Source organism: Erigeron canadensis, chromosome 5 (assembly GCF_010389155.1).
Source record: "Erigeron canadensis isolate Cc75 chromosome 5, C_canadensis_v1, whole genome shotgun sequence".
NCBI classification, from domain to species: domain Eukaryota; kingdom Viridiplantae; phylum Streptophyta; class Magnoliopsida; order Asterales; family Asteraceae; genus Erigeron; species Erigeron canadensis.
In genome coordinates, this window is record NC_057765.1 from 39953837 (window position 1) to 40025925 (window position 72089).

General features: G+C 33.0%; 3 protein-coding genes, 1 long non-coding RNA gene and 2 pseudogenes across 7 annotated transcripts; 1 reads left to right on the forward strand and 5 right to left on the reverse strand.

Annotated features, from left to right (window-relative positions):
• Nucleotides 1-3054: 3054 nt before the first annotated feature.
• Nucleotides 3055-7685, reverse strand: LOC122601794 (annotated as a pseudogene).
• Nucleotides 7686-11959: 4274 nt separating this feature from the next.
• On the reverse strand, nucleotides 11960-21315 carry LOC122600711. 4 transcript variants are annotated; one of them, XR_006324085.1, is made up of 6 exons: nucleotides 21199-21315; nucleotides 20916-21005; nucleotides 15065-15269; nucleotides 13982-14082; nucleotides 13640-13754; nucleotides 11960-12400 (listed from the first exon to the last, which is right to left on the reverse strand). It is a non-coding gene; the product is annotated as an uncharacterized LOC122600711 (long non-coding RNA). The 4 variants fall into 4 exon arrangements; XR_006324084.1 differs by having other exon boundaries at nucleotides 13982-14092; XR_006324086.1 differs by having other exon boundaries at nucleotides 13640-13780; nucleotides 13982-14092.
• Nucleotides 21316-31884: 10569 nt separating this feature from the next.
• Nucleotides 31885-34309, reverse strand: LOC122601795 (annotated as a pseudogene).
• Nucleotides 34310-35029: 720 nt separating this feature from the next.
• On the reverse strand, nucleotides 35030-37532 carry LOC122601796 (LIM domain-containing protein WLIM2a-like). The gene is made up of 5 exons (XM_043774531.1): nucleotides 37326-37532; nucleotides 35791-35884; nucleotides 35648-35667; nucleotides 35461-35550; nucleotides 35030-35329 (listed from the first exon to the last, which is right to left on the reverse strand). Exons 1-5 carry the CDS (start codon nucleotides 37458-37460, stop codon nucleotides 35030-35032), a joined length of 639 nt encoding a protein of 212 aa, XP_043630466.1. The 5' UTR covers nucleotides 37461-37532.
• A 3309-nt stretch (nucleotides 37533-40841) lies between these two features.
• LOC122601797 (nuclear transcription factor Y subunit C-3-like) lies at nucleotides 40842-41210 on the reverse strand. The gene has a single exon (XM_043774532.1). It carries the CDS (start codon nucleotides 41208-41210, stop codon nucleotides 40842-40844), a length of 369 nt encoding a protein of 122 aa, XP_043630467.1.
• Nucleotides 41211-55205: 13995 nt separating this feature from the next.
• On the forward strand, nucleotides 55206-59835 carry LOC122600337 (probable DNA double-strand break repair Rad50 ATPase). Its single transcript, XM_043773045.1, has 6 exons — nucleotides 55206-55541; nucleotides 56675-56875; nucleotides 56962-57084; nucleotides 57168-57205; nucleotides 57291-57393; nucleotides 57838-59835. The coding sequence occupies exons 1-6, from the start codon at nucleotides 55464-55466 to the stop codon at nucleotides 59491-59493; spliced, it is 2199 nt and encodes a 732-aa protein (XP_043628980.1). The 5' UTR covers nucleotides 55206-55463; the 3' UTR covers nucleotides 59494-59835.
• The last annotated feature ends 12254 nt before the right edge of the window (nucleotides 59836-72089 follow it).

The window sequence follows — 72089 nt, forward strand, 5'->3', positions numbered from 1 at the left end:
TGTGCATGGATAAATTAATACATCATCAGTTTTGGACTCAATCCTAACATTTACGTTAGGAAAAACTCAAAAATAATTTTAACTAGTTGTTGACCCCACGCGTTGCCGCGGGGTATATTTTTGGCGAGCGTCCAAGTGAGTTGAGTGAAAAATTGAAGGCCCTGAGCAAACGGAGAGTATACAATAAAGTTTTGGCAAATTTTTGTTAAATATTCAAACCCAAACTTTAAAAATTACAAATAATAACTATATTAATGTTTTAAATGTTTCATGAATATATACGCATGATGAAAATTTATATATATTAAAAACGTTATATATATGTATAAATACGGAAGAAAATAATCAATCACTGTTTAAACTCAATCCTAGTAACATGCCATATATAATGTTAAGTTTAACAGAATACGAATTTGAGTAAAAATTATTTTGAGAAAGTTGACATCTAATTAAAAAAAAAAAACAAAAAACAAAAAAAAAGAAGAAAAATTCGAAAGAGATTCAAAAAAAAAAAAAAAAAAACCTTAGATCTTGCACATAATAGTATAATGTGTTATCAAACTCAATATATCTCCATCCGACTAACTAATGCATGCATATATGTATGGGCGATATATAACATATTGATATTGATATAGAAGATAATAACTTATACGTACCTTCAGTCGATCGTCGACGTGTAATGACAACTCTTAATTTCTTGCTTGCTGCTGACTCTTTGTAACTTTGTAATTAGGGCCTTTTATTTTAAATTGATTTAATTTTGATCAAATAGTAGTGTATCGATGTGGATTTATACAAAGATGATATGAGAATCTCTATTATATAGATAAAAATCCAATGGCAGCTACGATTATTAATCCTAACCCACTTCGAACAAGGATACTAACTTTTTTAATATTTCGTTAACCACGACCTTTAAATTTAAAACTTTGCTAATAATAACCCCTAAGATTTTCAATAATATGCATTAAAAGATAATAAAATTACAAATTCATGGGAGAAGGTCCGAAGGTGTTGGATTTTTACTTGCTTTTTATCTTTATTAAATTTGTCGGTTTTAGAAAGGCATAAAATATTTTTTTAATTATTAGGTGACCGAATTGATCTGATGACTGAAGGGATAAATAATGTCTATATGGGTTAAATTAATACAGTTATTTTATATATTCATTAAGTCAAACTAACAAACATTTTTAATAACTTAATAAATCGAGTATAAGTCACAACTCTCTTTTATTATTAAAACATTAAACAAACACTACTTAGGTAGTTAGGTATCATATATGCATACCTCCCGCAAATTAGTTATACTGGTCCTTCTTATATTTTTGTCTAGTTTTTTTTAAAAGGTTAAAATCACCAAAATATAGTTGTTTCTTTTAGTATTTGCTTTTAAGCATATATGGAACATCTTTTTGTTCATTTAGATCGTCGTACCATTAACTTGTTTCAAAACTGTAACTATACTTTATATATATATATATATATAGGGTAACACTCTGATAAGAACAGTTTTAAAATAAGAACGGTGAGAACACTTAAAAACATCATTTTGATGCATTAAAAGTTCATAAAACTAACATAGTGTATAACTAATTATTATTATTTAAGTGTTTAAGAACACATTGATCCGTCAAAATCGGCAAAATCATGTTTTTTGTTGGATGCATAATTTTGATGAATGTGCATCCAAGATAGATGCACAAAACAAAAAACATGATTTTCTCGATTTTGACATACCAATATGTTGTTAAACACTTAAATAATGATAATTAGCTATACACTATGTTAGTTTTATGGACTTTTAATGCATCAAAATGTAGTTTTTAAGTGTTCTCACCGGTTCTTATTTTACAAACTGTTCTTATTTGATTGTCCCCCTATATATATATATATATATATATACAATCAAATAAGAACAGATTTAAAATAAGAACGGTGAGAACACCTTAAAATCATCATTTTGATGCATTAAAAGTCCATAAAATTGACATAGTTCATAACTAATTATCATTATTTAAGTGTTTAACAACACATTGATTCATCAAAACCGAAAAAATCACGTTTTTTGTTGGATGCATCATTTTGATGAATATGCATCCAAGATGGATGCACAAAACAAAAAACATGATTATTTCGATTTTGACGGATGAATGTGCTGTTAAACACTTAAATAATGATAATTAGTTATGCACTATGTTAGTTTTATGGACTTTTAATGCATCAAAATGATGTTTTTAAGGTGTTCTCGCCGGAGTGTTACCCTATATATATATATATACATATACTATAAAGTGGTTAGGTGAAACAAGGGTAAGAACTGTGAGAACTAATAGAAAACCATTTGTAAGGATGGAACCTGTAAGGCTAAGGACTACACTACACTTGTATGGTATCCGACCACCATTGAATTGTACATTTTGGCCAAAGCCAAAACCATAACCAAAGCATTGAGTGTGACGTACAGATGGAGGAGCAAAGAAGATTCCAAAGACTCAAAGAGGTGGGAACCGTAAACCAAGCCCATGAACATGGTAGATCATCAGGTCAGAATGTTTAGAGCCCAAACAGAAAGTTGGGCTGGGCCTATCTTTCTGCTCCTCTTTTATCAAGGATGGAGGTCCTTTTCTACCTATGGTAGAACCTGGAAGCAGTCTCTCTACCTTTGGTAAGGGTAAGGCTGTCTACATATCAACCTCCCCCATACACCGTCGAAGATGGTATTGGGACCCAAAACCCGTGGAAGACGGCATTGGGAGTTACTTACTTACTAATTCAAGACACAAACATCAGGAAAATGCAGAACAAATTAAAGGAAAGGAAATAAAAAAAGAAGATTTGTTTGCATCAAAAGTTCAAACCTAACCAAGTAACCAATGCCATTACAAGAGAAAGCCAGGGCCAAGAAATAAATCATCATTTCCGAAGCTCTAGAATTCTTTGCATTACTGTAAGTTACAGCTTAAGACTAAACTAAAGAATCAATACCAAAATGGAAAAGAATTTGAGGACATGACTCAAGATTCAATAGAGGGACAAAGCAAGAACCTTTCAAATTTTCAACCGACTACTTGCAGCATTTCGTCTCGCACAGCATCCCACGAAATAGATCATTGACTGACAAATATAAGACAATATCACATGTAAGTTTATGCAAAACCCATTTTCATATAATCTCTTTGCGGCTTTGGCTATTTGTTAGTCTTTAATATGCCAAAGTTTGAAGAATGAAGAATTTGACAGTTTGGGCTTGTTTTCAAATTTTGCTATAAGATTAATTATTTATATCTTACCAAGACAACAAACAAAACAACGTTAAAGATAGCAACCACGCGCCATTCAATTTTCATGTACTCTGCTACTCCAGCCCTGAAAATTCGTTACAAGATGAAAAAAAATGCCAAACTACTAGCAAATAATCATGAAACGGAATGCAAAAATGGGAAAAGGAAGCTTACTTGCAGGAATCACAGTTGTAGCATCTGATTGTTTTCGAATTCTTGTAAAGTTTGTAGTCCTTGATCTAACTAACTGGATGGAAGCTCAGGTCATAGTAAGACGCATTCATAGCAGGATAACCACACCTAAAGAATGTTGAATTTGAAAGTTTAAACATCGGGTTATGCAAAGGAAAGCATAGTGAAGGACCGAAAGTGTGTGGGTGATTGGAAAACACTAATAACATCAATGAACTCTGCCATTAGCAGAAACAAGAGATTCAATAAACCTACTGAGATGGTGGTCTGCAACAACCAGCTTCAATGGGAGTTAACTTTGCCAATTTGTATTGTTTGAGAGTCTGCAGAAAACACACAACTGTCACTTTCTTGAAACTCATTCACCATGTAGAGGGAACAATATGGGGGGTTGGTTATGAGGTCAGTTAAGGTTTGGATTGAAATTGGTCATTTTGTATTACATGCCGAAAAGGGTCGGGTCAGACCCACCGCATTTCCTTTATCCCTTTTAAGCCCTTGATATAAATAGTGTTCCACAATAATGATCTCAAAAATCAATAAGAATATTAATCTTTAAAGAAAAAATTTAGGTGTTTGTTTGTGTTGAAATTAGACTTGGTGTGCCTTTTAAGCTGTTTGGCCACTTTCCCTTATGGTTACACTTAGTTCATTTGACCCATTTGAGCGCTTGAGATGAAACACAACCCAAATAGTCTCATTCATAAGTATATGGATCAAAATTGCCACTTTTATCGCCAAGTAGAACCACAGTCCACATAGGGAACACAGGGAACTAGGGAAGGAGTCAAATGAACAGACCTTGTATTTTCTCGATAGATTGCTACAATCATCAGCTTTAACAAGACAACTTTGAAGGTGCTTCCAATTATGGGTGTTATTTAACTGACTCCCAAATCAAGAAACAACTTATTTAGCAGGAAAATTTTCAAGATTTCAAGCTAGGATATAGACTTTAGCAGATACTTACTTCTTTTAAAAACCATGTATTATAATCTTGAAGTTGATATTCCTTGAATCTGACCAAACAAATAAGATAGTGGACTGGAAATCTTCTTTGTTCTATTGAATTCAGGAGCAAATACAAGAGTAGAAGAGATTTCATTTTAGGACTTACCTCAAACCCCGAACAATATGACCCGCGCCATTGTTAGTTATAATAAACCTATAACAGAAGTCGGAAAAAAATAAACATAAGTTGGTGTATACAATGGAGACAGATTAGGTTATTTTCGAAGTTCATCCTTGAAGGAATTGATTATGATGCGGTCCCATCGATAAAAATAGGAAGAAAAAAAAACATGATGGTAACCACAGACATGTACAAATGTACTTACGCTAATACGGCAAAAACAAGGATTCCTAACAATATCAAGCAAAGCATTATCAAATACTGCAATATACATAAACCTTTTAGTAACTGTTGCTAACAAAGACTGCAAAAAAAAAAGTAGATCTTAAAAAACAGAACATGCATATACCATCCACAATAATATAGAGTTGTTCTTTACAGCCCCCAGAAACCCAATTATTGATCTAAATACAGACAAAACAAAACCTATTAACTTTAGTGGGTATCGATTTAGTTAAAAACTTAAAACATCTAAATATGTATTCAATTTGATTAAAAGAGATGGTATTAGTCTGAATATTGGAAAGTAGTATAGAAACCTCAAAGTCAATCTGATGACTCTATAGGAAGTAAGATCAATATGATGAAATGAAGAAAAGTTGGCTTGTTTGAAACTTTTTGTTAAAATTAACATAAAAAATTTTAGGCTTTCAACTTTTTTAAAAGACTAAACTTAAATAATTCAAAAATGAGAAATAGGAAAACTATAGGATGCGTAAATGAGTTTTTCGATCGGGGGAACCTCTATGTGAGACTAGCATGATAACCGACTACACCACCTAGACATGATTGTTTGAATTGCTAATGCAATTTTCCTTTCTTTCTTTTTTTTTTTCCCCATTTTATTTACTAACTACGAGTAACTTATACATGTTGCAAAACATGTCATGAAGTTTCCTTTTACATATCTAATGGATACTAATCATGTACACTTTTAAAAGCTCTGTTATTGGACATTCACGTCATGTGTATAATTACACGAGATTGTAAACCAACTTGCAACTGTAATGTTTTAAATATCACACGTCGCTACATAATATGGTCAATTGGTCATTATATCTAACATACTTTGAATAAAATCACGATTTTCATATATCACTTCATAGCTTACATACCGAACTACCAACTATTGGTTAATGTGTAATTGAAAGCATAATCACAAAAAACAAACAAAATCGATCGTATCATTTTGTTTACTTTAACAAGCAACAAATCACATCAAAACTTTTTGTGTTCAAATTAACTATTTTGTCGGTATATGGTCAATATATGGTATATATAAAAAGTGTTGAACATGTCGATTTTCGTATACTAACATTATATATCATGAGAAATATAAAAGAAATAGAAAGAAAGTAAAATTTTGATATAATAAAATAAATAAAAAGAAAGTAAAATATCTACTTATTTTACTATGATTATAGAAATGTATAAACATAAGTATTGTGTTGACTACATTTCAACGTGTCACTACTTAATGGTTTAAGAATGATTAAATATATTAATTTTCTATCAGAGTAGGCATATTTTGTTACTAGCGTTGTACCCGCGCGATGCAGCGGGGAATAAGAAAAAAACGCCAGTGGTTTGATGGTGGTTTGTGGGGCGGCGGCGATGAAAAAGAAAAAAAAAAATAAGCCAGCGGCGGTGGATGATGGTTTGATGGTGGTTTTTGGGGCGGTGGTAGATTGTGTTTATGGGGGAATAGCGTACATAGAAGGTGGCTTGCGACGGTGGATGGTGGTATTTGGGGCGGTGGTGGATGGTGTTTATGGGGGGAGAAAATCAGAGAAGGGGGGAGAGTGAAAATCGAAAATCGGATAAACGTATGTGTGTGTAATGAGCGTGATGGAGAAAAAATAGGGTAGTGTAAATTAGGAGGGCATAAAAGACATTTTAAAGGTAGAGGTGTTAAAAGAGAGGTGGGGTAGTTTGCTTATTAAGGGAGTATAGATAGTTTATGTGCATTTTAGGTTTGAGCTAAAATGGATAAATTATGGCCTAAATTGGTGTTCGAGTGAAGTTACATCATTTGAGTATGGTTCGGGTTATAAAGCAAAGGATCATACGGAAGGAAGAAAAAGAAATATACTCCGTATTAGTTTTGTTGTTGAATTTGATCATTCCAAAAGAAAGATGCTTTTTTGAGTTTTGTGATGTTTTTTTCTAGTTTGGGCCGTAAATTACTACCCCAGCCCACCACTCTCAGTTCATTTATTTTGGGAAAGACATCACGAAAAGGAAGGCCCATGGTATTATTTTAACTTGCTCATAATTCTTCTTGGTTTCGTTATTGCAAGTTGATGTCCATTTGCTTTCTATTTCCATGTAAATTGTTATTAATGTGGTGTAAATGAATGAGTTATCATAAAGTATGAACATATTGACTTGAAAGTCACAAAATGTCCCAATGCTTATTATAAGGTTCAATAATGTGAATGATCTAATTCTCAATATCGTATATTTTCAAATTGGTGTTTGTTTTCCATTATAATTTCGATAGTATTGATTTAAAAAGCATCTCAATTTGGTGTTTGGGTCTTATATCGACATTGGGTTGGGATCCTTCTTTAATTACCAGTTATACATTTTCTTATCAACATATTGTTGTTGGTTTTCCATTATAATTACCAGTCCATTTTTTAGGGAAGACATCACGAAAAGGCTGCGTATTTGACAAAGGGGCGGACAGAAGATGCAACCGATGGGACGAGTTTTCCCATCGAATGTTATGTTCGGCTAAAGCTTTTGTTATTTCTCCCGATGAATAATTGCTAATTTAGTTTATTTGATGAATTTATCTCCATCCGTGAAGTAGGATGTAGATTCTCTCAAGTTGTAATTACTGGTCAAGAAAGATTTTTATTAAGAATATTTAATGACTTCACTCTCTTTTGACACGCTTTCCCATATAGAGACAACCATGAACAAACCCACTAGAACTAAAAAGTTTTTTACAAAACCCATATAAGATCGATCATGTATAAAACCCAATGTTTAACTTTTCTTGCTTCGGTTATAAAGATAAGCTCGTATCTTGCCTTTGTTACATACTTGGCTTTTTGCAATGTCATTTTGGTAATGATGGATTGTATATATTGGTGAAATATGTATCTCTGATAGGATGTAAACTTTTATATGCAATTTACGTATGATTTTTCTTATGATTTTTACTTGCTCATGATTGGTCTTGGTTTCGTTATTGCAAGTTGATGCCCATTTGCTTTCTATTTCCATGTAAATTGTTCTTAATGTAGTGTAAATGAATGAATTATCATAAAATCTGAACATGCATATTGACTTGAAAGTGACCAAATGTCCCAATGCTTATTATAAGGTTCAATAATAATGTGAATGATCTAATTGAGACGTATATTTTCAAATTGGTGTTTTTTTTTTCCATTATAAGTTTGATAGTACTTGTATTGATTCAAAAAGCATCTCAATTTGGTGTTTGGGTCTATATTGACATTGGGTTGGGATCCTTCTTTAATTACCAGTTATACATTTTCTTATCAACATATTGTTGTTGGTTTTCCATTATAATTATTTTGGGATACCAAATCAAGTTGTTCAAGGATATGCACATGATGATGATTTAGCTAGGTACAAGTATGATGAATGGAGGAGGGACAAGATACAACGCAGGATTATCGGGTCACACAATGCCTAATTATCATCATCTGGGTTCAAGTGGCTTACGAAGCATTTATCCTAACTAGCAAAGCAAATAATGATATAAAACGGATTCTTGATAGCGAAATCATGAAGTTTTTAGATTGACATTTCTTTAACACCATTGTGCATTGAAAACTTGCATTGATACCAAGCTTAACCCTAAACTCATTAAGCTAGTTTTTAGACTTTGTTTTGTTAAATAAGTTCGATCCATTAAAATGTTCAACCCGTGAAAGACGTTATTCACATTACTTTATGAAAAATTCCAAATTTCAGCCAAACCTACAGAATGAACTTTTATTTTGAACTTTGTAAATTAAAGACTCGATAAAAATTAAACAAAGCCTAAACAAACTTTTTAATAACACTCAATCTAATTGGAATTGTTGACAGGAGATTTGGGCATATTGACTGCCTTTTTGCTTCAGTTTCAATATCAAAGTTATGAATAAAACAAAGTTTATGCACAATGTTCCAACTTTATCCTCTTATTTTAAAGATGGTTTAGTTAGCTAATAACAATTTATTCACTTACTATGTATACATGAATTTTTATTTTTATTTTTTTATATATCTTAACTAGTAGTTAGCCAAGGTATTAGACATTTTTTATTTATTTGAGAAATATAAGGTTTTTGTATATCATACACAACACCACAAATAATAATGCAGAAAAAGAATCCTTATAATTACTAATGCTTTCGAGTCATTTAAAATATAACACTTATAAAATAGTAAATTAATCTTGTTATTATCCTTTTCATCATATCACTTGTTATATGTATGAATTTTTATTGACTTCGTATCCATAATCCATTTCTTAGATTATTTAACAAAATTCCCCAAGAAGTCAAAGGTATTGCAAAAGACAAATAATAAATGTAACTCAAATTTACTTTCCCCCTTTGTAACAGAAAATTGGCCAATGCCCATTAGTCAAGGGGGTTTTATAGAAATATATAACTCAAAATTAGTTTCCCCCTTTGTAACAGAAAATTCACTTATCAGTTAGCTGCGGAATGTATTTATAGATACAGCGATTGTATGTATAGATTGAGGTGGTGTATATAATGTAGCGTATCACACATTTTTACTCAGATTTCACAATTCAAAGAAAATCATTTCCCCAAATAATCCTCTCAAAATGGCATTTAATATTCACAGTAACCGCTACAACTGAATCCAGAAAGTTCATCTTCAAGTTCCACCTTACAAAAGATACAGAGGTTGACGATCATTGTTTATACGCAGTTCCACTTTTACATATAATATCTACAAATCGAATATACATTGATTAGCCATGAGCAGCCGCGGCACGAATTCGGAGGTATGCACTCTTCATCGTCTTTGCCGTTTAAGTTTTATATAATTATCCAATTAGTTAACCAATTATCTTGAAAGTAATTTGGGGGTTTCATACATTTGAATCTTTCTTTGTTATTAATTAGTATTACAGGATTATACATATATATATATATATATATATGTATCGTATATGTTGAAAATGTGGATTGCCATATGAGAATCGTTTGGGTTTTTTTTTTTGGAATTGTGTAGTTGTGACTTGTGTTAATTGATTAATTACAATGAATGGGATTTACAAGAATCATCTACGGTGAGGTGTGATCTAGTAAGACTAATACTTGACTTTAAGGAGTGGGAATCACATTAAATAATTTACATTTATAGAATCTTGAATTTGTGATTGTTAATTGCTAGTTTATCTTCCCTGAGCATTTTACCATAATCGTCGGTAAAGTGAACTCCTAAAGAGTCTCGTAGCTTTTTTTGATTGTTGCTTGATGTAGGAGTAACTGGACCAAAAGGCTCAAAATCTTGTTAGTTTAGGCGAGTTTAATTAGGTTCTATCTGGTATAGTTTTTACAACTTCTTGGTTCTGGCTGATACATGTTATGATTTACTGATCAAACTAAATTAATATATTACTCAACCTTATGAAACCCACTTGACTGGTCAATATGCCCCCCTGCAAGTCATCACTATTACATGATCTCATAACACAAATCGTGCTTTGAGTTATAATAAAGGAAGAATATTAGGGAGTTATGGTGTGTACAGCAATGAAACTTTTAGTATGACTCTCAAGTGTCAATTTTTTGTAGACTCAACCTAACAAATTATATACAGGTAATCTGCCTTAGCAGCCTAAATAGGGAGCTTGGTTAAAGCTTTAGTATCTTAGCTTTGGAAGTGTTAATTAGAGTGGCCAATTCCATCAGATAGTTACGGTTGGCTTCATTGTTCTTTCCTTTAATTTGCAGTCACCAGCTGATATGTTGAACAAAGCTGAAAAAGAACTGGACACCTACCTGGAAAAAATTGGTGATTTTGGAAATTTAAGCATGACCGTTGGCGGGGCAGCCGTCATCGGAATTGGACAGAGTGATGCGTTTCTAGACCACCCAGCAATCCATCAACTTTTAGTCTTTTACACAGCCGTGGGCCTGATTGCTTACGAATTAGCTAAGGGGAGGCAGTATAAGGGATTTATGAGTCCGCTACTCATAATAATGGGAAACGTTGCCAGAATGGCCACTTTGATCACATCTATCTCAGCTTTCTTGTTTCCTGGAAGATCTGTCTTGATAATAGTGGCCTTCCAGCTTTCGTCTATGATAGTGGCTTATAGTACAGTTCTTCCTATACATAAATATCGTGCAACTATACGTTCTCGTAAAAATTCATTGCTGAAGTCTACTGAGCTGCTTCAGAATGACAACAGGTTGGACTCTCGAAATGAGTTGAATCAAAAGGGACATGAATCTGAAACGGCCTTCACGGATTGGTTGGAGAAGACATGCGACACTGGTTATGGGTATATCATAGCCAAGGGGGTGGCAGTTTTAGCAAGCGGGTCTAGTGGTACCTTTAAGGATCATCCAGCTACAGCATATTACTTGTTTTTTTATACGGCAATTGGACTGATATGTTACGAGGTCGCAAAGGGAAACGAATATAAAGGGTTTAGCCAATGGCTTGTTCTTTTGGCAACCGTGATGCGAGTGGCTGTCGTCATCACGGGAACTCTTCATTTTGTAGTTCCCCAACACGAGTGGGTAGCCCTCTCGCTGTCATTTGCAGTGGTGGCCGTTAGCACCTTCATTACCTTTATCAAGTACAAAAAGAAGATATCCGTACATCATTTCCAAAGAACTGCTCACACTTCAAGGGTGTAGCAGAGTTGAAGTCCAGTTCCATTGACAATTATGACAGGTATGGCTACCATAAAAGAGGCAGGGATGTTCAGACTCTGTCTGCTTAGTAATAGACTTTCTTAGATTGCATGTATATATGTTGTTTGAGTACTTCATAATGTCGAGCTATCTGTATTTTTGTATGCATAAGATGTAAGAGACCTTACTCAAATGGCAAGCTTGTTTTTTGTATGCAAAAGATGTATGATACCTTAATCAAATATTGTTTTTGTATGTTGTATGACTGTGTATTTGTTTTTGTATGGTACCTTTCTGGAATTAAAACATAAAATCATAAATATAATTGACAATTTTGATTTGGACTTCTTTAATAGTCCAACCAGATCTATTTCTATGGTGTCACTATATATGATGCAAACCTTATACAACAACTGATAGTCTGATACATGCATCACCTGGGATTCTGGGATTTCAATAGTAAAACAACAGAAATATTCAATAAGTGATCGAGGTTGGTGATTCTGTAACTTCAAAAAACAAAGTATAAAGCTATCAAACTACAGGGTTACAGTAAAAATAAATTAATAAATATTCAGATTTCTAGAGTTAAAATGTGAATCGTATAAGCTTCATTGACCATAATGAACTTTCAGAACATTGACTTTCTATGGTTTTGCAACCCCTACCATCGACCAAAAGCTTTAATAGTGTTGTTCATTTTTGAGTTGATGTCAAGGTTCTGAATGAAATCAACAAACTGATCAGCAGAAGTTGTTCTCATTAATAGCCCACCAGATCGCATACATGTGTTTAATTGGGCAGTCCTTTCTGAAAAAGAAAAGCATGGCTCACAGTCCTTTCTTCTTCTTGGCCATCTCCATCATCCTTTCTTCATTTGTAACATACCTTTTGATATCATATCTTCAACTTAATGTCTGCAAAACGAAAATCAAAAAAAGAAATAAATAAATAGCATGATGATTGGATAAATCGTTAACATGTATATGTCAAAAAAAAGGTAGCTCGGTTTAAGATGATGTAAATAAATCGTTAACTGACGAGATTTAGCTTGTTCCATAAGGGCTGCGTCAACCATACCAACCCCTGTATGCAATTGATCAAACTTATCAATCCCTTGATTATCGGCCCAATCATTACTAAGTTCTCATGAAACTGCAGTCATCAATCCCGAACCATCGCCCGACTCATTATCTGCCCGACAGTCCCACACCAAACCCTGTTTTCCATACAACCAAGAGCTGGTCATCAACTATTTGATGAGAACCCTTGTTCTCCAAATTAGCTATAAACCCAACTCCACATTCCTCTTTTTCTGTTAACATGTCATCTAAATTTGCAACCTAAAATGCAATATTTGACACATTGTAGCGCAATTTAATTATAGAAACACCATCACACACTAATGTCTCTAATGAGATACGGACCAAAAAACCAAGGACCAATATGATAAAACCACTTGATCATAAGCATTTCTAAGTTAGTTCTTACTTTTTGGAGCTTATGATGAAACATATCTTTCTACAGTGCACATTATCCAACTAAAACTCCAAAATAACTCATGTCTAATGCTTTGGCATGCAAGAATAAAGATGACTTCAATCCAAAAGTGAGTTTAAACAATTTAACATTATACCACTTTTGGATGTAATCATTTTAACCTAAAACCAACTTGTACAACCATCTCTCGTTTTGTTTTGATGTAACAAAATATGTCTATTGCTATAACAAAATTTCACAAAGAAATCTCACAAGAAACGAAACAAACTTACATAAATTACGAATTTGTAAAATCAAATAAACATACTAAGAACCTCAAAACTGTTTCAAGAAGCATTTGGCCAACCCGAATCCCTAGAACCATCTCTCGGTTTGTTTTAATGTGACACTCTTTCAGAAAAAAACATGAAAGTTAACTTGCTATAAAAACGTTAATTTCCATAAAAATGGATACCTCAGTTATAAGTGCCAAGGGTTGAACATAGTCTTTTCAAGGAAAGAGAGGCTCCCTCCAAAGAATTTTGTTTGTCAGCTTGCCCAATCCGACCCAACTGTTCTTAACCCATACTTAAAACGCCAGGTTCAAACCATTACCCAAACCTCTTAACCAACTCGGTTTTTCTACCTCTCGGCTTTAATCAAAAGGGATAACTTACCATCATCAGTCATTGAGTCCATCATTGTCATTTAGCATTTGATCTTTGCTTGGCTTTCTTTTTCTTGGCCCTTCGGCATGAACTTAGAATTAATCCATGAAGGTTGTAGAAATCACTGAAAATTGCATGTGGACATTAAAACTGCTAAAGGAATGGCAAAATACATTATATAACTCACATTAACCACATTATATAAAGGCTTTTATTAACAACATCAATAGATAAGAATTATAACCAACATATGATAAATTCTCAAAATAAATAGATTCTTATGTAACTGGAAACATGTATCAAAACTTTGATTATATGAAAAAGATCCCGAGATATAGTCTAAGAAATTACCAGATCTCTAAACTACAAAGCACATCCATTCCTACAATTTATATTCTCTATTATCTTCAATCTTCAAGGCTACATCCAACATGGTAATCAAGATCCATTTCCTGGAACAAACTTGTAAAAAACCATAAACAAATCCTAAATTAGGGAAAATTTTCGATGGATAAATTAGAAAATAAAGATGATAATAAAGACTTTCATTGTTTACTTTTTAATCAAAGTAAAATGATGAATATAACAAATTGGAAGATATGAAGTTTTGCTGCTTCAAACCTGCAATCAATATGATATATACAAGAAGGGAGATGCTATATGCATCATCTATAATAAAAATCCATTTTACAGATCGGGGAAGATGAGAAAGAAGAAGAAAATTAAGAGGGAGATGAATGGAGAAGAAAATGAAGAGTGTAATATGGATTGGAGAGAGAGTATGTCTGGAAACAAAATTTCAATTTTAAAAGCCCACTCAATTCTGTGAATATGTACTTTATCGGTATATGTATGTATATCATACTCACACATATCCCTATATCTATATACATATACTTACGCATATATCTATATACATCTCAGAAACACACTAAAATCATCATAAATGACCACAATTTTTCACTCTTGATACCCTTAGAACTTGACACATAGGATTTGATGATGTAATTCATCTAAGATCTTTAATATATTAGGGAGAGACCCTTAGAACTTAACACATAGAATTTGATGATGTAATTCATCTATTAGGGAGATATTACTCAGCCATACATTAAAATAGGAACAGTACATCTATACCAATGCATAAAGTCATGCATATGGCTGAGTCATGTGAAGCCAGTGACTGAAATGATCTCAAACCATAAGTAACCAGGGCTTCCCAACCCAAGTAATATATATATATATATATTATATATATAGGGAAAAGTGAATATAAGGTTGTCCCATACCCAAGCTTAGGTATGGAACCCCTCACATACCCAAGCTACATGGGTATGGGCCCCCATGTAGCTTTATATATATATTAAAGCAATAGATAACTAAAGACAGAGAGACTATAATGATTCCTAAAATTATAATAAATAATAGAAATACCATTAAGCCCTTGTCTTGTACCATAATTCTTAACCGGAAGCTCCACTCCATTTCATTCAGTAAGCATGTTTTCATCAGCCACTATGGTACTGAAATATCGGGAGCCAAAGTTCTTTCAAGAGCCGCATCAAAAAAAATCACTTTGTATTTTTCCAGAAGGGGATTAGTCATGACTTCTCTTAGTAGCATACCATCTGTCAAGTATCTATTGAAAAGACAATAAGTTAGTCAACCAAAACTGAAAGTTTTGAAAGCAATTCATTTCCAAATTAAGTTGGAGTTTGATACAGTGACACTACCACTCTCTAACTAAGTTTATGTCATATACATAAGAAAAGAACCTTGTCCTCCTATCATAACTGGAACCAGGCCACATATCTGACAATTACTACTTAACCTCCAATATCAAAATCTCTCCTTATTAGTTATTACATTAAGTAGTATAGAAAGTTCTAAGCTTTCGAATAGACTTCAGGTGAGTTACAACACATTCAATCCATTTGACCATTAGTCAATCTTTTTATAAACAACCCATCTGAGATCTGACCCACTGGATAAATTGAAGTGATCTAAAGAAAATATCTCAAGGTAGAACGGGTCAAAGACGCTACCTTTAATACTTAAGAAAGCAGGCGACCCTATACAGTGGTAAGAAAAACAACATGACTATCACCCCACTCTAGTAAATACTTCCTTCTAGGACGGCTTTGAATCACCAACTACTCTAGATTACTATATGTATCTTCTATTAACTTGTACCAACATAACAATACAATATATTACAACCTAAATTCTGCAAAATATGGGACTTCCGACATCACTACGAAACATAACTATTCAAAACTACATAACGCTCAACCAACCAAAAGCATTATATATTTACATGTAATCATAATTTATCAATATCACTTACCACTTTGCTAACTAACCTAACTTCTAGATTCATTCCTCCATATCGACTCGCGAAACTGTTGGCTGGTCACAAACATCTGGAAATTCCTCAAGTGACCACATAACTTTCATTTATACCATGACCTTTTTCATAACCCTTAACCCTATTATTGAAATTTACCATCTTAATGCATACTTAATGAAATAAACCGACAACGTATCGACTTGCAAGGAACTTGGTTCACCGCCAAAAGAAAATATCCAGATTCTTAGGATTCTTATTGATAGTTTGTTAAAATGACTGTATATGTAATCGAAGAAGCTTCCTCACGTTGTAGTAAGAAAAAGCAATAAACAAATAACATTAATATATAGCCATGATAAACCATCTTCTTATAAAAGTTGCAGGTTGATAACAAAAGATCTGTTATCAAACAGTGACAGAATATCAACTCGGGTTAGAATATTATTATTTTTTTTTAATTTTTTTAAAAAATTTTCTATGGGTTGAGTTTATTAAAAAAAGAATGAAAAAAGTAAAAAAGACAATATGATCAAAAAAACAAGCTAAGGAAAATCAAAACGGACTTTCTCTCCCTTCTACCCCCTATATATATAATATATTCCACTCGGTGAAAGTTATTTTAGGACCAATTAGGACATGTGTTTTTTGTAACTTACACACCACCATGATCATTGCCGACCACTACCATGATTTTCCGGCGACGGGGACCACCGGAAAATCATTTCTAAGTTAACTTGAAAGTTAATTGAAACATGATTTTCCGGCGACGGCGGTGGTCGCCGGAGGACCATTTTTTTGGTCGGAGATGATCATGGTGGCGGTGGTGGTGGTGGTCGGTGGTGATGATTATTATGATGTGGTCCTAATTGGTCCTAAAATAGGGGGTGGTCCTAAAATAACCCACCCCCTATTATGTACTCTCTCTATATATATAGGGTAAGGTTAATGTGAGAACCAAAACATGGGAGGGAACCTTCAGAACCACTAGTTTCCCTCCCTTTTTCTCCTTTTTGGTGTGGTTTTTTAATTTTAATTTTTTAATTTATTTTTGAATTTTCTTTTAATAAAAACCCATTCCAAAAGAAATGAAAAAGTTTTTATATTTTTTGTAAAAAATGATATGGGTTACGTGTTGAAAACGTATGGATACGGTACGGGCGTTGCCCTTATCCATTCTAAAGGGGTTGTCACCGGACGCATATGGGAATGGTATGGATTTGATGGCGGCGATCCAAGAGATGGTGGCGGTTACGGTACGGGCGTAGCCCTGAACTCTACGGGCTAAAACCTTTAGAGATGGTTTTTTAGTGGTTTTCACGGTTCTCACCATTATTTTGGTTCTCACCTGATCACTTCACTATATACATATATATCCATATATACATACATATATATATATAGGATAAAGATCAAATGAGAAGGTACCTTAAGGAGAGAAGGGAGAGAAGGGTCGTTTTTTTTTTTAGCTTCTTTTTTTGAACTTTTTTTCCTTTTTTCACTTTTTTCATTCTCTCTTTAATTAATCAATATCATATAAAAATTTTAAAAATTTTAAAATTTTTTTTTCAAAGGGCGTAGCCCGTAAGCTATAGGCGAAGCCTCTCAGACTATGGCGGAGCCATGATAGCTAAGGGCGAAGCCCGTTAGGTAGATCACCCCATCACCATCACCCCCTATGACTTACCACCCTCTATAGCTAAGGGTGAAGCCCATACCGTACCCTTACATATATAACTCACTAACTCGGGTTAGAAAAAAAAAAATAATTTTTTTATGGATTGAATTAATTAAAAAAAATGAAAAAAGTGAAAAAAAAAATCAAAAAAACAACCTAAAAAAAAAAAAACGGACCTTCTCTCATTACCTTAAGAACCTTCTCTCTGGATCTCTACCCTAGGCTATATCTATATATGGGAAAGATCATTAGAGTACAAGCAATCCAAAAAGTACAAGGGGATCAATCCCTTGGATTTAAAAAGCGATAGGCGCACAAAAGCGATAGGGTCGATTTTGGAAGCGCAAAAGCGAAGAGCTTTTCGTACGCAAGGCGCACGCTTATGAAGAAAATTTATAATCTATTTGTAAAGTATTTATAACACATAAAATAACAAAACAACATCAGTAAGATACTCGTTTAAGTCCGGCTTTGATCAAATTTGGTGTTTGAAAAGAAACTCTCAAAAGATTGTTGCTCTCCTTGAGAAAAAAAAAAAGAAGAGATCAATCTTGTTTGAGAAAGAAAAAGTAAGAAAAAGAAAATTACTTATTTCTAAGAAAAAATTCCCTTGTGTACAAAAAGCCCACGCTTTTTAGCGCTTAGGCTCACAAAAAAGCCCAAAAAGCGAGCGCTTTTTGTACACCATGCGCCTTTGGTACCAAGAAGCTCTAAGGCTTGCGCCTAGCGCTTAAGCGCGCCCGAGACGCGCTTTTTAAAACCAAGATCAATCCTGGCCGTCCAATCAAGGGCCCGAAGTCTTCCTCCTTCTCCGGCAACAGCCGCCACCTACTTCTTCTCCAACGAGACTGCCGCCGCCAGCCACCACCTCCTTATTCTCCGGCGAGACAACCACCGCCACCGCCATCATCTTCAACCACCCCAAACACGGCGCCGGCAGCAAGGGCTTCGCCGGTACCGTATCAAACCGCCATCATCTCTTGGATCGCCCCCCATCAAATCCATACGATTCTCATACGCGTCCGGTAACAACCAGTTTAGAACGGATGAGGCAATGCCCGTACCGTATCCACCGGAAAACGCAACTGATGATTGCCGGAGATGTCGCCGGAGGTGGTGGCGGTGGTTGTTTCGCCGGAGAAGAAGGAAGGAGGAGGTGGTGACGGTCGCCGGAGAAAAAGGTGGTGGCTGGTGGCGGCAGTCTCGCCAGAGAAAATGGAATGAGGAGGAAAAACCTTGTACTTTTGTACTTTTTGGATTGCTTGTACTATAAATAACCCACCCATATATATGGGAAATGATTAATCATGCTAACCAAATAGCCTAATAATCCTCCTAACTATGCAATGATGACACGTGGAAAAAATCAGGGGGCAAGATTAGGAAGATTTATCATTTTCAATATATATTAATGGGAAAAAAGAATATAAGGTTGTCCGGCACCTAAGCTAGCTTAGGTGTGGAACCCCTCACATACTAATATTTTCTTATTTCTTGTTTAATGTATAAATGATTGGCCCCCATGATATTTATGGTTTAAAATATTAATATGTGAGTGTTCCACACCTAAGCTTAGATACCCGACAGCCTTATATAATCATCCCATATGGGTAACACTCCGGTAAGAACAATTTTAAAATAAGAACCGGTGAGAACACTTAAAAACATCATTTTGATGCATTAAAAGTCCATAAAACTAACATAGTGCATAACTAATTATCATTACTTAAGTGTTTAACAACGCATTGATCCGTCAAAATCGAAAAAATCACGTTTTTTGTTGGATGCATCATTTTGATGAATATGCATCCAAAATGGATGCACAAAACAAAAAACATGATTTTCTCGATTTTGACGGATCAATGTGTTGTTAAACACTTAAATAATGATAATTAGTCATACACTATGTAAGTTTTATGGACTTATAATGCATCAAAATGTAGTTTTTAAGTGTTCTCACCGGTTCTTATTTTAAGACTGTTCTTATTTGATTGTCCCCCTAATATATATATATATATATATATATAGGTGAAATAAAATGAGTCCACCTAAAAAAAGTCCAAAAAAAGTCCATTGATTTTCTTCTTTCTCCTCAAATCTCCAATTCCGTTTTCCAGATTCCGGCGACTGCAACATCTCCGGCAACGGTGGGGACATCTCCGGCGACTTTTCTGTCGAGAATCAGTTTCGTTTTCGTCGTTTTCGGGTGGATACGATACGGGCCAGAGGCCCTCATCCGTTCTAAGCTGACCGTCAAGGGACGCATATGGGAATCGTATGGATTTGATGGGCGGCGATCCAAGAGATGGTGGCGGTTTGATACGGTACGGGCTCCGCCCTTGCTTCCGGCGCCGTGGCTGGGTGGTCGGAGATGATGGTGTCGACAGTGGTTCGCCGGAGATGATGGCGGCAGTGGTTCGCCGGAGACGGTGGTGGTGGCCGGAGATGAAGGAGGAGGGAGAAGAAAATCAATGGACTATTTTTAGGTGGACTCATTTTATCTTTTCCCTATATATATACGAGTATATTATATATATAGGATAGAGATCAAATGAGAAAGTACCTTAGGGAGAGAAGGTTCGTTTCTTATTTTATTTAGTTCCGTTTTTTGAACTTTTTTTCCGTTTTTCACCTTTTTCATTCTCTCTTTAATTAATCAATTTCATATAAAAATTTTTTAAAATATTTTTTTTTCAAAAGGCGTAGCCCGTAAGCTATATGCGAAGCCTCCCAGACTATGGCGGAGCCATGATAGCTAAGGGCGAAGCCTGTAAGGTAGATCACCCCATCACCGATCACCCCCTATGACCTATCACCCTCGATAACCTATCACTCCCACCAGCTACCCTTTATTAATATCGTTAAGGGCGAAGGCCGTACCGTACCCTTACATGTATAACTCACTAACTCGGGTTAGAAAATTTATTTTTTTTTCTAAATTTTTTTATGGATTATGTTAATTAAATAAAGAACGAAAAAATGGAAAAATATTACAAAAATAAGCTAAAATAAAATAAAAAAACAGACATTTCTTTCCCTCTCTCCTTAATAACCTTCTATCTGGATATATATATATATATATATAAGATGGAACTGATTTTATCTGAATGAAAATTGCGTATTCAGACTATTAAAGGTATTTATGATTTCAAACCTTGTCAGACATACAAAATAAGTTTCATTCGAAGTTTCATTATTTGCTCCCTAAATGTCCCCTTCACTGAAAAGGAATAAATTTCATCAGGATAGAAGATTAGTACCTCTATCTGCACAGTGCCTGTGCTGATTTGTTGAACCGGGTCATGTTCTGATGTTCGGATAAAGAATGTCTTCATCATCCCCTTTTATATCTTCAAAATTACAGGTAGCAAATCAAACAACCAAAAATAAACACAACATGTGAATATAAACAGAGATCAGCCAATTATAACACAAAACAAAATATTTATATTTATATTTATATATATACATATAACTAATATATAAACCCTCGAAAGGGGGAAAAAGTTAGCAATGGAGAAAGGATTAAAAACGGCGTCTTACGATATTATTCTTTGATAATTTTTGAATTTGTTCTCATGATTTACTAAGATTGAATTGTTATTAACTGTTTGTTATTGTTTGTTTGATAAATTTGGTCTTCCGGAAGTTTTTGTCAGGAAAGGGGAGGGGGCGAGGGGCTGTCATCTGTAAGGCTTTCTTTTTTATAGAAAAAAAAAATTTAAGGTATTTTTTTATTAACTACAAGACAATATACTCGCACATGCAACGGTTTAGTAACGACGGATGGCGGCAGAAGTGACAAAGGTGGCGGTGAGTGGTGGCGGGTAGTGGTGTGGCGGCATAATGACAACGACGATGGTGGCGGGTGGCGGTGGTGATGGGTGGCGGCGTCTAGCGGTGGCGATTGGAGTGGTGGCGGCGGCAAATATGGTGTACATTGTTGAAAGTTGAAAAGTAGGTTTGTTTTGTATTAATTACACTTTTGGTCTATGTCGAGGGTTAAACATTATCGTTTTCATCCCTAGTTCCCTACCTTTCATATATTACCCTTTTGGTCCAAAAAACTTTGCTCCGTCAACGGTTTTAGTCAAATTCTCGAAACGGACGTTAAATGCCCATCACGTGATAACACATGATGGGTATTCCTGTCTTTTTCCTTTACCACAGAGACCAAAAGTGTAAAGACACATCCAAAAAAAATTCTCCATATTCCCAAGCAACATCATCAACAAAAAAAAAAAAAAAACATTTATTGATATAATAAAATCATAAAGAAAAGCAAAATCTTATGATTGTGGTAAAGGAAAACATTCACCCTTATATGTAATTACACTCTTTCCCCCATTTATTTATATCTAATGAATACATAGATCTAGAAATGCATCTTCCATCTTTAAATAATAATTTCTTAAACATTTATCTCTACCATAAAAATCAAAATAAAACATCTCTACTAGATGTTGTACAGATATATCATCATCATCACCACTACAACAACCATATAACTCCACCACCACCTGAAATCTTGGCTACCACCAAAGTTATGGCCTATTTTATTGTTTGAATCCCAATCTATTATCCATTCACCATCACCGGCCTACCACCATTCGCAGCCACTACGAGGACAAAGCCACCATGCAGCCGCCGCAATCTGACCTTCTGCCGCCGCAAACCACCACACTGCCACCCTTAATTTCCGGCCGCAATTGATCAATTGAGGGACGGGGAGACTTCGATTGGTGATGGGGATGTTCCTGGGTCGAATTCAGATGCCAATCAATCGAATCTAGGGTTTTTAACAAAGAAACCCTAATGGAAAACCCTAATCCGGCCTCCACCGTGTACCACCACCGCTAGCCGCCACTGATCGGTCTTAAACCAAATCAATTGATGGTGCTAACGTGGAACTTGATTTGTTTATTTGTTGCTTAAATGAACAGATTTATTGATGATTTTGCTAAAATTTGTTGGTTGATATTTGGTTAAAGATACTTTGTTGTTGTTAGTTCTTAGATTTTAAGATATGGGAGAAAATTAATAGAGATGAAGATGATGATGATGGAGATTGATGTATTATTTGAAAAGTTATTTACGGTTTTGGTCCTTGTGGTGTAAAAAGACTGAAATACCCATCACGTGCAGATCACGCGATAGGCGTTTAATGTTCGTTTTGAAAACTAGACAAAAACTGTTGACGGAGCAAAGTTTTTTAGACCAAAAGGGTAATATATGAAAGGTAGGGATGAAAACTGTAATTTTTAACCTTCGATAAGGACCAAAAGTGTAATTAACTCTAATTTAAATATATTAATTTATAAATAAATAATAGCATGATAGATGTGCGTTATGTTTGAACCTAATTTGAGCAGTTCAGTGACGAATAAGGGTTATTACACAATCAATACTCTCCTGATAAATCAGTGCAAACCTAACAAACTCTTGACGAGTTTAAGGTGGAATGATTGGTAATAAATATGATATGTATTTGACTGCTATGATTGAATCTTGAATAATTATAAGTATTGAATGTAGGTGTGATTAATAGAATGTGAGATGGAATGTGTGAATTGACAGGCATTGAATTGAGTTTTTATAGAAAGTATATTTGGAAGGGTGACAAACACTTTCGAAGATTCTAATGTTGTCAGTTTCCTTTTCTTTGTAAAGACTGTAGCTTGATATGTATTAATTATCCATATGAATATTTATGTTTATATGTCATATGTATAATTTATGTACAAGGTTACCTTTGTTGGTATAAAATATAAACAATATATATGGACATGTACTCGAGCAAGGATGTCATAGCTCATGCCATATGCTATTCAAACAAGGCATGTCATAGCTCATGTCATATGCTATTCTAGCAAGGCATGTCATATCTCATGTCATGTGCTATTCTAGCAAGGCATGTCATATCCCATGTGCTATTCTAGCAAGGCATGTCATATCTCATGCCATGTGCTATTCTAGCAAGGCATGTAATATCTCATGCCATGTGCTATTCTAGCAAGACATGTCATATCTCATGCCATGTGCTATTCTAGCTAGGCATATCATATCTCATGCCATGTGCTATTCTAGCAAGGCATGTAATATCTCATGCCATGTTCTATTCTAGCAAGGCATGTCATATCTCATGCCATGTACCATTCTAGCAAGGCATGTCATAGCTCAAGCCCAACATAGGGTTTTAAAGAGTTCGACCCATTAGATATAATTAGGTTTATACATATACTCTAGCAAGGGTTCTTGGGGAGCATTATCCTTGCCTTCCTTGTCATATATCTCGAGCCCTTCATATCTAGGGCATGCCTAGAGCCTTTCATATCTCGAGCCTACTTCTAATCTTTGTAGCACGAGCATCTAGTCCCGGGCTTAGCATTTTTGGTCGCCTTGTTAATTACTAGTATCCACCCGTCTTATTGTCATGGATATCTATACACGATCACGTTACAACGATATCATTAAGAAGGTGTATTGTGTGAGAATATGTGCAAATGAAAATGATAGGGCTTTTTCTATGGGGATGGTATTTTAGACAATTCTTCTAGTGTAATAGATAATAATAAAATAAGTATATATTTGAATTGAAATAGAGGTGGACTTACATTTTCAACACTTAAGAAAGAAAGTGTTAATCTTTTTATATGATTATATGAATAAATACAAATTTTAATCTAAATCTTAATATATAATAAAAGCTACTTATCTAACTTTAATTTTCAATCACAATCCTTAAATTTTTAAAAATTATTTAAATCAACGCATTTGTAAATTAATTTACATTTTTTGTTTTGCATCACCAGTGTACATTTTAACTCAATTTATAACAATTAATATTACTTTCTTGCGCAATAGTTTTAATAACAACGTATACCTTAAAGTTTGAAAGGTTAAAGCATTTGGATTAATATGAATTAATATTTATATAAATATTTTTTTATATTATTAATTATATAATGTTTCCAATTTCATATGTTTGGGTTAATTTTGCCGGCTATAGATAGAATACCCCGACTAGGGCGGAAAACTCGGGGTGCAAGATAAAACACTCGCGCACATGGATGTTACATATGAATAGCTAAATGAGTGCATAGATTAAGCATAAATAATCGAATACATAGTTCATATAAGCAAAACATAGTTCACAAACATAGGTTCCATAGCATTCAAATAAATTGTAAGATGAGTTCCCACGCAGGGGAAACGGTTAGGCATAATGTCAACTAGCACATAAGAAAGCATGCAAAACTCCAAATCCTAAGCCTGAAGTCTGCTACGAGTCCCATGCTACCAATCCTAGCCACGATTAGCTTGATTACCTAAAAGGAATACTTAAAATAGTCAACACAAAGGTTGGTGAGTTCGTAGGTTTGAAAACATGATTGAATGCTTGAAATCCTCATTTGAATCACAAATAGTTTACATGAATAACCACTTAAAAACAATTATAGATTGAATGAATAAGATTTATGTCGTCAATAGATTTCGTGAATATCATAGTATGATGTGGCTATAGACCTACTTATGATACATAAAGCGTGAATACATATAAGCGTGCCCTTACAGTCGACCTGGCTAGTGTGGTGCACATAGCAACCAACGAATACCAATGCGTTCCCTTACAGTCACAAACATGACCTGGCTAGTGTGAATAACAATACGTACAATATCATACAGTAGTCTAATAGCCATCGAATAAGAGTAGTGAAAGCAGTTACGGCATATATGAAAACATATTTTGTATTCCTTTCACCCCAAAACATAAGTAAAAAGGGGGCTACGAAGACTCACCTGACAGCTAGCAACAAGTTTAAGTTACGCAAAATATCAAAAAGCAAGAAATCGGCAAGCAATCAATCTGTTACAAGTTATCACAATTAAGTATGTATTCATTATAGGAAAGTGTGCTCATAACGTGCCACCAAGTGTTAACTAAGTTTTCCAAAGGCGCTCGAGTTTGACTTTGACCGAAATTTACAAGTTTGACTAACGTTGACCAAATTACAAGTTTCACTAAGTTAACCAAAGTTGCCTAAGTTGACCAAAGCTGACTAAGTTGAGGTAGTAATTGAAGTCCGAGGTCGCAATTGAAAGTTGGGGTCTTAAATTGTATTCGAGGTCTTATTTGAGATTTAGGACAGTATTTCACTAAAAGACAAAATGAAATTGAGAGGCTAAAATAAGAGGCTAAATTGAGAGGCTAAAATAAGAGGCTAGTAATCTGGAGTAGTATTTCACTAAAAGACAAAATGATATTGAGAGGCTAAATTGAAAATAAGAGCCTAAATTAAAAATAATAGAAGGCTAAATTGAAATTGCGAGGTCGTAAATCTCAATTGCGAGGTCCCAAATTTTGGGGTCTTATTTCACTAGAAGATAAAATGAAATTGAGATAGTGAACGGGGTCGTAAATTAGGTTACGGGGTCGCATATCAGAGCTGTTCTTCCCCAATTTTGTTCTAGAAAACCCTAATCGTTTCTTTTGATCGGAAATGTGTTTTTAACATCAGGTTGTACTTTTTTCAGTAAAAGGCCGTCACCCCTGGCTATATTATATATATATCAAATAAAGAACGGGCAATCTAGCTGAATACTAGATTGACTTTTACAGACCATGCACCAAGTGCAACAACCATAGACTAGAGTCCCATTATACATAAATCAAAAACAAAAGAATTGAATACAAAGAAACAAAGTATTAATCAGCATCATAAGCTGATTTTAAGTCCCAGGCAATTCTTAAGTATTAATCAGGTTGTACTTTTAGACTCTCTAAAATGATGGGAAAACATTCCTAAAGTCGGAAACTCGAAAAACGGACTTATTCTTAAAGACCCATTTGAACAAAGTTTGTAAAAAGTGTACAAAAATTCTTATAACTCAAGATTTTGTTAACGAAATCACACGAAACTTTGACAAAAGTTGTAGTATATGATTCTAAACGTTTTGGACGTAAAAAGTTTAATACTTGGTGCGTGTAGTGTGTGTAATAAAAGAAAAAACAAAAAATACCAAAAGAAGAGCATAAAGAGGGGTTTTGATTTTATACCTTAAATCTGTAAAATAGATGTTTGTGATGATGTTTAGGACGTAAAAACATTGTTATTGAAGCTAAATCCAAACAAAATAAGGTTTGATTTTATAAAACTTGATGTAAAATGGGGTAGTAATGGTGGGATAGTAAAGATGAGGTAGTAAAGGAGAATGAGGTAGCAAAGGCTTTGTGTGTGTTTTTGCTAGGAGGCTAAGGTGGTGGAAATGAGGGTTTGTGAGAGAATAAGGAGTATTTATATGTAGGGTAAAATGGGAGGGTTTTTATGCTAACAAACGAATACGATGCCATACACAGAGAATACGAGGTCGATGAACTAAAATACGAGGTCGATTCTAAATTACGAGGTCGATAACTAAATACGAGGTCGCATTTTCAAGTTTAAAAATTTTATTTTGACTCAAAAGTTTTCGTGGTCAACTCACAGGTGTTACATAGAATATATATACATAGGGGACCCTTATTTTGAGAACCTATTTTTTAAGAACCGTGAACACTCTTAAATTTCAAATTGAATCATATCTTTTTTTGTTCATTCACATGTAAAACATCATAAAAACATATGTTGCAGAAAAAACTTGAACAAATTCATTCACAAGTTTACAAAAGGTTACTTTTAAGGCTTCTTTGAAAAAAAAAAATTCTACAACATACATTTTTATATATCATTTCACATGTGAATGAATAAAAAAAATATGTGAACAAATATATATATATATATATTAAGAGTTCTTATGGTTCTCAAAAAAATGGTTCTCAATATATATATATATATATAGGATAACACTCCAGTGAGAACATCATGAATAAGAACACGGTATGAACACTTAAAAACATCATTATAATGCATTAAAAGTCCATAAATTTAACATAGTGTGCAACTAATTATCATTATTTAAGTATTTAACAACATATTGATTCGCCAAAATCGAAAAAATCATGTTTTTTGTTAGATATATCCATTCTGATGAATATGCATCCAACATAGATGCCCTAAACAAAAAACATTATTTTCTCGATTTTGACAAATTAATGTATTGTTAAACACTTAAATAATGATAAATAGTTATATACCATGTTAGTTTTATAGAATTTTAATGCATCAAAATGTAGCTTTTAAGTATTCTAACCGTATTTTAATTTCAAGACTACCGTATAACTAATTATTATTATTCGAATATTTAATAAGATTAGACAAAATCTAAAAAATAAAGTTTTTTATTTGTGCATCTAAGATGGATCCAACAAAATAAAATGAGAACCAATATTTTACCACATACATATATAACCAACCCATTTACGTACAAGATGCATGTAAATTGGGGCTGAGAAGCTAGTTACAAATTAAACAACCACTTGAATTACGTACAGTATTATCAAGAATAATAAAATACAGTATGTAGACTACTGACCAAGTATGCATGCTTTATCATGAGGCATTTTGACAACAAATTAAAGTTACAATTATGCATATCTCTCTAGCCTCAGCTCTCCCACATTTTACAATATATATATATGTATATGTATATATATAAGAACTAGAATTCCATGCATAAAACTGTAGCAGCTTGATCGACCCCTTAACTAGTACAGGAGTAGTTACGTTGGATAATCTTTGTTGCTTTGTTGAATATATTTTGCCGATGATACTTCCCGATGTTCCCGATTACTGCAAGCTAGCTCTATTTTGTCCTTTTTCTATGTACTCTGGACCGCCATGATACTACCAATGTCGTTCTCGATGGATCAATTTGGGCTCGATCGTGCAGAAGTTCCTTAATTGGGGATTACTTTTGATCTAATTAACTTTTGTCGTAATATATAAAACTCGATCTCTCTATTCCATATATATATATATATATATATATGGTCACCCTGAATTTGTACGTACCTCTTATATACCATCATTTAGTGAGAGTAATATATAAGCAACTTACCGAGGGGGTACATGCCAAGACATAGTAAATACCAACATAATGTGATACCGTCTACTTTTTCCTCAACAGAATCTACTCGATTTGTGCTCTCAACAGAATCTACTCGATTTGTGCTCTCAAGGGTGGTGGTGCTACTACCATTGATGAACGGGCTAGGAATTGCGATCTTAACATCCTCATTAATAATAACTGCACCATGATGATGATGAGGATGATTATCTTCCAATAATGCACTCGCCGGAATTGCTATCCTATAATGCTCATATCGCGTATCATTATTATTATAATCATTATTGACGAAACGTTGATCATGATTCACCCAGTATGCTTCCATATTTAGATATCCGGCCTACCTGGAGATTATTAAACATATTATAAAATCGATCAATAATAGTACCTCGATCACTTTTTAAACTCAATCCTAATAACATATTAACATGCCATATATAATGTTAAGTTTAACAGAATACGAATTTGAGTAAAAATTATTTTGAGAAAGTTGACATCTAATTAAAAAAAAAAAAAGAAGAAGAAAAATTCGAAGAGATTCAAAATATATATATAAAAAAAAATAACCTTAGATAATCTTGCACATAATAGTATAATGTGTTATCAAACTCAATATATCTCCATCCGACTAACTAATGCATGCATATATGTATGGGCGATATATAATTAACATATCGATATTGATATAGAAGATAATAACTTATACGTACCTTCAGTCGATCGTCGACGTGTAATGACAACTCTTAATTTCTTGCTTGCTGCTGACTCTTTGTAACTTTGTAATTAGGGCCTTTTATTTTAAATTGATTTAATTTTGATCAAATAGTAGTGTATCGATGTGGATTTATACAAAGATTATATGAAAATCTCTATTATATAGATAAAAATCCAATGGCAGCTACGATTATTAATCCTAACCCACTTCGAACAAGGATACTAACTTTTTTAATATTTCGTTAACCACGACCTTTAAATTTAAAACTTTGCTAATAATAACCCCTAAGATTTTCAATAATATGCATTAAAAGATAATAAAATTACAAATTCATGGGAGAAGGTCCGAAGGTGTTGGATTTTTACTTGCTTTTTATCTTTATTAAATTTGTCGGTTTTAGAAAGGCATAAAATATTTTTTTAATTATTAGGTGACTGAATTGATCTGATGACTGAATGGATAAATAATGTCTGTATGGGTTAAATTAATACAGTTATTTTATATATTCATTAAGTCAAACTAACAAACATTTTTAATAATTTAATAAATCGAGTACTTTTGATTAAGTCACAACTCTCTTTTATTATTAAAACATTAAACAAACACTACTTAGGTAGTTAGGTATCATATATGCATACCTCCCGCAAATTAGTTATACTGGTCCTTCTTATATTTTTGTCTAGTTTTTTTTAAAGGTTAAAATCACCAAAATATAGTTGTTTCTTTTAGTATTTGCTTTTAAGCATGGAACATCTTTTTGTTCATTTAGATCGTCGTACCATTAACTTGTTTCAAAACTGTAACTATACTTTATATATATATATATATATATATGGACAATCAAATAAGAACAGATTTAAAATAAGAACGGTGAGAACACCTTAAAATCACCATTTTGATGCATTAAAAGTCCATAAAACTAACATAGTGCATAACTAATTATCATTATTTAAGTGTTTAACAAAACATTGATTCATCAAAATCGAAAAAATTACGTTTTTTGTTGGATGCATCATTTTGATGAATATGCATCCAAGATGGATGCACAAAACAAAAAACATGATTATTTCGATTTTAACGGATGAATGTGTTGTTAAACACTTAAATAATGATAATTAGTTATGCACTATGTTAATTTTATGGACTTTTAATGCATCAAAATGATGTTTTTAAGGTGTTCTTGCCGGAGTGTTACCATATATATATATATATATATACTATAAGGTGGTTAGGTGAGAACAAGGGTAAGAACTGTGAGAACTAATAGAAAACCATTTGTAAGGACGGAGCTTGTAAGGCTAAGGACTACACTACACTTGTATGGTATCCGACTACCATTGTATTCATGTATAGATTTTTCATTAGTAATTGAATTGTACAGTACTATTAAAACTAAGATAAGTACAGTTTGGCCAAAGCCAAAACCATAACTAGAGCATTGAGTGTGACGTACAGATGGAGGAGCAAAGAAGATTCCAAAGACTCAGAGTGCATTTTTGAGTTTTTTAAGTGAAGGATAAGAAAAGAAATGATAAAAAAAAACTACTTTTGTTCTTTTTAACAAGAAATGAAAAGATATGATTGGAAAACTTTAAGGGTTTTTTTCTCCAAACTTTTCCTGCCAAATATGGCCGGATTTAGAAGGAAAACATTACTTCCAAGTATGAAAGTACTAATCTGACCTTTGAAATTGTTGTTGTTGCTGCAACCTTGACAAATCTGAAAAAGACGGTGGTTGATGGTGGTTGTTCATGGTAGCAAGTATAAAACGGCTGATTTGTTTATGTGTTTGTAATTAATACCACTAACCTTATATTTGAATATAGATCAGATATAAAAGATATTGGTTTTAATTTTGATGATGGTTCTTGATTGTGTGCGACAAAGTTCTGTTTCAGTTAAAGAAAAAAAAAAAGAGTCTGCCTGTAGAATGAGTATCTTTATTTTAAGGATATATTTATAAAATTATAGTTTTTATCCTTTCTCTTCCTATCATTTTTTTTAAACTCAAGAATGCCTTTTATAAGTATACTTTTCTTTCTTTTTCTTTTCTTATCCTCTCTTTCCTTTTCTTTTCTTGTGTTTTAAACTCAAAAATGCAGTGTCAAAAGGTGGGAACCGTAAACCAAGCCCATGAACATGGTAGATCATCAGGTCGGAATGTTTAGAGCCCAAACAGAAAGTTGGGCTGGGCCTATCTTTCTGCTTCTCTTTTATCAGGTATTATGACTTTGAATTCAAGACACAAACATCAGGAAAATGCAGAACAAATTAAAGGAAAGGAAATAAAAAAAGAAGATTTGCTTGCATCAAAAGTTCAAACCTAACCAAGTAACCAATGCCATTACATGAGAAAGCCAGGGCCAAGAAATAAATCATCATTTTCGAAGCTCTAGAATTCTTTGCATTACTGTAAGTTACAGCTTAAGACTAAACTAAGGAATCAATACCAAAATGGAAAAGAATTTGAGGACATGACTCAAGATTCAATAGAGGGACAAAGCCTTTCAAATTTTCAAATGACTACTTGCAACATTTCGTCTCGCACTGCATCCCACGATATAGATCATTGACTGACATTTATAAGACAATATCACATGTAAGTTTATGCAAAACCCATTTTCATATAATCTCTTTGCGGCTTTGGCTATTTGTTAGTCTTTAATATGCCAAAGTTTGAAGAATGAAGAATTTGACAGTTTGGGCTTGTTTTCAAATTTTGCTATAAGATTAATTATTTATATCTTACCAAGACAACAAACAAAACAACGTTAAAGATAGCAACCATGCGCCATTCAATTTTCATGTACTCTGCTACTCCAACCCTGAAAATTCGTTACAAGATGAAAAAAAATGCCAAACTACTAGCAAATAATCATGAAACGGAATGCAAAAATGGGAAAAGGAAGCTTACTTGCAGGAATCACAGTTGTAGCATCTGATTGTTTTCGAATTCTTGTAAAGTTTGCAGTCCTTGATCTAACTAACTGGATGGAAGCTCAGGTCATAGTAAGACGCATTCATAGCAGGATAACCACACCTAAAGAATGTTGAATTTGAAAGTTTAAACATCGGGTTATGCAAAGGAAAGCATAGTGAAGGACCGAAAGTGTGTGGGTGATTGGAAAACACTAATAACATCAATGAACTCTGCCATTAGCAGAAACAAGAGATTCAATAAACCTACTGAGATGGTGGTCTGCAACAACCAGCTTCAATGGGAGTTAACTTTGCCAATTTGTATTGTTTGAGAGTCTGCAGAAAACACACAACTGTCACTTTCTTGAAACTCATTCACCATGTAGAGGGAGCAATATGGGGGGTTGGTCATGAGGTCAGTTAAGGTTTGGATTGAAACTGGTCATTTTGTATTACATGCCGAAAAGAGTCGGGTCAGACCCACCACATTTCCTTTATCCCTTTTAAGCCCTTGATATAAATAGTGTTCCACAATAATGATCTCAAAAATCAATAAGAATATTAATCTTTAAAAAAAATTTAGGTGTTTGTTTGTGTTGAAATTAGACTTGGTGTGCCTTTTAAGCTATTCGGCCACTTTCCCTTATGGTTACACTTAGTTCATTTGACCCATTTGAGCGCTTGAGATGAAACACAACCCAAATAGTCTCATTCATAAGTATATGGATCAAAATTGCCACTTTTATCGCCAAGTAGAACCACAGTCCACATAGGGAACACAGGGAACTAGGGAAGGAGTCAAATGAACAGACCTTGGATTTTCTCGATAGATTGCTACAATCATCAGCTTTAACAAGACAACTTTGAAGGTGCTTCCAATTACGGGTGTTATTTAACTGACTCCCAAATCAAGAAACAACTTATTTAGCAGGAAAATTTTTAAGATTTCAAGCTAGGATATACACTTTAGCAGATACTTACTTCTTTTAAAAACCATGTATTATAATCTTGAAGTTGATATTCCTTGAATCTGACCAAACAAATAAGATAGTGGACTAGAAATCTTCTTTGTTCTATTGAATTCAGGAGCAAATACAAGAGTAGAAGAGATTTCATTTTAGGACTTACCTCAAACCCCGAACAATATGACCCGCGCCATTGTTAGTTATAATAAACCTATAACAGAAGTCGGAAAAAATAAACATAAGTTGGTGTATACAATGGAGACAGATTAGGTTATTTTCGAAGTTCATCCTTGAAGGAATTGATTATGATGCGGTCCATCGATAACAATAGGAAGAAAAAAAAACATGATGGTAACCGCAGACATGTACAAATGTACTTACGCTAATAGGGCAAAAACAAGGATTCCTAACAATATCAAGCAAAGCATTATCAAATACTGCAATATACATAAACCTTTTAGTAACTGTTGCTAACAAAGACTGCAAAAAAAAAAGTAGATCTTAAAAAACAGAACATGCATTACCATCCACAATAATATAGAGTTGTTCTTTACAGCTCCCAGAAACCCAATGATTGATCTAAATACAGACAAAACAAAACCTATTAACTTTAGTGGGTATCGATTTAGTTAAAAACTTAAAACATCCAAATATGTATTCAATTTGATTAAAAGAGATGGTATTAGTCTGAATATTGGAAAGTAGTATAGAAACCTCAAAGTCAATCTGATGACTCTATAGGAAGTAAGATCGATATGATGAAATGAAGAAAAGTGGGGAGATATCAATATTTTACATCAAAAATATTATACCAAAACCAATTACACCGACAGCTACTAACTGCAAAATGAGCAGAAATTACATAACTTAATCTAAGTAACACCATAACTATTAGTTTTTGAAAGTTATGCTGCATCCAGAAACTGAAACACAAATATAATTATAGTTATAATTATAATTATATAAACTAAAGTAGAGCCCAAAAGAGTACTAAATTTCTCCAACTCTGATATGCACTAGCTATAATTCTTATGGTATACACGTCCATACCCAACGAAACATATAACACTGCCTCTAAACCTAAATCTATAACTCAAGTCTATATTGGCTAGTCTAATTGGACAGGACTTCCTTGAAACATGACCTTAAGCACAAACGCAAGTCTACATTCGAATATTCTCTAATAAATTACAAAGGTCACCTTTCTCGAGTTTTCTATGTCTCTTTAAAAGAACTACATTTCTCTAATCAATATTACAAATTCAAACTTTATACTGTCACACTTCAATTAATATAAATTGAGAACAATACTTATATTTTACAGTAATATCATAAAGAAACAAACTTTAATTACCAAGAACTTGAACCAAAACAACCCAATATAGCTAGAATTAAAAGTAATGATATCAAGTGCTATTAATTAATTCACAAAACACCTAGAATGAATATCTCAAGAATACCCATATCCTGGTGACCAGAGCAGAAAATTCGTAATTTGTTTAATAAATGAGTAAAAATAATTTTCTTAGATTATATGTATGAATGGTGAACTATTTTCTATCCTGCCTGATCAAAGCACGGGTTAAGAAATCTTTGTGTACATATCGACTGATATAGTGTAAGTATTTCGATTGGTTACACAAACTTATAATTTCAGAATTCACGGTCAAACCAAAATAAAATAGTTGATATCTATCTTAAGAATTTACAGTTTAAATGTATTGTATAATTCAAATCATTTCATATTCATCCATTGATTGTATCTCAATTAGTCTTGTGATTCTTCTTCTTCTGGAGCAGTCTCTTCTGCTTTTGGTGATTCTTTTGTTTCCGTTGATGCTTCTTGATTATCATCTTGCGCTTCTTCTGTTGACGTTCCACCGGTTTTCTTTATCGTAGCAGCTTCTTTAAGGTGGTTATAACTACCTTTCTCTTTGAAAAGTTGGGAGAAATGTGGCTTGCAGAATAGATTTCCATCTAAAGCAGCATAATTAGATGGTGTGAGAAAACAACCTCCTTGAGTACATCGAAAACATCCTTTGTGGTAAAACTCTCCTTCGACAGTTACCTAAACATTTTACAACAAATTAAATACGTACATTACGTTTACTGAGCATGTTTACGTACACGCTAAATTAAATCGTTTACTATAATATCTCTCAACTGTTCAAAAAATAATAAAACGTGTAAATAACAAACCTTTTCGAGAGGATATACAGTTTTCTTACAAACTGCACATTTATCTTGAGTGCCAGAAAACAATGCAGCTAATCTACTAGGGGCTTTTCCCTGTAAATCAATTACACTAGCTGATCAATTCAAAGAAGACTATATATATTTATACAATTTCTATAAATATACTAGTACATTATATAAATAAACGTACCGTCTCTTGTGGTTTCGCAGCTGATCATCGTAAGTTCATGGTTAAAGTTAGAATTAGCCAACAAAAAAATAATAAACAGAGTTTAAGAAATGAATAAGCTCAGTTTTATATGTAGATATTGAAAGAAAATGAAATTACTTAACGTGTTACTTTAGGAAGGCCTCCTCTTTCCTTAAACTTTTGCTCAAAATGAGGCTTGCAAAATAGTACCCCTTCCAATGATGAGTAGGTGCTCATCTAATACCACATAAAAAAACACGTTATTTGGATATGTGTATATACATCCGTTTGGTATGTAATTTGACACAAAATGGATTTAAATACATTCAAATTTAAACATATGGAATCCATATATTCTCTCTTTTCATATGTACATTTGATGTTACCATATATTATATCTTTATATGTTCATCTTTAAACATTTGCTTAGATGTATTAATCAAAGTTTTTTTCTTTTTCAATTTTGTAGTTACGTTAACTATGCATATGATTAGTTCTTACAAGAACTTGCAAATGTAATTTTTCTGATTAAACCTTTGTGACTCATTTTTGGTATTGTATGCAAATGAAATTGTTGCCCTGGCAGTTAAAAAAGCTTAATGGGAGTTGGCTACAAAATTTCTGATAGCTTATCGGGTCGAGTCGAGCAAGCTCGATTGTATCGTTTGCTCGATCGAGCTCGAGCCTATAAAGAAAAACTCGCTCGAGTCGAGTTTCGAGCTTCGAGTTTTTGAGTCGAGTCGAGCTCGAGCCTGGCACTGTATCGGCTCGGCTCGTTTACACCCCTAAATTGTCAATGAGGTAGTAGTTTCGAATTTATGCATAATGAAAGGGGAAATTAAACTTGTCTTTGAAACTTTGATTCTGAGAGCTTGGATAAAATAAATAAAGTATTAATAAGTCAGATCAGGTCACGCAAACAACCATAAATAATAAAGTCAATAATCCTATTAAAGAATTAAAATTGTTACACTTTGAGGATTAAAACTTTAAAATTGTTTCATATGTTTCATAAAAAGATAGTAATTGCTTGGAAATATAACAAAAATCAAATACGTATATTTTTTGGGCTCGAGACATAAAAGTAACTCAAGATTTCAAATATGCTCCCCATAACGCAAGTTTATGTATAAAGAGTTGGGCTTATTTTAGCCCAACAAGTCAACTACATCTATTTGAGCGTCCAAAGCTTCATTTCAGAGGGTTTAATTCTTTTGTGCATGCTCTTTAGAAATAAAATTACATTGTAATTTGTATGGGTGGTCCAAATGTCGTTGTAAGTTCTAACTTTTTTGAATATGGTTCCTTCCTTTCATATGCTTTCAGACGTCATATTTTTCACAAATCGTCTCAAGTATGAAATTAACCACCTTATGAAAACATCTAGGGATAACGTACCAAAATTTTTTTTATTAAAAAGGGTCCTACAAATTTTCGGGTTTGGTCGTGTAGATCCGAGTCAAAAGGACTAATCATTCCCGAAAAACTGAACGGGGAAAAGCTTCTCAATTATTTATAAATTACTTCTAAAGTTTGTTTATGGACAATTTTTTTATTTGTGAACTAATTAAAATAGAGAAATGTTAGATTTACAAACAAACGAGAAGATACATTTATATTATTAAAACTGTCCGGTTCTAAAATTAAAGTTAGAAAAGGAAGGAATGAATTTACGCACCGTAAGTTTGCCATTGCATTGGCTACATTTGAAGCAGGTATTATGATAGTTAATACCATCAGCAGATATCATCTCGAGAAAATACACAGTTTTTTCACAAACTTTGCATTTTTCTAGAGTCCCTGTGAATGCCATCCCTAATTCTACCACCTTTTTATTTGTTCTTTATTTATTTTTTCTCCAGATTGAAATCTAAAAAATATTCTGTTTCTTTTATGATATGATGATAAATGCATACAAAAGAACTCAAACAAATAAGGTAAGGTGGAAAAATATTCATCTTTTGAAGGGACTTAATTTAGTTTTGCTTTTAATCCAAAATTTACCCTTTAAAAATTGTTCAAGACAGATTTTTTAGGACAGCCATGGGTTGGGATTGTTTGTTAGTGGACAACATTGGACTAAACTTGGAACTAGAATTACAATTGCATTTTACTTTTTTCTTTTATCTTAAACTAAATGTTTGCATCTTTAACTTATTTGTTATTAAAAAAATAAGTGAATGAGAATACTCTAGTCTAATGTACCATTTTGATACCTGAAATGCATGTCGCATAGAACTTATGCATAATGACTCACCATTGTCACTATGACTCACAAGATATATTTTCTCATTTGCCGCCTTAATGAAAGACCACATACGGCAGGTGAAAGCTGGTCAAGGGCGGATCGCTTTAAGGCTTAAAGCGAAGTTTAAGGGCCTAGCTCTTTCTGTTTACTCATTCAATAATGTTGTTTTATCGATCTATATATTTTGTTAAAAAATTTCTATTTTCTAGTGATGTGCCTGAATCTTGTTACCTCATCATTTGGGCAAAACTATATACGCTTAAAATTGGATGAGGTCTATTCGTTATTCATTAATTGTCATCTTCTTTTGTCATTGTAAAGCTATAGTTTTCAATCATATCCAAGATCGCGGATAAGCACACGCAATTACATAGTTGAATTTTTAGGTATCAAAATAATTATAGTAGTAGAACAATAATAAAAAGATCCCCCTTTATCTATACTCTATATTAAAAAAAATACTCCCCATGTTGAAAGTTACATGGAGAAATGTCTAAAATGTCCTCCTATGTAATATTTACAACTACAAGGCTACAACCCTTTAAAATATTTTCACATACACTATTCTCTTAACATTAATAATTAAATTACACTATCAATCCTTTATTTTTCTAAAATATCTCAATTAACATTTTAAATCAATTACTTTTATATGAATTATCTACGGCACTCGATGTCGCATCCACCACCAACACTCGTCTCCACCGTCACCGTCACGACCACCGCCGCATCGCGCGGGTAGAATCTTTAAGTTCAACTTAAACTAGGCATGAGCATATGGACCGGAAACCCGAAGCCCGACCAAGACCCGACCGAGACCGACCCGGACCGGCCCGACCGAGCCACAATCGGTCCGGTCTTCGGTCTGTGATTTCCTGCAACTTCGGTCTTCGGTCCGGTTCGGTCCAAAACCCGGAAAATGCCGGTCCAAGACCGAAACCCGACTTTGACTGTGGGCTTAAGTGTTTAATGGGTTTATTATGGGCTTTAGTCTTCATTTGAGTCCAAAACTCCAACCTGCAGCCTCCTGTCCAACATACAAAATGAGTCCAACATCCAAAAAGAGTCCAATACTCCAAAAATGAGCCCAGCAAAGCCACACAAGTCCAACATCTCAAGCCCATTTCTCATTTTCGGTCCAACCCTACATAGACCGGGACTGGCCCGAGGAAACCCGGGACCGAACCGGACCGACCGAGCTTGTTTCGGTCCGGTCTTCGGTTTGAGTTTTTATGTCATTTCGGTCTTCGGTCCACATCGGTCCGGTCCGGTCTTTTAACCGTGCTCATGCCTAACTTAAACAGTTAAACTCAACTTAAACAGTTAAACTCGAATAAAAAGATACCCCTTATAAATAGTTAAACTCAACTTAAACACTTACTTTTCTAATCAATAAAATCCATAAATAATCCTTAAGTTCAACACGAATCTTTGACAGAAAAGGACCTTTATCTTTAAATAGATTAGGTCGCATGTGATGTGATGTTTGGGCTTTTCCAATTTGCCCCCTCCCAGGTTCAGTGGGTGCTAATTAAATTTAACCATTAGCCCCGGTGGTTCGGTTTGTGGGCCTTATCCTTGTGGCTCTATTAAAGTAATACTATGAATCATCTCTTGTAAGGTCTACCTAAAGTTATGCAGTTATGCAACTTTTGGTATACTACGGAAACAAAGTAACGTTATAATTAAACGCCATATAAAAAATATAAAAATATACATCTACGATTCTTAATTATATTTTTCGTAATGATGAGCAATTAATTAATACTCGTAGATAACAATTATTTTTTGAAGGATTTATTTATAGTTTAGGAAAAAGAAGATTCAGAAAACCAATGAAATCGAATGAATATTTGCACATTGAAATGCTAGACACCATATGCTACCAGCAGCTGCTTGTTTTGATTCATAAAAACTATGGGGTTAATTTCTATTTAACTCACCCATAGATTCTTCCCTACAAATTTACCCTTTAAATTAAACACTAGCAAGTAGCACCAATACGTACTTACAATAAAGTGAAAATCCTTACTTAATTTTCACAATTAAATATCTATACAATTAACATTTATTTCCATTATTTTCGTCGAGTTAAATTTATCTAGCCAAAAATTAATGGACGTCTATATATCAGAAGAATACATGGTGAAGCGACGAATGGAGAAGAAAAACGCTGCTAATGCAAAGTGCGGCGGATCCAACAACACCTACAAGGACGATAAGAATGGCGAAAAGGTGACAAAAAAGGGCTACTCGCCATCGCTTGCATATCAACAAAATGAGAATGGATTCGGGGAAAATCCGGTTTTTAACTTTTGTTTCTCGCCTTGATGATGAGTAAGTAATTAACTAATTATCTTTTTTTTCTTTCTTGCCATAATATATATGGCAATGTATGTATGTACGTAGTATCAAATTTTGATAGATGCTATATATATAGTTGGTATTATATCTGTGTCATAATTGTAGTTACTGTATTATTATTATCTCTTTGCTGCAATATTATATCGTTGACAATTTAACGCTTTAAATGATCCGTTTATACATAAAATTTACGAGCAGTATGGTTAGATCAGTAGTAAACATTATGATTTTTGGAGACAGAGGTCATAGGTTCGATCTTCATTACATACAAATACAAATGTTAGATGGCATTTTTTACCATTTACGCACAAAAATAAGCAGGAAGTATTTTTTTTACGAGGGTGACAACTATATAGGCACAAACAACACACAATATAATGGTACAAAGTAGGTAATAGCGTAAACAACACACACGAATATAGGACGTACAAACAATGAAAAATTAAGAAAACAGCCTCGTTATCAATACTCTAACTTCAAGAAATCAACTCGAGGGAATGAAACTTAAAAATACCACAATTATGTACTCATAGTCACGACTTGGCCAAGCTTAATTTATAATCACGTGAATGAATCGAACTTCTATAGGTTCTTTTCAATGGTACTATCATCTTCATTCGGATCAAGATGACTAGCCGCGTTAGGATGAACCAAGTCAATGAGGAAATCAAAGACATCTGTCGCCGCCACTGCAGATGCAACGTCTTCTTTGTGTAGAGTTCTTCTTTTGCCTTGGATAGTCATGTTCCAAGATCTCTTGGTAAGTTCCTCGATAAAAAGCTCACAAGCTTTTGAGAACACGAGTGGTGCCTCTCCTGAGATCATCTTCACATCCACACTTGATTTTTTCATGATCTTCTTGATCCTTGCCAATGGCAACAAATGCGGTCCAGTTTTCCCCGATATCCCTCCTCCAGATAAAATTCCTGAATACGTCCCTGCTTGCCTCATCTCGATCTAGCTAATTAATCTTGAATCAACACGAGAATTGAAGAGAGCTAATTAATTAAAAAATTGATATATAACAAACTGATGGCCCCTCGCAAGCGTTATAAATTTAAGATTTTAAGGAGGTGAATTATAATTAGTGAACAATGGAAATATAGATGGTTGAAAAGGGGAGGAAAAAATGATAGTTCAACAAAGTTGGAGGAGAAAGCTAGGGAATTGATATGATCAAAAATTATGAAAATTTACAGAAACTTAGCTAAATAAAAAGAAAGGTTCAGACGGAAGAGTTAAGTTTCAAGATTTCTCTAACAAATTAAACAAGCTAGATATATACATATGATCAAAGCAAAAAAACACAATGCATCTTTTTCTAAGCAAGATTATATTAATAGATTGATATTGATATGATGAGATGAGATAGACTAACTTTTGGTAATTTATATATAATGTAGAAATTAATGTGTGACAATAATAAACAAGCAATATATATATATATATATATATATATATATATATTTAAAATATGGTTTATTTAAGAGTGGCCGGCCAGGTTCGCGCCAGCGTAATTGCATGCTACATCTTAACTTGGATGGCCGGCTTTTTATGTCACTATACCAAATCAATTTTACTATATATTCACATGTGTTTTTAGTGTATGTTTTTTAACTTGGTACTTATTTTTTGTATGTATGATCATCAAACTTGGAGCCATTCAATAATCAGTTGGTTGTTCGGTTATTATCTAATTAACTCTGTATAGTATCGCGATGGAGCCAGAGAACCCATAACATTTGTATTTAACAATAAATTTCAAAAATATGATCTTATCAAACATTTGTACCTAGCTGAAGATACCACTAAACCAAAAGTCGTCATATAAGTTTTAGATTAAGTAATCGATGAAAAATAATCTAAATTAGCTGTGATTACTTTTTAATTAGAACCAAATGAAGTTTCGATATCTGGTTTTAGTAGATAAAATATTTTGACCAAAGAAAACATTCAAAATAAATTATTACAACATGGTATTATGTTGATTAACTATTATCAAATTAATAAATTATTATTATTAATTAATTATAGCTGTTATTTAAATTGACTTAGGCTGATTACATGATTTTGTTTGTTAGTTGGTGACATATATATACTAAAGTCAACATGCTTACGTATATATTTCACATTTAAGTAATTAGCAATGATATATTTAGCATCGGTTGAATTTTATATATTATCAATTTAAAATGCTAAGCTAAAAAAAAAAAAGAGTTTTATGGCAATTAGCATTTCGATCTTTTTGGCACGTAGCTTTGATAAAGACCAATAACTTTTGCTTTAGGCGAAAAGTTTAAGATATTTTCAACGAAGTCTTATAACATGATCATATTTAATTAATTAATTACGAATACATGTACGTTGAAAAAGAAAACTTAAATGTATAGTTATTGTACGTATTTATTAATTAACTATAACTTTTATATATCCGGGTGTTGCCCCGAATTGCCGTCGCGTGATGTAAATATACATCTAGCATTACCCAGTTTGGACACTTAAAGTTTATTATAAAGGGTAGAAATTTAAAAAAATGGGTGGTCAAAGTTGAAAAATCAAGAGTTTGATAATAAAAGTTAGAAACCTTAATATAAGAAATATAAAGTAAAAAAAAAAAAAAAAAGATTTGATGACTAGCTAAAGTTCAAAACCCAAAAGTTAATTAATAAAAATTAAAAACTTTAAAAAGTAAATTATACTTAAGTTTGTATAAAAATAAAGGGTTAAGTCACTGGATGACTAATGTACTTTTATTTATTTACATGGTTGTCCATTAAACTGGATTATTGATATGTATCACCAACATACTTTTTAATTTTTTACATGGTTGCCCATTTTTGACCTGATAACCTGTTGTAGTAAGTTAAACTTTTTTTTTTTAATTCAAAATTCATAAGTTCATTTATTTATCTACTTATCTCTCTTCCAATATGGGTTAATCATTAATTATAAAAAAAATTGGACCAGGAAGGCAAAGATCAAAGATCCAATATATAACTTGGATCAGGAAGGCATCAATCATCTCGTGAGGGATAAACTCAACAAAAATAAACCAACTTCTTTGATACATCTCGATCTATATTACAAATATCCCATGGAAGACCCAGATCCGAACACTCCATAGAAGACCCAGATTCAAGTTGAAGAAGACCCGGTCAGCCTTTCAGATTCTCTTTGTTTTCAAATGCGAACTTTTCATTCCAGATTCAATAGACTTGAATTCTTCGATCTTTTTTTCTCTGATTCTCTCTGTTTTTCAAACTTTGTACACACATATATGTTTTATGGGAAAATGATCCGTACTGCAAACTTTACCTAAGCTTAGGTACTGCCACATTAAAAAAAGTTACATATTAAACCTTTGAATTTAATAAACATACATAACCCCCCTGAATTTTACATAAACTCCCCCCAAAATTTACATAATCACCCCTGCTTTACCTAAGATAGGTACTGCATGTTTTACCTAACATTTCCGGATGTTTTATATATACACACATATATATATATATAATTATAGTACGCGGGGTATTTGTTTATGTATCAATGAAACAGATGCATTAGTGTACCACCCCAAGGTTTTAAAGATAAATAAATTAACTCCCTTTTTGTAGTTTTGACATTAAAATAAATTCTTAGTATTTTATTTTTGTAGCGGGGGTTAATTTAGTTGGAACTTTAACGGATAGCGGGTAATATACCCACAAAATTAGAAGTGGGTCATGGCACCCCCCAAAATGTGCCAGCCAACTCTTTTTTTATGAGTCATGTTCCACTCCTTTTCTTTCTTCCCCCATCATTTCTTTCATGCAATTCTTATTGTTCTCTTCAAAAATCAAACTAAAATCCTTCAATTCAAGAATAAGATCACCCATAAAATCATCACCATCATCATCAATAATCTTTACCAAGAAAATTAAAGCTAGGGCTTGCGGGTTTTGTGGTGGTGGCCGAAATTGCTAGAGAAAAGAAAGGAAGAAGAAGTTTCTAACTTAAGTCTAAGCATTAACCTATTGTTTGTTGAGGTATTGAATTCCCCTAATTTAGTTTTTATCTTTCTTTTTGAATTTAGGGTTCATGGATGAACCAAATTGGGGGTTTTTGCTAGAAAATGAATTATGGCTAATTTTCCCAATTCCTTAGTTAACGTAGTTGTCATTGAGTTATATGATGTGTTTGATTATGAAATTGATAAGTTCAAAGTAATAATTTGAGTTTGTAAGAAAAGATAAAATTTTGCTAGTTATTGTAATGTGGTTGAAAAAGGCAAGATGAACTACCTAATATAGTTGTTAAAGGTGAAAGTAACTCAATGACAAATGGGTTGGGTTTTGGGTTTGGAAAAGGCTAGTGAATGAGAATTTAGTAATTTTGAGCAACTAGATGAAACAGCCACATGTTGGTGGTAAAATGAGATTTTTAGCAAAATGATAGATAATTGAAATTGATGAGTTAGAAAGATTGAACTTTGTTAAGTGAAACTTGATTTTAAGCCAACTCAAGGAAATTGAGTTTGGGTAAATAGGAATGCTAGTGAATCGTTAGTTTGGCTAAGTGAGTTAGCCAAGATTGTGAATAAAGTCTTATGTGCATATTGTATTGAATTGATAGGTTGAAAGCTTTGCACTTGTTGTTGCATTGTTGATTGTTGATAGTCACGGAGGAGGTGAGTATATTTGCATACCTTTATGTATACGTTGGGCCAATTACCATGAGATGTGAATGTTCCAAGCATGGTAATTGGTTCGGCGTTAAGCCCATGTGGGGCATTGTTTATGAGGCCTAAGAACCTCCGAGGCCTAAGAACCCCATAGTTGATATGAGATAAAGGCCTAAGAACCTTTGAGGCCTAAGAACCTCTTGAGATTATTGTTTAGCGTATATGGATCCATGTATGTTTTGTTAGCGCAAAAGTGAGTATGCAAGTGATGATATGACGGTATCATTGGCTACATGCGATAGTCTTTTGTGTTTTTGCCCTCCTTCGTATGTATAATTGTATGCAAGTATATTCACTAAGCCTTTGCTTATATTTTAGATGTTTACCCTCTTATAGGTAGTTCCGGAGGAAGGAACTATTGATTGTTGATTGAAAATAATTGATTTAGAGTTTGAAGCGATTTTGGACGTCTTGAAGGTAATTAGGTCATTCCCGGGCGAATGACGATCTTTTGGTATAGAAGCTTAGTTGTCCCTCATTTCTTGGCTCATGGTACATTTTAGTTTGGGGTCATGCTTTTGGGTAAATTTCTGTAAACGTTCCAGTTGTAAAGTTTTTGGATAGTTGTGAATTCATAATTTTGGTCAAAAAGGTGTCAAAGTGGGTAAATGACCCGTTTGATGGAAACCTTGATTTTGTGTACTCGTTGGTGTTGTAATTGTGTTTGAAATGTGTCTTTATAGTTGTTAGAATATTTGAAATTTAGTTTATGGAAGTTGGGCAAATGAATATTATAGTTTGGAGTTGTTTGGTGTGTCAAATGGCTGGTTTTTGCATCAGGTGCAGGTCAGAAAATGCCCACTGCGGCGCAGTGGGAGTGGTCTAGACCCATTGCGGCGCAGTGGGGGTTTTTCACCTCGCAGGTCAGAAATTTTCCACTGAGTCGCAGTGGAAGGTGTCCAACCCCACTGCGGCGCAGTGGGAGGTTTTTCACCTCGCAGGTCAGAAATTTTTCACTGTGTCGCAGTGGAGGTGTTCTAACCCCATTGAGTCGCAGTGGGGGTAAAAAAAAAAAATTGTATTTTTGGTTTATCGAGTCGGGTCCTTTCAATTAGGACTTAATTTTAAGTCTTGTTTTGATATTTTCTTTTACTTTTTTATTAATCTAAAATTACAAGCCCAAGACTTATTGTTGCTTTCATCTATCCTGGCTTGTTTTGATTTATTAGTATTTCTGTCCTTTTTGTCTTTTCTTTTATTCTTTTTTTAGAGAACGAGGGATATCTTGACTTGTATATTGATAGAAAAATGGATGAATGTTGAATTTGGAAAAAGTGTAATAATTTTTTTAATGAAAGATATATCTTTTTAGGGTGATATTGATGAAATCTGGAAATGTTTGATGACATCTGGAAATGAATATACAACGATGATGAAATCTGGAAATTAACTCTACTTTAATTAAAAAGAAAAACATTTAACCTGTTATAGCAGGTCATCAGGTAAAAAATAGGCAACCATGTAAAAAATTGAAAAATATGTGGGCGATACATATGGATAATCCAGTTTCATGGGCAACCATATAAATGAGTGAAAATACATTAGTCATCTAGTGACTTAACCCAAAAATAAAAACTTAATAGTTAAGTGGTAAAAATAAAATACTCAAAAAGTATACTATCTAAATTCTAAACTTCTAAACTCCTTTATAATAATTATATAACCCTTAATCCCTTATTTTAGAAAAATGTTAGATTATAGTTAAATGAAAAAGTATTAAATTATCTTTAATAAACATCATGCATCTATGGAAAGGGTTATTAGAGATTATCAAATTTGTCATTAATGAATTAATTTACACTTTAAAATCTTATATCGCTAATTTACATTCTAAACCCATATCTTTCAAATTATTTCTACTATTAACATTATATCAACTTATACAGTTACACCACTCGATACCAATTGGCGATGTCATCACCACCCGCGCGTCACCAATACCAATAAACCGTCGTTACCGCCACCACATTGCGCAGGTACCATGCTAGCAATTAAAACAATAGGAAAAAGACTATATATATATATATATATATGAGAGAGATATCATCATGACGTCAGCTGACATCAGCACCGACACTGTAGCTAAGTACTTCATTCTTTATTATATACGTATATAATAATGTGTGGAGACTGGAGAGAATATGAATTTCGGAACATTCAATTTAATTAATTTTTGGAGTGAACCTTGAACGTATGGTACGAGATTGTTATAAACGCCGAAGTCCCCAACACACGCACAATGGCAATTAAAGGTTGTTTCATTTTGATATAGTTTTGATACCATTTGTCCTTGTTTTGTGTTTGTTATATAGATTTTTATGCGGAGTCTTCTTTATAAAAGTTATTCACCTTTATTGAAAAGTTAGGAAAATAAGATATGCGAAATGACCATCTTAATCTTAATAAACTAATTTACACAATTAGTCCCTTATCTTTTAATATGTATCCATCATTCCTTTAGTTCAATTATTTTTACATCAATTATCACCACTTGCCGCCGCCGCCATCATCACTCGCCGCATCACCACTCGTTGCCGATACTACCACACCGCCGTCACAACTACTATATATTGACGCATTACACGAGTACCCTGTTAGTTGGAAAGAAAATTGGTTACTTAGTTGAATAATATGAGTTTGGGTAAAAATCAAAGTATTTTCCTCTATTTCAATAGTTACATCATGAGTATTTTTATCAACTTGATTTACATTTAAACTTATTCACAATTGGTATCTATGTGACCTAATGACTTGGTCACGAGTAATGAGAAAAATTGTTATCATGTGTTAAATTTTATTGACATTTCTTGTTATTATTTTGGTGAGATATAGGTTTGGTGAAATGTTAACATACTTTTCATTTTATTTACAGTTAGTGTTTTAAAAAATATTTTCCCACTTTTATTTTCACTGACTCGTCTTTTCAGTTTTTTAACGATTTTAGCGTTTTTTCTGACTACTTATTAATTTAATTAGCATTTGAATACTTTGATTGATAAATAAACAAATGTCTCCGCCCCATCTATTAGCATTTAGCTAGATGATTTAGAAGTCATCTTAACCATTAATCTATAATACAGTTTAAAATATTTGATTTGTGACTAAATTTTTGAAATTTTAATTATCATCATAATTAGCATTACCTAATACGTATCATTTTTCATTCATATTATATATTATATATATATATATACTAGGTGTTTTACCTACCCGCACGATGTGCGGTTATTAAATTTATTTTTTGAAAATAATTTTGACACGGATAATACAAAGAATTGATTTAATGATAAAAAATTTATTTATAAATTACCGAGTATAATTTATATGTGTGAGTAACAAACAAACTTACATGTTAATAATTTTATTGAACCTGATTAAGTTATTATACATGTAAAAATCTAAATAATTTTTTTTTTTGTCAAAATCAAACGATGACCATAACAAATTCCATAAACCCCAAAATAGTTTATTAATATTTATATTTGATGAGAATTTATTAAAATATCTTTGCCATATATAGAATTTTTAGAATTCATTAAATATGTTTAAATAAAATAATTATTATAAAAATGACATATGGGATAAAAGCTTATGTGTTAATTTTTAAAAATAGCTTTAAATTGAAAGAGGTTTTAAAATATTAAGATAACTACTCTTTTAATAGATAGATAGATATTGATTTTAGATAATCATTTTCATATTTCAATATTATTATAGCAATAATAACAATCACATTTTTATATACATGTGTGTTAAATAATCCTTAACATCGGAGCGGCAATTACTTTTTGACACATGTAATAAATAATTAAGAAGATACTCTTCTGGTTCTTAACTACAAGTATTACTCCAGTAGACAAACACATTATTAACTAAACAAAGTTGAACTGATTCGGTACTCAAAAAGGTTTTATTAAACTTTGAGGAGTAGACAATCGTTTATTTAGTGACCTAAATCATGAGCATCACCAAATAATTATTTTTAAATATATATATATATATATATATATATATTGTTGTTTGAAGTCTAAGCTCCTGATGACGCAATTAGCAATCTTTTCTTCATTTTATAGTGCATAAAAATATTGAAATGCTGAGCATATCCGAGAACAATCCAATTTGGGAAGCTATGTGCCTTGGCAGCGCTTTCATAGCTCAACAACTTCTCTTTTTTATTTATTTATTAGTTAAAATTTTATATGGCTCGCATAATCATTGAAGCAAATATGTTCTGCGTAATTAAACCATCAAACTATTAAAAGTTTTCAAATTAAGTATTGAATTATAAAACATGTAGAATATCGGCTAATTATGTAACTAGCTTCGCTTTAAGTAGGTTTTCCAAATAACATGACGATAGACGATGGTGAGGTATCAGTAGCGTTGTTAATGAGTAATTAAGGCAATAGTTGTGGTAACTGGTGAGGATTAGTGAGCAACAAAACAATTATAGTGAAGGATAGTGGAGTTTATCACAAAATCACATTTTTGATAATTGGTCAATTTTTTAAAAGACATGGAATGCATGTTTATAAACAAGGATAATAGATGTGTGTACGATAGTTATTATATATGTGCATCATCAAACATGTTTTATAATGTTGTATCAAACATGATATAACATTGTATCGTATAAAATTAAGATACACGTTTTTGATGTATGCATCACCTTCTATCTTAAATACATAGATTTACATAAGCTAATGTCAATGTAAAGTTCACCTCTTAGTTTTATCAAGTGCTTAAATATAAAACTTCATATATGAATTGGAAACACTTCAATTAAAATCTATATATATAGGGAGAGTATTTCCTCAAGTTAATTCCTTAACTTAACTCATGTTGGGAAAATCTTCACTTTTAAATAAATATTAGGAATAACTGCAGAAAATAGAAAGCACCTTTCGACCAATTCATGAAAATAACAGTCACCTTTAAAAGTTTTGTTTTTTAGAAATGAACTTTCATTTATTACCGGAAATAGCAACATTTGACACGTGTATATGATGACGTGGACTTTTTTTGATTACGTGACATTTTTTAATAACGTGGCATTATTCTTTATTTATTTACTATTTAATTTTTATCAGTCATGTCATTTCCCCCCAAAAAATAATAATATGGCTCCATTTCAGTTTCAGTTCTGGCAAAGTATTTTTTCTCGTCTTTTTATTTTGAAGCTAATTTTTTTTTAGAACAGCAAGGCCCCGATCACGGGTATCCGGACTGGATACCGTGGACCTACCCGATCCCCTCCCCTCCGCCCGCCTCACCCGGTAAAAGCTAATTTTAGCTTCTTTTCATTGATTTTTGTTGAATCTCTTCCATTTTCAAGTATTGAGAAGCTTTGTATGAAGATCATAAAGGAGACATAGATCTCTATCTTCTTCATCTATCTCGAGATTTAAAATCTCTTAAATTAGATGCCAAAACGTCTTCGTTTTTATCGGAGAGAGATCCCGAGGATGTTTAAGGTGAGATGAGAGTTTCATAGGCCGGATTTGGGTCGTTTATGAAGAGTTTGTCCGCGGATGACATATATCCAGATGGCGAAGGTCTAGAGGTTAGCTCGAACTCAAACAAACTGTCGGCGGTGTCTAAGTTTGTTGAAGAAATCGAAGAAAAAACCATCTCCACATCCAACACCGACGAGGTGTTGGAGTAATCCGACAATAAGTTAGAGTTCTAAAAAGTAAACTTTTAAAGGTTATTGTTATTTTTGTAAATTAATTGGTTGAAAGGTCGTTTCTATTTTCTGTATTATAAAGAATGTCACGTCATTAAAAAATGGCACGTAATCAAAAAATGTCCACGTCACCATGTCTACGTGTCAAATGTTACTATTTCCGGTAATAAATGAAAGTTTATTTCTAAAAAATAAAATTTTTAAAGGTCACTGCTATTTTCGTCAATTAGTCGAAAGGTGCTTTCTATTTTCTGCAATTATCCCTAAATATTAAGGGTTAAAGATTCAAAGATCACTCATGATTTTCATCTAAAAGTCAATATTAATCATGTTAGGTAATTTGAGGGAAGTCCTTCCCTATATATCGTGTGTAATGTGTGTTTTTTTATAAAAAGGAAGAGAAGATGAGTGACACATCAGTATGGTTTTTTTTATTGATTTTTTATTTGTGTTTTCAAACAATTGTAAGGTGCTCTTTTCTTGTCACAAATTTTTAAATATTTTATGTTTTGAATTTTTTAATATACAAGTTTATCTTATATTTACAGTTTTTGTTCATTCAATATATTATTATTTAATACTTTCTAGTTAGCTCAAGTGGTTGGACACCTGCTTTACAAGCAGTAGGTTTTGGGTTCAAGACTTGGCAAATACGTAGCAAGTCTTTCTATGAAGGCTTGACTTAGGTATATCCAAGTTCAAGTCTGAGGAGGCAGGGTTTACCCCTATTGATTGTCGTACATTCAGGTATTTGAAATAGGCATTTCTACTTCGAGTGAGCTCTTAGCGCGGACCCGGTTAAGGCAACGTATGTTAGACCTCCCACCGTCGAATCGCGACACGAAGTTCTCAAGCGAAATTCACCTTTCCAAAAAAACAAAATTTTTATTTATATAATATAATGTTGTTTATTTAATATCATATTTATTTTCATTTCAATATTAATGTTGACATGGCAAAACCAAATAACCAAACTATAGTATTTAGTTGACTATTTACTACTCCATTTAGTATACAGATACTCGGCTAGAAACTCAGTTAAGCACTTAAGCATTCCTTATGTGAGCATTTATGATACAAGCCCATATACAAATAGCCCATAACAATAAGAAGGCTACAAACAAAGCAGCATTTAGGCCCATGTTATCAATGAACACCTGTTGAGCTTGTCATCATTTACCAATAAACGACACCGACACATCATCTAAGCATTACCTCTTTAAATTTTCTCTCTTCATCATACAAGTTTTTGTATTTTCATTTTATTTTATCACGAAGTTAAATAAATTCTTTTTATTACATTAGTTTTAAATATTGAAAAAGAACAATTGCATTAATTAAAATAAATATTACATTAACTTTGACAATAGTTTCCAGAAGGATCCAAAAGTGTTCAACAAAAACATTACAAAGTTGATGGTGCATCTTTTTATCGCGTTATTTCATTATCATGTGAATTTGTGTTTAAACCTTTTCCTCCCATGGATGGTCGTTTATATAATGTAGAAAGTTTTAAAGTCGAAGACAAAGAAAGGAGTAACGTTAAAGTTACCACTAAAACTTTAAAAAAAAAAAGTTTTTTTTTTGTTTGACCATTGCTTGGCCGCACACCAACCTGCTTCCCTCGTCGTCGTTCTTCTTATTCTCAATGTGGGCTTATGATGGCAACCCATGACGCCACAGTGATATCAACGTCGTACATGACGTGAGTTCACAACGTCTTACTAACGCTGGTCTTTGTCAAGTTAGTACGTATAGTCCAATGCAAGTACTAATATTGATTTGATATACAGTATATTAAATAATATCTAGCTAGTCTAATACAAGGAAAAATTTAAAGAAAAAGCAACATGTTATAACTCTGAAATTTTTCACAAATTTTAAATAATTGTAACCCTATTAAGAAATATGAACGAAACCGGTACTCTTTATATATAAGAGTCAAGGCAATGAAAAGTATACTACATGTGCCAAACCGAGCTCGAGCTCGGTCTCCGATCCCACCAAATAATTTTATCAAGTAAAACGTACCTCAAATAGAAAAATTGAATGTGTATAGAAGCTTTAATTAAAAGGAAAAAAAAATAATAAAAAAAGGAAAAGGTAAACTAGTGTATGTCCTTGGTGCACATGGAGTTGGAGGGGTCATTCAACTTGGCATGCCTAGCATCATCATCATCTTAAGCAATATGTAGTTCGTTTTCAATTTTAATTTTCAATGTTCTCCTACTGTTAAAAACTAAAAATAAACAAGACTTTATTTCTTTGTACATAACAATTGTTTTAATTTAATAAACACTAACAAGACACATCTTGAACAATTTTATGCGCGTGTAATGACATCGTTGTTCAATATATCCAGAAAGAGTAATATATAACGTACGTATAATGGACCTACGAACGGAAAATAATCTAACGTGAATTGATAAATCCTTGATCAACGTTCATAGTGCAATCGAAATCTTTTTATCGTGTATATATGTCGGTGTAGTCGGCTAAGCTTTTGTTCACTGAAGTTTCTTCTTTTATTTTTCTTACCAATAGTCCCATGTAATTATTAATTAATAAATGTCATGATTTTAGCAGTACTCAACTTAGTTGGATGGTTGGTTGAAGTACAATTTATTTATTTACTTGAGGAATCAATTACAAATGTCCCCGTGAAAGGCATGATAACAATATAAATGGGGTATGGGTATTGTGTGCTATGTGAACAGTGAAGCCACCTAAGTGCTCGTGTAGGCTCAACTAGTGGCCCACACCACCATGTGTCTAGTTTAGTTAATGGGTGCGTGTTGGGATGCAACTTCATAAGAAAAAAAACGAGTCATTTCCATAATCAGTTGATGGTGATGACTTGCAACTTCTCTTGGTTAAGCCATATTAGTGTTGTGATGGCTCTTTGGAAGCATATGAACTATGTCATTCATCGAACAAGTGAAACATCGAATAATGAAGTCAACTGGTCTATTGCATTTTTGTCTTATTTTTAGTGAAGTCTTCTAAATACAAATCATACCTGATGTTCTAATAATGTCAAACCTCTATATATTAATAATTTGTCCATACTCAACTTAAAGGAGCTAGTGTAAATTAACACTCAATAAATACATTATGGTCACTATAGGCAATAAGTCATTTTATATATATATATATATATATATATATATTAATTCCAATTGTTGTTTGTTAATTTATTTGGAAACATGGGTAATAAAATAAATATATGATGTACATGTGTATAAAACATGTATTGTTGTATATTGCTAAGATATTATAAATTTATTACACTCTACACATAAAATCTCGGATATACTGTTAAACACCTAAAAGCAAATAAGTAATATGTAGAAAAAAGAAGCTAAAGATTAGAGTTGGGTTTTGTGAAAGATATACGGTTAAAAATGTCATTCCAGTTTTAGCTTGGTGGTAGGGGATTTTGTCTTTCGTAGATAAGACCAAAGTGTAATCCTTATTAATGACGAATGTATAAAGTAATTTAGAAGTAGGATAAGATTAATGTAATTTAGCGAAAATATATAAGGTTAAACAATATATATATATTACTTTCCTGACACTCGGCGCATGTCTTTGATCAACACCGGTTCTGTCACTCATGTTGAAAAGTTAAGAATTTTAGAACATACGAAATTACCATTTTATCTTTAATGAATTAATTTACACAATAACTCTATTATCTCCGAAAAGATATTAACTACTATTTTAAATCAAATATCTTTATATCGAATAGCTACACCACTTAACGCATCTACCGTTACCAACGGTCGTCCATCATCTGTTAATGCCCCCACATTGCTGTCAGTGTCATTGCTACATGCCAAATAGGCAAATACCATGGTCGTATATAGTGTACAAGTGTGTATGTGGGCTATCGATTGCTGCGTGTGGGCAATCATATGGGGTTAAAAAGTCGTTTTCCAACAATTAAATATACACAAAAATGGAATTTAAAACAAATAAATGACGTGGCCTAGTCCACGTATACAGTAACCAAAGAAGCTGACCGTTAGTTTTGACCTCTATGTCTGTCACCAGCTTCTTTTCGTCCTCATTTGTCGCCACAAATAACGTTCACATCCCCACCAATTTCTACAAAATTTTATATATCAACAAAAATATTTAATTTTTAGTACGAGTTTTACTAATGAATAAAGTCTATTAAAGATAATATATTAAATAAAATTAAGTTTTAATCCATATTAGTAAATACTTTTGAAATCATATTAGTTTGGTAAATAATTTTACCTACTACACCATTTTAGAAAAAACTCTTTATTTTAGATACTTAATAGGTTGATTAATAAAACCTTGATAAGTCATATTGTGACTTTTGTCAATAAAGATTACTGTATTTAAGGTCTTATTGTATGTCCCTTTGTTTATTTTAATAATTTTCCGAAATCATAAAATAACTTGCTAAATTAATTCTTTTAACTTGAAAAACATTCTTGTTATAAAAAGACAAGAAATACATACAAACTACTATTCTCTTGTTTTTACTTGCAGAATATAAAACAAGAAACTGGGAAACATTTATTGTTGTTGTATCTTTGTTTGTTTATTGGTGAATCACCAATCCTGAATCATTCACAAGCTCTTGTTTCTAGATAAGCTTCAGTAGTGCTCCAACCAAAACACATACACAAAAAGTCTTTGTAGCTCTATTCATATGTTCTGAGCTTTCAAATTGCTACATTGAACTGGGTTTTCTTTATGGTGCAAAATTTTCTTGAATTTTGAGCTTGAAAATGTGTAATTGAAAAAGAGAAAAAGAAAAATGTTTAAGTCAGCAAGATGGAGGGGTGAAAAGAATAAGATCAAAGGTGTTTTCAAGTTGCACTTTCATGCAACTCAGGTAACAATGTAACATATATACTCGTACTATTTTTTGATCATATATACGAGTAGAATGCTTTTGACTAATATATATATATGCATGATGTTTGTATTTATATTGCAAATCTTTTGTTTCATGTAATATGTTTGTTGAATTAAACTAAGATAGATATATTTTTCAAGATTATGTTGTGAGGCCCGGAAGGAATTGCAAGTTTATAGGTAGTTATGATATTGACTCATTATACTGTTATACACACACAAATGACAAATGTGTAGAGAAAGTATAAAAAAGAGGATATTGATGGGTGTTATTTCCAACTGTTCATACTTATTGAATGTCAATTTTTTTATAATCTTAACATATACACATAAAGGAGATGTTTGTTCTGTGCTTGTTTAGTACTCGATAATGAAATATGATGCTAGAATCTGGAGCACCGAATTTAGTGGATAATTGTATCACAGTTTCAAGATGAACTCTGCACCGAATCTTTGTACTAGCGGCCAGTGGCCACAACCTACACATTCATGCTATGAGCAATACGTATCATACTATAATCCGTGTAGCGCGGCCTCTCAATGATTTCATGGCCTAATATGAAACCATGAAATGAGGTCTTATCTATCAAAAATGATACATAATAACACTCAACTTTGCTAAAGTATAGGTGCCCTTTTGGCTTACATACTCGACTCAAAAGTATAAAAGAGACCCTAAAGCTCAGGATTCTTTTTGGGTTCCAAATTGAACTTTTATATGTACAAGTACCCACAAAAGTGGAACCTTAGAACTTAGAAGTCAAGGGCCAAAAGCCCTCGCTTTACCGGTTTTACACATATGGTGCTGACTTGTAGGTGTGAAAGCGAAGGTGTGACTCTATTCGTTTATAGACATAATCCAAAAAAGAGTTCCTTGGTTAATAATTAGTTTTAGGAAGGACGCCTGTCACAAGTCATCCATTCATGTTCCGAACATTCAAATTGGAATTCCAACTAGTATTTAATTGTTTGTAAAATGATCCAGAAAAGCCATATGTTTCTGTTTAAGTTATTTTAAGGACTAAGATACATGCAGGGAAATAAGGTTTTTTTGTTGCAATTTATTTGGCTGCCAAATGCTTAGTACACACATCTGTTATATATACGCAGTTAGGGCAGTTGGGAGGCGATGCTTTGATCTTATCTGTAATTCCTGTCGACATTGGAAAACCGACAACAAGATTAGAAAAGGCTAAGGTTCGAGATGGAAGCTGTTATTGGGAAAAACCACTTTATGAAACTATGAAATTCTCCCAGGATCCAAAAACCGGAAAGGTTCATGAGAAAATCTATCGCTTTGTTGTCACAAAGGTACATATTTCTTCAAATCTATGCTGAGTATTACATTACTCTCATAAAAAGGTAAATTGATTTCACGGGCTATTGACATTTTGTAGGATTCATCAAGGTTTGGTGGTATTGGAGAAGTTTCAATTGATTTTGCAAATTATGCCGAGTCTGCAAAGCTCAATTCTTTATCCCTTCCTCTAAAGAATGCAAATTCTGAAGCTGTACTGCATGTTAGTCCTTTTTCCCTTACAAACTTTTGTTTAAGTAGATTTGTTGGATAAATGGTAATGGTTGCATATGCTGTTCGATTTAGGTATTGATTCAAAAGATGCAGGGTTCTTTTGATCAGAGGTAAATTATAAATTTCAGAAGGATTATAGTCTTCTATTCTTTTAACTTTGTCAAACTTTATACTTACACTACTACTAATTTATAGAGACTTTGATGAAATTGAGAATACAAGCCATCGTGATCAAAGCTTGTGGACACATTTTGACAACCGTAATTTAGAAGGAAGTATTGAAAGGAATCCTACCAAAGTAAGTCCTCATTTCACCTATCAAAAAATGCAGTTATTATATGATGTCTTGTTATTAGATTATCAATAGAACAGCAAGAGCAGTTTGAGAATGGGTCACTTTAGACCCCTTTACTGATGAATGGGTTGCTTTTGGTTACATTATATCTCCATCGGGTCACACAGTAATATGAAAAGGTAGCTTAAACGTAAATGGGTCAGATTTGGTTAAAATGGTTAATTCGGTGCAAAGTTGCCTATCCGATTATGAATAAACATTATCATTATTCATTAATCATATTTGACACACTAGATAATTATAAAAAAACTGAAAAGGTTTTGGACAGAAAGTGTTCTGGGTCAACCCAACCCATTTTAACCCGTACAAAAGGTAACCAGTTACACAACCCTTTTATATTGCACTTCTCCAATCATTAGCATAATAAAAATATTTCTTATCTAGCAGGATCATGGGATGGCAAATGGCATTAGCAGAGATCGCAGAGCATCCATTGGATCTGATAGCATGCTTTCGAGGTCTGATAGTGGTTCTGGGATGGATACCCCAAGCAAGCACGAACTCAAGAATAATAAACTGACTCATGAATCTTCATTGACTAGAGATAGATCATTGCGATGGGATTCGTCAAATGGTTCAGCTCCCAAATTAAGCACCGATGATTCTTCAGTAAGTACTTTAGGAGAAAATCCCGAAGAGGGTTCTTTGCAAGCTATAATCCAAAAGCTCCAAACTGAAGTGGTAGTCTTGACCAGGCAAGCCGATGTTTCACAGTTAGAATTGCAGACACTTCGTAAGCAAATCGTGAAAGAAATGAAAAAGAGTCAAGATCTTTCAAGAGAAGTCGCTACCCTTAAGGAGGAATGTGAAAGACTTAAGGAATGTCAATATTGTGCAGAAGAAGTCAAAGTCGAAGTTAAAGTCAATGATATGTTGTTGATAGATGAAGGTGATCCCTGGGTTCTACTTGAAGAACTGAGACAAGAACTAAGCCATGAGAAGGAATTGAGCTCCAATCTTCATCTACAGCTTCAGAAAATGCAAGAGGAAAAGTCAAACGCGATATGTTTGATTGATCAGCAATCACATATAGTTGATTCTAAACCTGAATCGGATGATGAGGAACAAAGGGAGTTGGAGGCCATTGTAAGAGAACATAGTGGTGCGAAAGAAACGTATATACTAGAGCAAAAGATAATACAACTTTACAATGAAATTGAGTTGTATAAAAGAGATAAAGACGAGCTTGAAATGCAAATGGAGCAAATTGCACTGGATTACGAGATTCTTAAGCAAGAAAACCACGATATGTCTTATAAACTTGAGCGTAGTCAACTTGAAGAACAGCTAAAGTTTCAGTACGAGTGTACAACCTCTTATGCCACTGTAGACGAACTTGAAACACAAATAGAGAGTTTAAAGAATGATCTTAAGTCAAAATCCAAAGAATTGTCAAAGTCAACTGTTGTTATAAAAGAACTCGAATCCCATATTAAGAATCTTGAAGAAGAATTGGATAATCAAGCTCATGAATATGAAGTCGATCTTGAAGAATTAATGTGTGCAAAAACCAAGCAAGAAAAAAGAGCCATTCAAGCAGAAGATAACTTAAGAAAGATGAGGTTGCAAAATGCTAATGCAGCCACAAGGCTTCAAGAGGAACTTAGAAGACTCTCCCAAAAAATGGCATCTACGTTTGAAGTTAACGAGAAGGCATCCATGAAAGCCATGGAGGAAGCTAATAAACTTCGTGTTGAAAAACAGGTTCTTGAGAATACCCTCGAAAAAGTGAAAAATGATTTAGAGCATCTTAGAGACTGTTTCCATAAAACAAAAGTTTTTCTTGAAAACCAATTAGCTCTCAAGTCAGAACAGCTGGGGAACATTAGGAAACAGATTGCAGATATAAGTGGTGAGCTTGAACTTCAAAAAGAAACAAGCAGAGCCGAAATTCAAAGGCTAAACATGCGGATTGAGAATCTTGAAAGTGAAAGATCTATGGAACTTGTTAGTGATAGCTCTGAAGACCTATTTCTGCATAAGGAGAAAGATCTTCAACTTGAAATTCGAGCGCTTGATACAAAATTGGATGTTCTTCTTTGAAAAACCGAGAATTCACATGCCTCGACACATGCAACTTCTGACTGAAAGCTAGAGGTGGCAAGATGGGTGGTTTTGTTAGCATGGAAATGGGTCAAAATGTTCTGGCTTAAATGGGTCTTTTTCTGATACGGGTCAAAACAAGATGGCTTGGTTGGGCTGCTTCACATACATTTGTTGGTCCATATTTTTGTAAATGACTAATATGTTAATTATGATTATAAATAACCATATTATTGTAAAAATCTTAATCCATTAATAAGATGTATTAGGAAGTTGTATTTTAAGCTAACTTAAAATCGTTTGACAAATTTCCTGTTATCTAATATGTTTATTTGAACCATATACTTTGATGGGATTTTCCTTTCTTTTTTGAACACAGTGCTTGTTTGTACTGATTACTTGTATACGATAGGTTAATATGTCAATAAACTAATGGTCTTGATGCTTTACGACTCATCGTCCATTTCATATAAGACACTTTATTGCAAGTTTTTATGTTTTTGAAATGTACTAGCATATATATAAGGTGGATCTAGGATTTTAATTCATGGGGGTAAACTGAATGAATACTAAAATGGGTCGGATAGATTGATTGGGTCACAAACGCATACATATTAAAAAAAAGTTCAATACTACAGTTAGAGAGTGGAAAAAATTGTTAAAATTCTATCTAACATTTCAAACTTCGAAAATTAGTAATTCAGTATCATCTACTAATATTTTACTTTCTTAAAATTTCAATTAGTAGAACAATACATACAGTATCAAGCTACCCAAGACCAACCATCAGCAATATATACAGAATCAATAAATTGGCATATCATTTTTAACCAAAAAGAAGAATAAAAAACTTAAATCATGAAATTCGTACCGATGTATCAGCAATTCAAGTAATTCAAATCTTATCTTAATACTATATAAATAAAGGTTTTCCAAGTCAGTTAATTTGCCTATGTGGCATAGTTTAGAATGTAAAGAACACCCTTAAATCCTACGTGGCATCCTCAAAAACTTTATTTGATCAAAGAAACTCACCTGGAGGGCTGCAGCAGTCTGTCTACCACATTAACAGCAAGTTTGATACAGGTATGCTTTTGCATGTCTTAACTTGAGTGCATATATGGTTACGAATATGCCAATATGAGTTATATTTTAATCTCAACTCAAAAAAGAGATCAGTCAAATGAGTTGTAAATGTCAAACGGGTTGAAGATCATCTACAGATACTTTTAAATTCCAGAACATACATCCTCTAAATTGCTTTATTCAGATATTTGTGGAAAAATATTGTTTTGGGGTCAAACTACACTATAAAATGACATGTTTCAATCTGAAAGCCTTATTTGACCCACCAATCATGTCACCTCTGCATCTAATCTCCTCTGTCTATATCTTAAAATGATGACTAATTGTTGAAAAGGGACACTCTGGAATGCTGCACCATTGTGCAATTTAACTTTCGAGGATGGAGATTCCTAATTGGTTTGAATATCAAAAGACTGGGACCAATTCAATTTCTTTTGGGGCGCCTGCAGATTTTGAAGATGATCAACTAAAAATGACTGTATGGGCTGATTATTCATTGGGCAAAGTTAGCGTTCTTTTCAGGAGATTTAGGATGCATATCACTAATATAAGAAATAATGATGACCTAAGATATTCGCTTTGGGGTAACTCCTATGAAGCAGTGTTATGGGTGAGGCATATACGGAGAGATTACCCTATAGGCCAATATAAGGGTGGAGATTGAATCAGGTTTACTTTGAAACGAGAGGTGTGAAGCAGAAAACGTAGAGAATAACTTTTTTGTCTCAGTTTTTCTTGCAAAGATGTATTGTTCTAGTGGAATGCCAATGATTGAGCAAGATGTAATCTACTACATAGACGGTCTATAGATTCAACATAACTAATGAGATAGAACATCGTCTGGTATAACAGAACATATATAATCTGCAAGTAAGCATGACAACTGGAAAAGAGTTGAAGCAAAAATTTAGACAAACACAAAACATAACTGTTTAAATGTTTACAATGAAGTAAGATTCAACATAACTAATATTAAACATGGAACTCGCAGATAACAAAAACATGAATCTATATGTAATGTGTTTAGAAATTTCTTAACCTTAAATCTGCATGAGAGTTTCTCAAGAATTTTGCTTGTATCTTTCAGAAGTCCTCTATTCAAACGCAGATAGTCTCAATGACCAAGCAAAAGGAGTGTCTCCTTGTAGGAACACACAAAAGAGGTACCTTTTAGGGTTGCGAATTCTGTGATGTTTTTTGATTCTGGTTCATACATACAAACTGGATAGAGTAAAGTGTCGTCCTCATATTCTATTATGGGTGCACCATTCTTTCGGAATCCGAATATATTACAATGGAGTATAGCTTATTAAAACAACCATGCCCAATCATCATCCATAGTGCAAGGTTGTGGTTGTCATCGACCTCGATAACAGCAAGAGAGTCCCTTAGGTTATATAGCGAGAAAAGAGCATCAGGGTCGAGTGCTAAAGGACCAGGGAGGTTTACTTGTTCACTTGTGAAATCAAATGACATGATTAGATGCCTGTGATCGGTGCTAACAATCTTCGTACCCACAAAAATCCTACCAAAAACAGCATCCCAGTAAATGACCCCGTTTACAACCGCCCTAGAAGATCCCTCAATTTCCATGGATGTATGAGGGAAAGTGCTACTTGTCCAAGTGCCTCTTACCGAACCTAGCGTGTATAGGTGCTAGTAGTTGCATAATCTTCTAGTCCTACTAATACATATATGGGTAATATTGACTAGCTTAGGGTCAAGAGTGATACGACAAACCCCAAAACCAAGAATAGTACGTAATATTATTATCTTCGCAATAAGGTAGTTTAATATTTATGGAAGGATTCCAGACAACAGCGGCGGGATACCATCTACTATTATCTGACCTGCACCACCACTTTTCTTAACAGGAAAGGAAACAACGATGTGGGAAACTGTCATCATCCGCTATGGACTCATATTTACGCTTTTGAATTGTCAAAGTGCCACCGTAATCTTCTTTCATGACAAGCAGACGATGATTATCATCATCATGGGAGTGGCGACGGGTACGAACTTGCTGCTATCGATCACGGACTTCCATGCTTTTCAAACCGATCTGGACTGAACCCATTTGATTTCACGGATTCTTTCCACGATTTCCATTTGGATCCCCAAAGGAATGTTGTCCGACATTTTTCTTAAATTTTTTTTTTTGTGTGTTTTTATTTTTCCAGGAAGCGAAATATTGTTTGTGGAGGCTACTGTAGCCGGAATTTGGATTTATTTTGCTAAATCACTAAACTGTAATTAAAGTAGAGAGAAACAAATCACATTTTTCATTTTTTTTTACTCATGTATCTATACTTTTTATTACAGAAAATACTCTCATGTTAAAAGTTACATGAAAAATATCTAACATGTCTTCCCATATAATATTTTCATCCACCATCCTTAAAATATTTAATATTTTCACTCACACTACTCTCTTAACATGGATGATTAAATTACACTATCATTCATTTATCTTTGAAAATATCCCCATTAACCTTTTACATCAATAATCTACACCAATTGACGATTCATTTACCACTAATAGTCGCATCTACCATCGCATCGTCGCCGTCACGACCACCGCCACATTGCACTGGTAATGTGCTAGTTTAAATTTAGATACAATCACTCAAATCTTCATATTTTTCAATATATTTATTATAAAATGGAACAATTTTTTAATTTTTATGGATTATAATATTGACATGTCAAGAATTTTTATATCTAAATTAGATATCTGACAACTTTATATTCTTATCTTTTGCATATCTACTTTTATCTATCTATATTATATTTTAGTACAATTAGGCATTTCCAATCAAAAATAGAAATTTAAAAAAAGCATTTAATGGGCTTTAAAATTATTCAATATTATATATGACATTGCATTTAATGAGCTTTAAAATTGTTCAATATTATATATGACATCATAAATAAAATAAAAACTTTTTGAAATAAATTTGAGACATGCCACATAATATTTTTTTATAAAAAGACAATTCTCAATAAAGATTGGTCACAATAAATAAAAGGGCAGATGCATATAAATAAAACCAACTTTATCTTAGCTTTCAAGACGAAGACTAAAACGTTACCCTGCTTAGAATGAAGAGCTAGCATGTTCTGGAAGAAAAAGCACATTACAAAATAGGAAGATTACGACTGACTTCCAAGGTCAGACTGGTATTATACTTCAAAGTAGATACAAAATTTATTAATTATCGACTTAAAGCATTTACCACAGATAGATACATTCTTGTTGGAGTTAGATATGTAGCAAAAAATGCATCAGTTTTATTCTAAAAGGATTGACCTCAAAAATTCAACTCTCTCTGGCCAACTATAGTAGTAAGCTTCATGCTAGTTCTGAATGTATCGAGGTTCAACAAAAACAGCAGTTGTCCTTGACGGAACTTTGAAGCATCCTGATGATGAATTATACGTCGAGTTCTATACCAAATTCTCATTTAGCATCATCTGCACAAAAAAGATAATATCATCAACTAAAAAAGAAAAATAAAGCCAGCATGGTGTTGCATTGTAACAAAACATACCTGCAATGGGTGCAATTGGAGAACTTTCCCTCTTAATAAAGGGCTTGTGAACGAGATATCAGTTGGACAAACATTGATCATGACCACAATGTATGAATAGCTGTAATGGAAAAGGCTTAAGTCTTCATGTGATGATAAAAATGGTTTCGAGAGGGTTACAGAAACTACTATAGATACAAAAAGGTGACTTACCTTGGATCAAGTTGAGACAACCCAGGAACACCTACGTGGCCATCTTCAATACTCATTACTATGACACCAGGGACCTGAGATAGACCAGTGTTGTGGAATCAAACACGTTCCTGAAAAAATGAATAATTCACTTTAATGGTCAATTTTCATATGAATCGTTTTTGTTGAATATAGTTACAAAATCTATATTATTACATTAATATTGAACATGCAACTTAGGAGGTTGTATACTTGTATGCCGTAACAATACACTCTGGGAAACTTTTAACTCACGTGACCCATTTTCCTTTTAGCTTTGCCTTTTAATTTGACCCATTGGAGATATAATATAACATAATCCAAATGCAACTTAACCTGTATGCCTTAACAATACACTTCGGAAAACTTTCAAATCATTTGACCCGTTTCTCTTTTCACATTACCTTCTAATTTTACCCATTTAACCTTTCGAGATATAGCATAACCCAAATCACCCCGTTATTAAGCTAAAGGGATTGCAGCTTTGCAAGAGGCAATTGTAGTCTAAATACTGACCTGGATAGCATTTGCAGTCCTCAAACGAAAGAGAATGGAAGAGTATCTGATACGTAATAAGTTTTGAGAATTTTCAAGAGCAGATATTATGTGACTTCTCTGAGGCTTAAAAGACGAGGACGCCAATCTTGGTTTAATTCTGAACAAGAAAACAAGGAATCTACATAATTCTGTTTTGTTTTCTTTTGCGCATTATCATCACTATAATCAAATTATGGCATTCAGGGTCCATAATATCCATATGTTATATTCGTTAAAGTTTAGCAAGTCTTCAGTGGAGGGCACTAGGCAAGTAACTTGTTTGAAATGGTTGATATCACATATTACTCAAGGTTGTACAAGCTCTATTCAGATATCCGACAAACAGTGAAACACTTGATAGAACCATATGCATAGGCAAGTAGGGACAGAATAAGTATTAAAGTTTCAGAAATGGTCATGCGATATGTAGAAAACTCGTGGCACCAATATATCTTACATTGGCCAGCTCTTCTCATTCTTCCCTTTCGGAGGAAGGCCAACACCCCAAGTGCTTGCTAGTTAAGGAATTCTAACCAAAGCTTTTGCATGTTTCTACCAGATTCTTGTTTATTCTCTATAGTATTGAGCGTGTGGTTTCTCCTATAATGTGTTTTGTTTGTCTGTATTCCTAATCAAATTTTACATGTAGCTCTTTGCTTGCCAAACATCAACATTACGACCAAGATGTGTGAAAGGATAACCGTAAATGACATAGTCTATGGTCTCTACGACTATAGCGATGAACTATATGGTTGACGATGACAGGTTAGTTGTTTTGAGGGTAAAATGTAAATACATGTAAATACAGGTTAGTTGACTATAGTTGTTCATTTGCATTTTTTCTATGCCCATTACTTTTCAGGATTTGGAGGGGATGGCACAATGGATACTCTTTAACTCTTAGAAGGAAATCATTCGTACTTTGCTATTAGATAAACCCTGTTGCATCAACATTTGAGGTCTGTATGTTCAGTACTAGTTTAAACTATTTTCATGGCTTGACCCAAGGTACTACAACTGGAATCTGGTTATAACCCAAGAATTTTATTTTGCTTCCCTCTGTAGTTCCTGTTATATTTCTAGGCTTCTAGCAGTATCTGTACAGGATTCATGTTTGGTTCGTGGTTCTTTTTTATCGTGAAAGAGTTTCATGGCAAAGATATTTCTACCCGCACTATCCTCCTCACTGGACCAAGTAATGGCGGCCGCTATTCCATCCATTTGCCATAAAAATGGATGGAATCTGTATATAGAGATTACAGAGGAATGGAATCTGTATATAGAGATTACATTTATAATTTAAACCCTCTAATTATGCTAATATATTGATTAGTAAATACTAGTCAAAGTACATGCCCCTTGTGGCGGTACCATTTAAAGGAATTTACTTCCACATAGAGTTAAACATCAAAGAGATACAGAAAAATTAAAACAACACATAGAGTTAAAACAAAAAGCCCAATATTAGGGGAAGCAAACATATGTAAATCTGCCACCTCCACCATGGCTGAAACAGATGAAGTAACAACCACACGCAGCTCCTTTGCTGCTGTGAGTACATTGTGTGTTCCCTTGAGGGCATGTGCCAATAGCTCTTTCCATCAATCATACATGGACACGAAGAATTCAATAGCCCCGAAAATACCATATCTAGCATTCACTATATGATCCATTGCCCTGCCACAAGAACATTAAGAAAGATAAGTTAACAAAATATTGTAATAGGTCTGAATATAAAATGGCCAGGGAATATGCCTTTTATGTTGTACATGAATCTAAATTCACTAAACACACTGCATTGTATCTAATCTTCCTGACAACAGTTAAATTCCAAATTATCAGTATGAACCAGCCTCTTTTGAGTATGAAGATCTTATACCATATGGTGCACGCAAAAGGCAATGTGAACCTGGATATTGGGAGGCATAGAGCCGAAGAACTGACTGCACTTAGATTATTTTAGAAGTCCTTATATATAATCCAAAGTTCATATGCTAATCGACGAATATATTCCAAGTTTCAGGTTTCTCGTCAATCTTTGTTTGCAAAACAAATCTGTTACACACAATATATAGTCGACGGGTGGGCAGGTTGTGTCACGGGGCGTATTTAGTGCAGGTAAAACGGGCTGGGCCACAAAAATTTAGATAAGCCTTGTAGCTGGCATGGCAATTTTAACCATCGCGTAAATCAAAAGCTAGGAAAAATGGAAAAGAAAACATCAACGGTAAACGATGCCAACTTTAATGTACCTTAATCATCATCATGTAAAACTTCTCTATACATGACATTTGAAGTACTTTCAGGCGTAGACAATGTGGGGGCAAACCACTAACTGTAAGAGAGTTTAAGAACTCAATTGGGTATATCATCTTCTGCCTCGTCAAAACTGTAGTAGACTTTTTCCTCTCCCCAAAATTTTTCAATCAACTGTTTTTTAACGCATTATGTGATGCGTACTCATACAGTAAGTATGACAATCTAACATTAAATGAAACTATATTTTTGTTTTTATAAGTAATTAAAGATCATGCACTCCAAAGACTGCTAATAATGGTTTTATTAAAAACTTCCACACTTCAAACAAGTAGTTTTTATTTTTGATTCTTTAAATTTAATAACTAATATTTTAAAACCATATTCTTTTAACAGAATCATATAAGATGCCACCTATGATTTTAGTCTAGATAAATTTTGCTTCACTTCCATGACAATATATATAGGAAACTTACCTTTTCACACATAAAAAAGGAAAAAGCGAAAAGATTAGAAACTTGGATTATAACAAAAACATGAACCGAAAATCTACAAATAAACATGAATACTTATTGAAACACTTGCCAAATTTTTTTTTTTGAATTCTTAAAGGTGCATATCCTGACTTAAACTTCTAAATCCGCCACTGCCTACCATATTTCCAAAAATCTAATATGAAGTTGTTTTAACTTTCTATGGATGTGTCAATTCTGATGGATGCTGGTACTTATGGAAACATCACCAGATGTGTGTTAGCAAAAGATGTGCTAAAGGATTAAAAGGTCACCTTATATGTGGAACACCCTTATCTTATCGAACCAGCCCTACACCCGTTTCAACCTGTCTTACCCCCGCATGATACCATCAACCCTTAAACTCATGCGAAAAAAGAACACAAAAGCTCTGGACTTGGAGACATTTAGCTACCGAGAAAAACGTCAAGAAATGACCAAACAAGGTCTTTTAGCTGAAAGTCTATATATATACTTTGATTAATATGACACTATCAGTTCAGTTTATCATGTCCCTAAAAGCTAAAATAGGTATTTCTCTAAAACCATTTAGTTTTCCTAAAAGGGAATGGATGAACATGGAATTAAACGCTCTACACTATTCCTGTTATGATTTGAATGTTAATTATTACGAGTATTATTTTTTTAAGGTTTATTGTCAACTAAATGAGTATGTGATATCGTACTATCGTGTTCTTGCAATAATGTCTCTGAAATACAATAACTTCATTAAAATTTACCAGAAGATTTAAATAACTCAATGAAACTGAAGAAAACAAATATGAAGTTAACTGAAGAATGTAATGTTTAAGTCTGTTATTTGTGGCTTTTTAATGTATAGTTATAATGTAATAAGATAAACAGACTTATGTGTATAATGTTATTAGCTAATGTTTATGTATGTTGTTTTTAATGTTTGGATATGACACTTTGTAATTTATTTTCCTGTTTAAGATGTTATTATTTATTAGCTAACACACTTATGTTCATAAATACTTATTTGTATAATTGCTGAATCGATAAAGTTTATAAAAATTGCTTACGACTGAACGCGTATCGAGCGGGTTTAAGCACTAGTATCAAAAGATAAAGTGGAACAACTTAGCGCTTTGGACGTAAGTTTGGGCTGTGTCTTATTTTATTATATATATTGGGCTTCTAAATCTTTCTTGAGTCCACAGGGATTTTTAAGGAAGCTTCAAAAAAATTTCCTATGGGCTATGTTCATGCTACTCGAGTACTAGGGGAAAGTCCAGATCCTCATCTGGCTTTACCTTCTATTCTCTTTTATGATACACCACTTATTAACTGTAAATATATTTTTGGATGTTGTACTATATGAGAGGTGGTTGGCCTAGCTTATTTAAAGGAGCTTTTAGTTGTTTTGCTTAAGGGAAAAAATCAAAGTTTTTTAGCTTTTCTTCTTATTTTTCTTTCAAAAACTAAAAGCTAATCCAAACACTACATAAGAGCTTATAAACTTAAAGCAAAAAATTCAAAAGTCACTTATATTTTATAAGCATAAGCCAAAAAATATAAGCTAGGCCAAACACCCCCATAATACCATGAAACATGTTTGGTGTTATATGGCCAAAAGTAGGTGGCGTCAGTATCCTAATCCAAACTTAGGGTCATAAAACTAAGGTACATAACTGAATGGTCGAATGTAAAAGGGATAGTATAAAATTAAGATATAAGATAAAACTGAGTTTAGTTAAGATTGAAACATGATCTAAATTAGAGTCCAGGTAGACCTAATCACAAGTCGATCATATTTTTGCTGTTCTTGATACTTAACTAATTTAAAACTACAATTATTTTGGTAGTGTGAATCCAAATGATACGATTTTTATTCATGGACATGAAAGATTTTTGAGTATCTCAAGATGTTGATTTTATAATATCATTTGTCAAATACAAGTAAAATAAATAATGATATAATAATAATATAGAACCTGCAACCATGAAAACACGTACGAGAGAGAACTTAAGAAATTATTTCTGGTACAATTTTATCCTTTCAATTTTGTAAATTACGAAAAACGTTTAAAAATCAAATACGTACTGTATACACAGTGCATAAAAATTTGTAGAAATATGGAAATTGTTGTTTTACATGTAATAACGTCTATGCGACATTCGTTTTCATAATCCGCATACGGGACTAGCTGGTTGATCCGAATATGTTACCTTAATGAACATTTTGTAGTAGTCAAATGTACAGAAAAGTTACATTTGCATTTGTATACAATTTGTCACATTTCAAAAAGCAAAATGATTCTGATTTATATAATTAATTTTGTTTACCTTTTTATGTAGAAAAAATACGAATATACTGGTACTTTATCTATTAATTTACGACAAGTAGAAGACTACATGATAGATAGAGCTGTACACCAAAAACCTATCGTAGTTACATTTATATATACCATTAAAAAAAAAAATCCTTCTATAATTTACAAACTGAATATAAGTCAAAACATAACCTACATGATAAAAGAAGAAAAAAAATTTCGTGAATATTCTAAATTATGAAGTACGGCTTCCTATCACCGAGTCTTCTCAAACAATCGTTTTCAAAAATTAAGTATGGCTTCCTATCACCAAACAAGAAACGAACATTGCATACAAAATTTATATAGTCAACAATTCATAAAAAATTGTATAATTTAGTCATTGGATTAAAACTTTCGTTTTTAGCATCTATTATTTTATTTTGAGTACCAACGGAACTTTAAAGTATTGCTACCAATCAACTTATAAAATAAAATGATTATATATTAGGTATATTATCAATGTAGCCCATAACTTTCATTTTACACACACAAAGATATATGTATGTATATATATAAATAATTAAATATAATGAATTTATACATGTGGTCATGTGGAACATATATATTTGTGTTTGGAAAATGTCTCATGGTAGTCATTACATATATTGCTTTCGAAACAGGCAATACACACACACACACACAAAAATTATTTATCATATACGAAAAACATATACGGGTATTAGGTTATGCGTACAAGTATATCTGTTTGGGTACATTTATTATTTGGTATTATTAATTCTCAAAAAGAAGTAGATGAATAAGTATACTTATAATTAATTATTAAACAAATGTTAAAAAAAAAACACCAAAATGTTTAATTGTGAATTTGTGACATATTTATATCAACTATATATATCTAAGTTATAGAATAATATACATGTTCTGTAGTCGATATACACAATGAATGTAAAAATAATTAAATACAATGATGAAAAAGCTCGTTCACTAATGCAAAAAGATGAAGTTGACCTATATATAAGACAGCGGAATTAATAGACAATAAGCAAACACCCATGTGACGAAGATGGTGACCCAACTATCTTTTAAACACACTTATTTTGCATATATACATAACCCCTCTAAATTTATGATTTGTTTTATTTTGATTTTCAATATAATAAAATTTGTCTTTACCAAAATTATAATTGTGATTTATTATGTAAAGTTTTCACATGGGTTATGCAGTACCAAAAGAATTTGAGTCAAAACTGTTGGACTGAAAATAGTCTCAATAAGTAAAAGTTATTGGACTTACAAGTGTTTTAAGTTTTAATGCAAAGAGACTGATTATATACTCGTAATATTTTATATCAACCGGTCTCTGTTGTGCGGGCCACTGACTTCCTGATCAGTACTGACACGTATATATGATATACGAGTATATAGTGGCGAGGATTGCGTTATGGGTTGAGTGGAGTCACGCCCTCACGCGACTTAGCAATTTTCTTCCAATCGTTATGTGTCGGCTTCTATATATGGGTTGACGATAAAGACTAGATCGGGTCAAACAATAATAACACAAAAATACAAGTATTAGGGTGCGCTTGGTTCACATTAAGGAATGGAAAAAGGAATGGGAAAGGAAATGCAATGAATTACTAGGGAATACTACCATTGCATTATTATTACTTGGTTCATACAAGACAATCATTATCATTGCCGTTGATACTGCTTGGTTCTTAAAAATATACTATAATATATGTAAGCTTATTTTTTCTCAATTTTCTCCGACAAATCATAAATTTATCACATTTATGCAACTTATAGTTATTATTATTATTATTGATAAATTTATAATTGTTGCTTCCATGATGAAATACCAAAAATTCAATAACACCCACTTGCAACAATCCAATTATCACTTCTGGCGTAAAGAGTGTTGCACTTTTCTCCAAGTGCAATTTGAAAATCATTAGTTACAGATGTAGAAAGTTCCTATGTAATATGAGTAATAATATAATATATATACAAGCATAAGAAAAGCAAGAAAAAGCTATTATCAACACATCAGTGCTATCGCTTAGCCTCTAAAAGCAACATTCCATTTCAGTTGGAACATTAACAACAGCAAAAAATCCAGCTGCAAGTAATCACTCCAAACAACATAT

Excerpts from the sequence above, each read along its gene's own strand:
- LOC122601796 (XM_043774531.1), bottom strand. The coding sequence starts at position 37,460 with ATGGCATTCACAGGGACTCTAGAAAAATGCAAAGTTTGTGAAAAAACT. Across the intron at positions 35,885-37,325 it reads AATGCAATGGCAAACTTACG|ATGAGCACCTACTCATCATT; the intron begins GTGCGTAAATTC and ends ATGTGGTATTAG. Across the intron at positions 35,668-35,790 it reads AGGCCTTCCTAAAGTAACAC|CTGCGAAACCACAAGAGACG; the intron begins GTTAAGTAATTT and ends TACGATGATCAG.
- LOC122601797 (XM_043774532.1), bottom strand. The coding sequence starts at position 41,210 with ATGAGGCAAGCAGGGACGTATTCAGGAATTTTATCTGGAGGAGGGATA.
- LOC122600337 (XM_043773045.1), top strand. The coding sequence starts at position 55,464 with ATGTTTAAGTCAGCAAGATGGAGGGGTGAAAAGAATAAGATCAAAGGT. Across the intron at positions 57,085-57,167 it reads ATTCTGAAGCTGTACTGCAT|GTATTGATTCAAAAGATGCA; the intron begins GTTAGTCCTTTT and ends TGTTCGATTTAG. Across the intron at positions 57,394-57,837 it reads TTGAAAGGAATCCTACCAAA|GATCATGGGATGGCAAATGG; the intron begins GTAAGTCCTCAT and ends CTTATCTAGCAG.